Source organism: Callospermophilus lateralis, unplaced genomic scaffold (assembly GCF_048772815.1).
Source record: "Callospermophilus lateralis isolate mCalLat2 unplaced genomic scaffold, mCalLat2.hap1 Scaffold_66, whole genome shotgun sequence".
In the NCBI taxonomy this organism is placed as follows: domain Eukaryota; kingdom Metazoa; phylum Chordata; class Mammalia; order Rodentia; family Sciuridae; genus Callospermophilus; species Callospermophilus lateralis.
The window spans coordinates 6196309-6268397 of NW_027514882.1; the positions used below are offsets into that span (position 1 = coordinate 6196309).

General features: G+C 40.2%; 1 pseudogene; it reads left to right on the top strand.

Annotated features, from left to right (window-relative positions):
* The first annotated feature begins 31157 nt into the window (after positions 1 to 31157).
* LOC143389831 (leucine-rich repeats and immunoglobulin-like domains protein 1) lies at positions 31158 to 37074 on the top strand (annotated as a pseudogene).
* Positions 37075 to 72089: the final 35015 nt, after the last annotated feature.

Sequence of the window (72089 nt, forward strand, 5' to 3'; positions counted from 1 at the left end):
TTTGATTGTTATGTGTAAATATTTTCTGAGTGATTTCTTTGGTCAGTGTTGGCTGAGTACCTTTTGGTGATACTGATTTCTGGAAGGACATGTGTTTAGGGTTTAGTGGTGCATCTGTAGGTGTTGTTGGCATTGTGGACTATTGTGAACGTGACGCTTGTGAATGCATTTGAGAAGTGCTAGAATGGTGTCTTACCATTATGTGTTGGATCTGTGCATTTTCAGATTTTAGAATGTATATGTATATTCATAGTGTCTAGGTGAGAAATTAGGGGCATAATCTTTGGTGTACAGATTTGGAGAGAATAAAATCATTGGGTATGTTGGGGTGTTTGGAGTTATGTATATGTGGCACATAGATGTGTACAGATTCTGTTGATAATGTCTCAAGTGGACTGCTGTGTACTTTCTTATTTAGGGCTTTGAGGTGATCATGTAATTCTTGGGAATGGAGGGTATGCTTTGTGAGTACGTAAGAAACTAGCAGTGTCTGTATGTATGAGATTTGTTGTTGAACTTTATATTCTGAGTCATTCTGTGTACATGCATGTTTAAAGCATACAGGTGACTGTATATGTTTTCATTTGAGAATACAAATTGTTGTCATATGTTAATAAGTAATTTGTTTTGTCTATTTAGTTACTGAGGGAATGTTTGTGTGATTGCATTTGGGTGATACTGATTGGTTTGTGTTTTTCTGGGGTCAAAGATACGTGTATCTGAAGCACACCAGATGCTCCAAACCAAATGACTCTTGCCATAATTAAGCTTCTTCTCTTGTCAGATCAGCAGCATGTATGCAGAGGTTACTGGGGTTGGTAGCTTCCTCTTTCTTGTAAATGCCAGGTTTTCTCTCTTTTTTTTCTTGGTAAAAACTTATGAAACCTGCGTCTGCCCTAGAGAATGGAATGAAAAGCACTTGTCAATGAATCTTCAATCCCCCTTCCCCCCATGGAATACAAATTTCAAAATATTTTGAAATTATCTGTCCAGAGAATGTTTCAGGCATGAGCCGCACTCTAGATGGATTGGCTACAGCCAATAAACCTACTTTTTGAAAATTCCTCTGGTATCCAGGCTCTTTGGTCCTACTTTATGTCTATTTTGTTTCTTGGAAGTGACTGGAATATGTATGAGATTTTGTAAGGAAAATTATTGGTTGGAATTGTTTGGATTTTGCTGTGTATTTGTTTTAATTTGGGCATGAGGACTCTGGGTTTACAGTCAGGCATCTGGAAGATAGGAAGTTTATGCAATTGAGTATTTTCAGAGTTCCACAGTGTTGTGTGCTTTTGGCTGAGTATATCAGAAAGTATGGGCAGTTCTGTACATTAATAGTGAGTTCTGTGCCCTTCAAAAGTGAGATAGCATGTACTTTGGGTCTGTGGGACTACTGTAAATTTGTAGATTCAGACAGACACGTGTGTTCTCAGACTTATGTAATCTAGGACTATAATGTATTTAGGAAGTGTGATGGCTGAGTATTCATTCTCAAACTGTAGATGGGTGGTGTGTGTTTCCACTGAGAGAATATAGGAGTTATATTTATATGGGAATACAAGTTAGAAGGCTTGGGTACTAACAGTGTATATGGGTTATTTATGATGTGGTGGGACTTGTGAATAATTATTAAGAAGAGTGTTTGGAGTATTTTGATGAATACTTTTTGATATTCACAAAATATTTAATTTTTATTTTATTTTATTTTATTTTATTAGGTTAGGGAAGGGTGTGAGATTAGACAGTGCAGGGGTAAAATGTGTGTATTAGGGCCACACATATGTTATGTGTGTATTTGGGAAATAACAATGAGTAGATTGTAGTTGACATCATTGTTGTGTACTTTTGGAGAGGGTTGGGAAACTTTATGTGTGTTGGGAGTTGGTGTTTGCATATCAAGTGATTCTGGGGATATGGACTCATGTTTATGTGTGTATGTTGGTGGTTGTACCTGTGTCGTTTAGTGTTAAGGATGTCACATTTTTGTAATCAGGGTATTTCTGGTTGCACTCAATCTTGGAGAAATTCAAAGAGATTTATCTGTATATTGTATTTCTGATGAGAGGTTCAAGTCTGTAAGATTTTCCAGAGTACTTAGGGTTTTGTTTATGTGACTTCTGGTAACAAGTAGGGGTTTTTTTGTGTGTAGGGTGGTTGTATGTTGTATTTCTGTGTGCGTGCATACTCAGTGTTTGGTGATATCATGTGCATGTATTCAGGAAGTGTAGAATATATAGGAATGTATAAGCATGTATTTGGAAAAGTATACATTATAGTTGCATGTCCGTCAGTACCTGGGTGATAACAGGCATGTGTATTTGTGGGTATGTATAGAGTATATATTTTTTTTAGAAAGGAAGTGGTGGTGTGTGTATTCAGGGAAATCAGGGATAAGGGTGATTTATGCATCTGTGTTTTTGGTGGGATGGCAGTGAGTTATGGGTCATGCACCTGTTTCCATATGTGAGGTGTTTCAATGATATCTGTGGCAGAAGGGGTTGTAATGAGTGTGCATTTTCACATGTACATGCCTCAGCAAGGGGTGTTCACAGGTCTCTGTGGCTGGGTGGCATTTGTGTCCATCTGTGGCTGTAAGGGGTGGCAGGAACACATTGGTGATGACGAGCCTTTTCCATGTGCACTGATGCTTGTTTCTGTTGATCTGGAGCTCCAACAGTGATTTCTGCTTTCTCATTCTCATCTGACATCTGTCTACATTAGTTGTGGTGGTGGGTGGATGTGCCTCTTGGATCCTGGGCTGGTGGATGGAAGCTAATCAGGGGTGGCTCCTCAGGAGTGGTGGGGGGAGCTTTTCCTCCAAGATGTGAGGTATGGCCATTGTGGCTCAAAGGGACTGACTCTGGAAGGAAACTGCCAGGACTTTCGCAGATCCAAAGACAATTGTTGAGAGATTTGTTTGTGGTCTACCTTTTGCCTCCTCGCTTGCATTTTTCTCTGCCAAGACAAAGACAGAGACCCTAAGCACAAGTCTCCCCAGGACCCTCCAAGCCTGGTGGTGTCCTTGGCCCATATGTGCACATGACTGGCCTCATGGTGTGCATGCTCTGGCAACATCACAAGCTCTATAATTATTACACCACTGCACCTCAGTCAGATTAGGAGAGGAATTAAGAACTGATTGTATGATACTTGCTTTAAATTTTCCTGAGGAGCTACTCTTTGTATTCTTTATTTCTTGGCATGACCAAGTGAGTGATTCTTCCTTTCAATCTGAATGATCCCTTCACATTTCTACTCATGGAGAACTTCCTTCTGATCAGTTTCTACTAGTGGAGAATTTCCTTGGTTTTTATTTGTGTGGAAATAAGTAGAAGGAGTTTAATTTTATATACATTTTCAAATACACACAGCAAAGTTTTGCCATGTCCACTATTTGGGAAGGCACATCAGTGGTGTTTATTGCATTTATTTTTCTATTCTTCTGAAACCAGCATGCAACCACAGAACTTTTCTCATCTTGCAAAATTGAAGTTCATTTGTTAGAAAGTAATCATCAATTTCCCTCATGCCCTAAGAAGCTACCATTCTCCTTTTTGTATTATTTTAATTACTCTGTGTACTGTACTTCATATAATTAGGATCATACAGTATGTGTTCTCAAGGTCCATCCCTGATCTACTATCAGCCATGATTTCCTTTGTTTTCTAGACAAATAATATTTCATCATGTGCTACATGTAAAACATTCTTCCTTGGGATAGGAAAAGGGCAAAATTGTAGATTGAAATTGACCAAACTATCCTATATACATATAAGAAGAGACCACAGTGAGTTTTATCTTTATGCATATCTGTAAAGTACAAGTTAAGAAAACTATAAATACATGGATGGAACACCAGTATAGAAGAAGAAAGGAAACAGGGTCAGGGAGGAGGGGAGGGAAAGGGCAAGTTCTGGAGACTGACTTGGAACAAACTATATCCCATGCTTTTGTATAACCATAATTCACAGCTAAAAATTAAAAAAAAAAAATTCTTTCTCAATGGACCCTTTAGTATAATGAATAATTTTGGAGTAATTATTTACATATAAATATCTCTTCAAAAGAATTAGAATTGAAGGGTCATTTGAATGATCCTTTTGATAATTTGAGGAACAACCCATCACTTTCCCATGGAGCCTGAACTACTTTGCATTCTAACCAGGATTCCAGCTCCATCTCATTCTCAGAAGCACTGGTGTTTTCTGTTTTATTTGTGGTGGTGGGTGCTTGTGCCTCTTGGCTCCTGGGTTGGTGGATGGGAACCAATCAGGGATTTTTGTGTTTTTTGTTTCTTTCTCTTTCATCATGAGTGTGAAGCTGGATCTCATTGTGATTTTGATTTCTCCACTGATTATTGGTATTGAACATCTTCCCATGTGCTTCTCAGCCATTTGCATATCTTCTTTGGACAAACATCTGTGGAAGTCCTTTGCCCATTTTACTATTGGGTTGTTGTTTTCTTATTGTTGAGGTATAAGGACTATTTATATCATAGATCTTAATTCTAATCAGAAATATAATTTTCACATGCTTTCTTGCATTTAGTGAGTCATCTTTTCACTAATGACTGTGTCCATTGATGAATCAAAGTTTTGGTGTTGATGTAGTTCAGTTTGTTTCTTCCTTTTGGTGCCTGTGCTTTTGATGTTCTGTTCAAAAAGTCACTGTCACATTCCCTTGTCATGGGCTTTTTCTCTTGTGTATTATGAGTTTTAAAGTTTCAGATCTTACATCTAGGTCCTCTATTTATGTTGAGTTACTTTTTATCCATGGTGTCAGATAAGGGCCCAGCTTCCTTGTTTGGTGTGTGGCTATCTATTCAGTTTTCTCAACAGTATTTGTTGAAAGATTGTCCATTTCCATGGAATGCTGTGGTCAGAAATCACTTGAGAATTTATGTGATTTTTTTTTGTTCTTGTTCAAAATGTTTCTAAAGTTGGTTGCTTTCACATTCCCTATCATTTTAGGATGAAATTTTAAATTTTTGCAATGAATAATCTCTGCATCATGTACAACAAGACTGGGATCTTAATTAGAATAAGATGTATTCCATGTTTTATGAATAAATCAAAATATTCTCTACTTTGATGTAAAACGAATATGAGTAAATAAAAATATAAAATAAAAATGACATTCATGAAAAAAAGAAATTAGGAATTTTTTAGGGATGGGACAGAAACTGTAGATTTCTTTGGGTAGTGTTGATATGTTAACAATTTTAAGTGTTCCTGCCCATGATCATTTGATATCTTTCACATTTTGGTGTTATTCTAAGTTTCATTGCTTGTTTTAACGTCTTCATGTTTGATCTATTTTATTGGGTAGTACTACATTGGGTGTAGTATTACATTTAATTTTACTTGTCAGATGAAATTGTTTTCTTGATTTTCTTTCAATATTTTTTATTATTAGTGTATAGAAACACAGTTTTTGTGTGTGGGGTTTTGTAATGGCACCTTTGCTGAATTTATTCATTGTTGTGATTATTTTCTTGGAACCTTGAGATTCTCCAGATGTAACTTTATCTCGCTTATGAACAGAGGTTGTTATACTTCTATCTTTCCATTTGGCATGCCCTTGCCTGTACATCTTGCAGATTGATCTGGCCAGGATTTCTAATATGTTAAAAAGTACAAGTGAAAGCATGCAAATTTGTCTTGTTTCCATTTTGGGAAGAAAATATTTTATTTTCTGATTATTTAATGTATTAGAAAGTCATTTCTTATGTGTGATCTTTAATTTGTTGTTGTTTGCATTCTCCTTTTTTTTTGGTATGAAGAATTGCATTCATGGTCTGACACATGCTATGCGTGCATTCTCCCAACCACAGAACTAAATCCTGACCCTTTTAAAAATGTTAAGACAGAATCTGGTGAAGGGGTTCAGGGTGGTTTAGAACTTGTGTTTTTTTCTGCCTTGGACTTTGAATAGCTGGGATTAGAGGTATACACCTTATCATCCAGCTGTTTTTCTTTCTTCTTTTTCTAGTTGTTTTTCACCTTCTAATCATGAAAGGTGTTCTTGCCAGATGGATGCAATGACAAGGATTGTAGTTCCAGGTTCTTTTTGTGAACAGATAATTGAAGGAGGCACACACTAGACAGAGCACAAGGAGTTACTGAAGTGAAAGTACACTGCCTTAGACAAGGGGCAGTGGGCTCATCTATGGGAATGGGAGGCCTTGAGGCAGAGAAGGAACTGGGAAGCTGGCTTTGAGAAATAAAGAGACCAGATCTGGGATGCTAAAGTTAGTAAAAGGATATGACTATCACTCCATAGGATGTGACTACAACTGACTTTGGCAAATACAAATTTTTATCAACAGAGAATGTTGATAGAAATTTGGTTTCTGTAGCTTCATTGGGAACTTGACTAATTTTAGATGAGATTAAGTAGAAGACTTTGTTTAATACTGCCCTGCTTCTCAAATTCGAGGCCTATTGACTGCTGGGGGTAGATTCTTTATGTGTCTTGGAGTCATAAAAAAAAACCCAACTACTTATATGCTAGCTACTGCAGGGTTTGGAACACCTCATTTGACCAAAGGATCCCTTTTCTCACTTCATGGAAGTCAGGAGCCTTACCAGAGAAAGGCAATAGACTTAATCCAAAATTACTGTTCTTTTTTGTCATTTTAGTTGTGCATGGACACATGAGATCTTTATTTAGTTTCATGGGGTGCTGAGAATCTAACACACAGCCTCACACAGTGCCAAGAGGTTGATTCAGACACATCCCTTCACAAAGCACTTTACCAAAGAGCCACAGGGGAGGCACCTTCATTTCCATTTTAAAACTGTTTTTTTGAGGCTTCACAAAGGTGTGGCCTGAGGCAAAGACCTTACTGACCTGCTGGGGAAGTGAACAATAGGTAAGAAAAAAGCCCAGGGACAGACTTTTTCACAAGATGAACACTAGGGCACTGATAGCTCCTGTTCAGGCTACTTGGGTTGCTATCTAGCCAAGCAGGGTTTCTCCACTGAGAGCCTTAAAGGTCATACTAATTTCTGAATTTTCTGAGATGCTTGGCATTCCTTTCAGCAATACAGTACCATGTCACAGAGCTTGGAGCTGGTACATATCTTGGAGACAAAATTACAAGCCAAAATTCAGGCCAAAATTCAGGAAGAATACAGAAATTTTGGAACATAGTAGGTGTTGCCCATCTGCAAAGCAAGCAGCAGTCTATTCATATATTCATTAGGTGGAGTGCTGGAAAGCTTTGCACTGATGCATACTGTTTCCTAATTCTTTGTTTCCAGAGACTCAGTAAAAACTTCCTGAGATCAGGTTTTGGAAGGGCACAGCCAAGAGTAGGAGAGATTAAAGGCTCAGTCACTGTAATCTCCTCTGCCACCTACAAAGTTGTGAACTGCTGAGCATTTTCCATTCCAGATATATATTCACAGATATTCTTCTTCTTCTCCCTCTATTTGTGTATAACTTGGAGTGATGTTAATGTCAAGGCATTGTTCTGGATGACAGTGGGAAGTGTTCTTGTGTAGCATGTGTTCATATAAATGTTGGATTGATTTTATTATTTTCCCTTTGAAGTATTGAATCTCTGACCCTAACCCTTACCCTACTAGACTCTGAGTACTAATCCTAACATTATGGATAAAAGCAAACCTAAAATAAAGAAATGCAGGCATTTCATAGGAGGAATTGTGTATACGTTGATTTTCCTTTTGCTTTATCAAGGGTATGTGTGATAAAACCAGTCACATTTTCATTCTAATACTTCTTCATAATCTTCAAATTTATCAAATTTATAACTTCTGGATTCCCTTTCTCTGTAGCCTGGGTCAGAACATGTATTGTTATATACATATACATTGCCCTTCCTGCTAACACAGGTACATTCTTTGTACATATCACATGTACAAATTCCATGAACAGATCACTCCCCTCAAACCTCAGGGGAACTGAAAACTCAAGCACTGGTGAGCTCCATAGTTGAACAAGTTTATATGTAACCCCATGTAGAGTAAAATGAATATTTTTGTGATCTTTGAATGATATATGTTCCATTAAGAATTTGGATTTGCATATCTATTGCTACTTTTTCATGTATTTAATATATATATATTTCTCTCTCTGTCTCTCTGTCTCTGTCTCTCTGTCTCTCTGTCTCTATCTGTCTTTCTCTCTCTCTCTCTCTCCATATATATATATATATTGAAAGGAGTTTCCTTACCCCTTAATGGTTCCTGAAAGCCACAGTGCCACCTACTTCATCTTTGAATGATGGCTAGGCCAATACAGTGAAATATTTGAAATTCTCATGACCAGGAAGCACTGGAGGACCTTCGGATCTCCTGTTGCTTTTCATGACTAAACCAGATAGTGACTTTATTGACTGGAATTCATGAAAATGGTGTAGAACAGAGATGCCATTGAGTGGAAGCCTGCTGGGAACTAGGCCTGGAGGAGTGGAGTGCAGGTGTCTGATAAAACATCTGTAGTGGAGCCATGTGGATCTGCCATTGGCTTCCAAATGACATGTGACTGACGTGGGGCAGTCAGGAGACCCTTATATGTAAAGGCCTCTTGTTGTGGGGAGAGGTTTCGGGGTGATAATCAGAATCAAGTTGCTACCCTAAGTGGGAAAGATGTATGGGATAGCAGCCCAGTTGGTGTTTTCTTCTGCAGACCCTGAATCACCACACGTGACAGAACTCCCTCCAGTGCTGTGTCCCAGTTTGTTGTAGGGACAAATGAACAAGGCACTGAAGATAGCTGCAGCCAGGTTCAGAGAGCACAGTTTTTGCTGTTGTCAATCAATCCCTTCAATGAGTTTCAGAGTTTTATACCCAGCATGTAAGTGGAAGGGCTCAGAAGTTCACAGTCTGCAGATGTTCACGTAAAAGCAGCTTTTTATTTCACTGTTCTGGGCAAGTTAACTCTTCCAGGACAACACCTGAGAAGGGGAGAGCTTATTCTTATCTTTCTTCCTCCCCCTGCCAGCTGTTACCATGGAGCCCATTTGTAACTTATCTCAATAATGTAGACATCTCTGTGAAGCCCAGCTCAAGGCCAGAGGCCTTGTTTGCACATTTCTTCAAAGTACTCTACTGGATACCTTTGTGAAAAGTAGTAAGGGGGTGTCCAGCACCTGGAGTGCTGGTATCTTCCTGGCCAGTGGCCAAGTAAACAGGGCAACACAAAAATAGAAAGTTTATCTACATTGAACTCTTTTGCAGAGACTCTTTGGCTGACATTCCCCAAATCAGCCATGGTGAAGAGGGCTTTTCTGTGGAGAAAGGGGGTACCACTTCATTGGGTCCCCCTCTTCCTCCAGGGAGTAGTCTTTTCTGCTATCCTTTAATAAATCTCCAACTTTCCACTCTAAACTTGCCTCAGGGTGCTTCTCTGGTGTTATACTTCAGCACTGGGAAAGCAAGGCCTCATTACCAGGAAACAGCAGTAACTATAACAGTCAAAGGACAGAGATAATGCCAAAAATAAAGTCAACATTTAGAATTGAAGATAAAAATAATCTTTAGTGCTAAGAATTCCTTAATTTGATACTTTAAAAATAATAACAACCTATTGCCTGGGGGCAAATTTGTGACATATGCAGTCAAGGGGAGAAATAAAGAATGTCCACATGCTTCTGCCCCTTTCAATTCTTTATTCATTCAAATTACTCAATACAATTTTACTCTATAGGTACTTAATGAAGAAAACAACAATCCTTAATGATAGGCACTGCAATGGAGATAATCAATTAACAATAAGCAATTCTAGATTAATTAATTCACAGAAAACAATTTTAGATTAATTCTGAGCATTGCAGAAAATATTTAATCATGACAGGCTAGTGACATTTTTTTTCTGAATACTAAGTTCAAAAGTCTCAAGTCTTAGACTTTATGTCCTGCAAATGCACACTCTCTCAGACAGCAGTGATCAGGTCCCAAACCAAAACAGGCTTTTTCTGGTTTAGGGTGGACCACCAGTTGAGGAGAGGGTCATAGGGAGAAGTTGCAGCTCTCACAAAGGTCCAGATAAGATGGTAGAGTTTGTTAGCAGTAAGGGTCACAAAGAGAATCAGGAGAATGATGGCAAATAATGGGATGTCAGTACAGGTCCTCATCAGGCTCTCCAGCTTGAAGAAGAGAAGAAATTTTTTTTTAAAAAAAATGGCATCATGGGCATGAGTTCTGACTCACCTCTAGTAGAAGATAACAAAAAAGGATTCCATTCTGGATACAAGGTCAAAGAAGGTCATAAAAAACAAGAAGAAGAAGAACAACAACAAGGAGGTCGTGACAGACAGGCCTGGAACAGGGTGAGATGAGCAAGTTTTCTGGGCAGGGAAATTGATTGGCTTGTCCAGACCAAATTTGTTTTATGAGGTCATAATTAAAGTAGGAGAGCAAGAAATGAGACAAGTCGATGACGCCATTGGAAAGCTGAGTTAAGATAGAGAAGAATAAGAGGGAGGCCCTGGCGATTCTAGAATGGAGAGGAGATGCAAAGAAACGGGTATTTCTGGAAGGTTGTTCAGCAGGTGCATGTGGGATGGATTGGCAGAGGGTGGGGAAATGTTAGAGGGAGAAGGAGTGGGGAGCTATTTCAGGAACTGCCAAGTTTTCTTCGGGGTAGTGGTCCTTATTTTCTAACTACAAAACTGTAGAACATGAAGGCTCTGCTTTGGAGGACTAGGAGAGCCAAATAATTATCATATTTGATCTCACCCAACCCCTGATTTTCTTCCTCGGTAACAGATATCTAGGGACCTAGGTACAGCCTGAACCCCTTTACAGAAATTTTTATCTGGCAGCCTGAAATAAAGAGATTTTGTTTGCTCGTCTCCTCTTTCCCATTTAATATCAGACACGATGATCAAAGATGGAGAAAGTATGTAAGAATCTGTAAACACCATGGGGAATCTATAAATTGTCCTTCTCTAACGGGGTCCCCAAGGCCAAGGTGAACTTGATGGACTAAGAGCTGAACTAAAAAAGTGTCAGAAAAACTTAAGTGAGTCATTTTAATCATAGATGATGATGGCAGCCGAGCTCACCACTAGGAGAAGATAAACTACTCTATGTTTGACAAGGTACGCTGTCTGCATTTCATATGCAACGTCTTGAATCTTCACAACAGCCCTGCAGATTTGGTCCAGGACAGCTACCCCACTTTGGTATAACAAACTGGGTGTTAAGTGGATTAAATGACTAGCTCAAGATCTCAGATTATAAAAAAACAATTGATTGGAACATGGGTTTCAGTGTAGCAATTATCTATCTCCACTATGCCATTAATTTGGAAAGTGTAAGGAAAAGGACAGTGTTTTAGAAACTTATAAAATACAGCTTCCTGCAAGATTCCAGTGCTTCTAGTTTGTGAATAAGACATTTGAAATCTTCCCTTAATGATTGAGAGACTTCATTCATGGAAATACAGATGTCAATATGTAGTGAATTTGAATGTGCTGCTTAATACTGATAAATACACATCGGAGATGAAATCTGTTTTATTGATAAATTGGTAAAATTACTAATCTCTTGGAAGAAGCATCAGAGATCCGTCGGATGCTATTTTGAAGATATCATCTTGTCACACAGCATTTCTCTAGCAAGCAGTCCTATTACCTGTAGACTTGTTATAATAGACTTTTTGTAACCCTAGTGGAAATAAAAAAATTATGATTTATGCCCTGCTTTATCTTTCAAACTGAAGTCATTGAGACCTGGTGAACTTTGGGAGAAATCGGGTCTGCAAAATTTATACAATAAAATGTTGGACTTTACGTTTTATTCATACAACACACAAGGGTTGCAAAGAGCCCTAATCATTTCAATAATAAATCTAGTAATCTAGATGAAGGCCTGGCCTGACAGTGATAGTGTGTGCCCTTGAATCTAGCTTGGCTTGGGCTCATGCTCCTAACCATTAAGCAGGAGGGGCGTCCAGGGCACTCTGCATAGTTTTATATCCTCCAGACTTTGCCAAATACCAGCCATGCTAAAGGAGTTGAATGTCCACTCAGTGATGGGACAGGAGATGTTTGGGTGTGAAGGGCTTTGGCTTTAGCCCATGCTGTAGCTACTGTTGATCCACCCGGGACTCTCATCCAGTGAGAGAGAAGCTAACCTTCACCTGATCTAATCCTCAATGTGTTTTTCTAGAATGTCTCTGCTGCTCTGACCTCATTGCTCAGCACCTGATACCCCAACAAGCCCCAACTGGCTTGCTTTGCCCTCACTGCTCCTACCAAGAACCACATCCACCTCTCTCAGATCCCAGACAGGAGACCCTCAATCAAAGCTTTCCCATAACTTCCTAACTCATACGTAATCAAAAGCTCATCCGTCTCACTCCATAGATCTCTCTAATCCCGTCTTATTTCTCAATATACATCTTTTTATTTCTTCGTTATCAAGAAAAAAAAATAGATCACCTTTTAAAATAGCCCTTCTGAATTTCATGACATAGTCCCCTTATAATTTTCAGGGGAATGGCCCGGGGCTGGCTGGTGACAGCTTCCAAGTTGTTTTTACACTACCTGCAAGCTAAGCATGGTGTTTAAATTTTAAACGGATAAACAAAATCAAAAAGGACACAGGTGAACACAACAGCAAGTTTAAAATTCGATGTCTATAAATAATGCTTTCCTGGAGCACATCTGACTTGTTCGCATACGGGACCGTCACGGGCAGCTGTCACTCCACACAACACAGGACAGGAGTCACAAAAGGGTTGATGGCATCTGAGGAGTCCTGCTCCCTTCTCTCAATTTCTCACTCTATCTGGCACATTGATCCTTTTTCTAAAAAACCAGAAGATCTAAAATGTGAACCATCTGACATTTCACAGGAAGAGGCTGCTGACCTTTGGCATTGTAGGATAAATAAGAATGAATTATTCAGTGGGCACACGAGATACGGGCACTGTCCATTCATTATTTAAGCTAGACCTCTCACCTGGAGACAGGTATCATTTTCTTCACCTTGTACTTAAACAGGTCGAGACTAAAGGACTGACATGTCTTAGACCCAAGGACAGCACTGAAAATTTGTGGACCTCACAGTTCATTCATGATTTTTATTTTTTCTCTTTGATTAGCTATTTCTCCATGTACTTGAGAATAAGTCAATACATCAACAAGGGTGAAATCACCCCGGACCCTGGAATACACACATGATGTGGGAAGTTAGGTAATGACAAGTGACCCCAGAGAAATCCAGCTAATCCAGGAAGAGAGGATTGCATCAATATATTGTCTCAGCCTCTCCTCGATTCCTAAATTTACCTGGCACATAGTTCCTTTTTTTTTTCTAGAAACATTAAACCCTTGGAAATCCTTTTTCAGGTGGAACTTCAAAATTCCTTTTCATCACTTTTATCTGTTGATCAAGTTGTTCTTTAAAAGAATAGAATTTTTTAAAGTACAATGTCGTCCCCTGAATCCCACATGACAATTTTAAAAATCAGTGCATGGAATCGCTGTCTATTTGAGCCACCTAGGTGTATTGTCTTTTATTTTCCAGGACATAAAGAATGGATCAAAGATAAAAAAGAGACAAGGAAAAAAGTTCTGTGGTCCCCAAAGTACCTTTACCTTACAGACTCACAGTCAAAACTAAGGAGATTGTTCAGGAATAAAGAAAATAGACAAATGAAATCCAGCCAGGATAATCCAGGTAGTCATGTGATAATTTTTCTTTTTTCTGCTCATTGCTCAGTTCTGGTTTGTGCCACAGCACAGCATGGTGACTAAGCTTAACCAACAAAACTCAGTCGGCAAAGTTAACCGACCCTTAAGAGAATACTGTGATTTTTGTAAACCTTGCTTCTGAACTTGCCCCTAAGAACAAAAGCCAGCGTTTCTAGATCATCACTGTATATTAAGTGCTCTGAATAGATGAGTTTGCTCAATCCTCCCAATGGTCCCATAAGGTAGGTAGTACTAGTGGTTACCTCATATCACATATGAGTAAATAGAAGTTCAGAGACTGGGGTCTTGCCCACGGTCAATCATCTAGTAATAGAACCAGGCTTGAGCCAAAGTGACTTGGAACAAGCGGCCCTGCTCCCCCATACTTGGCAATCATTTAATTAAACAGAAAATAGTAACTATCTTTTCATTAGATGTCTGCATAACAATTTGGTGACCAATCTACAACAAAACCCTGTTTTGAGTTTCTCTCTCTCTCTCTCTCTTTTTCTTTTTTGGTACTAAGGACTGAACCCAGGCATGCTTTACCATTAAGCCACATCCCCAACCTTTTAAAAAATTAATTCATTGATTTATTTATTTATTGATTGGTGCTGGGGATTGAACCTGGGGCCTTGTGCATTGAAGGCAAGCATTCTACCACCTGAGCTAGATCCCCAGCCCCCCTTTTTATTTTATTTTATTTATTTATTTTTGACACAGAGTCTTGCTAAGTTGCTGAGGGCCTTGCTAAGATCCTGAGGCTGGCCTCCAATTTGAAACCCTTCTGCCTCAGCCTCCTAAGTTGCTCGCATTCTAGGTATGTGACATCATGCTTGGTTTGGGGTTTCTTTTAAAAAAAGTGATGTGTCATGAAGATAGTGTCCCCCCAAAGACTTTTGAGGAAAGCATTGAGTTTGTCCACTTTGTCAATAAACAACAACAACAAAAATAAAGAAAACAACAGCACATGTTTTCTTGTGAGAAACTTCAAACCTTATTTAGCAGAGTCTAAAGATTTTAGCATTTACATGAAGATATGGAAAACATCAACGTCTATAAGTCATCTGGAAGGTAATTTGCCATCCTTAACGAAGAAAGATGATCAATAGAAGGGCTGATTATTAAGTTTTAACTATGGCAACACTCGCACATACACAAAAATCAATACACACTCGTTCATCGAGTCAGAATTAAGACCCAGAGGCTGAAAATGATCCAGATTGCAATGAATTTTTTTTGTAATGACATTCTTATGACAAATCTATTTGTGCAAATTTTGAAATAACCAGTCCCGAGGACACACCAAATTAGACCGAGAAGACGCAAATCAAGAAGAAAGCTTCACTCTCAAAAGGCATTTGGTTAAAATAAAAGGAATAGCTCCCAAGTCCTCATTATCACACTCCCATTTATTTGGCCAGCTCAGAGGGACCCAACATCACCACTTTTTTCAGATTAGAAAGGTCTGGGTTTCTATGATTTCTTGGCTACATTGTTCCAGAGCAGATGTATCAAATCCAGTAGATGATGGGGTGGGGCAGTGTTTGCTCTGGACTGAGTTCCAGACTTATAATTAAAGCTATTAAAATCAAACCAGGGCTGTCTGCTTGCTCTGAACTGTTTTCCTCCAACACGCCCTTAAGCCATGATGTGCTGCCTCATTTCAAGTCCAGAGCCATGCAGTCCACTGACCATGGACTGAATCTCTGCATCTGTGAGCTCACATAAACTTTTCCTCCTTTACCAAATAAATAATCAGGGAAAGGTCTGATGACCTCCAAGCCAAACCAAGCTTTAGTCCCCAAGTTCCATATGGGAGAATGGTGGAGACTCTGGAGAGGACCTTCCATCTTCAACATGAGACCTTCAATTTTTAGTGTTGTGCAGGAGTGTCTAGGAGAGACGTTAATGGAATTTTCCAGAAAATGGCAACTTACTAAATTAAGTACTGCTTTGGGAACGGCCCTGCTATATGTAGTGATACACAATCACCAATTTAATACAGAGAACCGAGAAATGATTTTCTTCTTCCCTCCAATTATTTCAGTAATTTTCTTTACTCTGTTCCTGGGTGAACCTATGAATATCTGAGAGCTCGATTTATTTTCTTAAGATAGCATTTTAAGCACAACAAATGCTAAAAGATGATGCATCTTCTTTAATAAAAACAGAATAATTGCTGCTAAACTATTTCAAATTGTTCTTGGCTGCTTGAAGTTTGTGTTTGAGCCACATTATAGACCACTTTTATTATAATCCTAGATTTGGTTATAATTGCTTTGTTAAAAATATGGTCGATAATATGAAAATAGGTTGCAAATTTGGAAAGCAGAAGCATGTCCAAGGCACTATCACTCCTTATGTATTATTCTTTCATTACATTCTTGATGGAGCTGGACTCAAAGACGCATTCCACATTTATTCCATCCTGAGTAACCTCAATAACAACATAACAAGGAAAACCTTTTTTTAATAGCTCAACTTGGTGGATTCATTAAGGCCAATACTGTAATGCAACGTTAGCCTTATCCTTTGAATCATATTAAGATAATTTCCCTTCTAGTTATAATGGTGTAGTTTCTATCAAGCCATAGGAAAAAAAAATTATAAATTCTCAACTAAATAACCCAAAAACACTAGAGAGAAAAAAATAAACAGGCAGACATTGGGGGAAGATAGAGGAGGGAGGATTATATAATTGGAAAAATGAGCTAGTATGGTCATGGCCATCTATGTTTATAAGTTTTCCATCAGAGGCTGAATTCCAAATCCAGTTAATGCTGTGTGGAATACCATAATTTAGCTACAATCCTGCAGTTCTACTGGGTTGAAAAATCTAGAGGATAGAGTTTGAAGTGTCCATAGTCAGTAGAAACACAGGAGGGATCTTGGGAAGGAATTAGCCAGAGAGTGGAGATTTCAGATTCTGAGTATAAACTCTGCCCAATCTCTGGCTAATCCCATTCATGGGACATACTCTATGTAGCCCAAAAAGAAATAAAAGGGCTATACAGGGACTTCAGTTACTGTCAGACACAAAGGGGATGCAGCTTTGGAATTTGCCTTTAGCTTCATTGACAGGTTCATTGTATGTTTTTTCTAATATTTGCCAGAATATAAGCAAATGTAGAGTCTACAGCATACCATTGACAGAGAATAAGGGTAAAACTTGAAGTTTTAGACCCATAGAAAAACAGAAAAGCAGGACATGTCATTAAGAAAAAAAAAACAAAATTAATGTAGACTCACCTTGAGTTCACTCAGATGTTGAACTAGCAGAAAAGCACTTTAAAATAGCTAATATAACTATGCCAAAGTTCATAAAGGAAAATATGCACTTATCAGTGAACAAATAGGAAACCTCATCAGAGAGGTAGAAAGTATATAAAGAAACCTAATGGAATTTTGAGACCTAAAAATACAATATGTGAAAAGAAAGAGTGAACGGAATAAGATGAACATTGGAGAGTAACTCTGAAGAAAGAAAGAACTTAGCTTCAAGAACAGAGTATGGGAAATTTTAGAAAAAAAAGTAACCAGAACCTGTAAAACCCCTGGTGCAATATCAACTAATCTAATGTCCAGGTCATTGGATTCTGGAAGAGAGAAGGTGTTGGGGGAAAATGTTTCCAAAATTTGATGCAAGACATAAATTTACAAATCAGAGAAGTGTAATAGATGCTAAGGATAAATTCAAAGAAAACCACCCCTAAACATACTGTAATGAAACTTCTGAAATAAGAAGATTAAGAAGGAACTTCAAATGAACCAGAGGAAAGCAACACATCCTATGTCAGGGAACAATGATACCAATTACTACAGACTTGACTTCCCATCAGTAAAGTCCAGAAGCCAATGGAAGATGTCTCCAAAGGTGGAGAAACAGAAAAATTGTCAGCCCAGAATTAACTACCAACAATATTCTTCAAAAATAAAGAGCAATGAGTCCCATCTTTATGTGCATTTATAAAGTCCTAATTTTTTAAAAATGCATAAATAAATACAAAGAAGACAATTAGAGTAGAGGAAGGCTATGGGGCAGAGAGGAAGGGTGGGAAAGGGGAAGCCGTGCATGTGTGATTACATCAAAATGAACCCCAAAGTTGCGTAATAAAGATATAAAAGAGGAATAAAGCAAAACCATTTTAGCTAAATGGAAACTAAGAATCGGCCACCAGCAGACCTTCTTTTAAAAAATATATGGTCACAGAAAGTTTAGAGAATGAAGATTAAATGCTTTCTTGGATCTCGAGAATGGAATTAAGAAATGGTAAGTGTGTGGGTAAACATAAAACTCCATTCTTTACCATGTAATTTCCTCGAAACAAAATTTAGGCAAAGCAAATGATCCTACGATCCTTGCTTCGGATTTATAATGTATCTAGACAAAAATAAATACGACAACTAGAGAAAAAAATGAGGAGAAATGGTAAACAGAGCTATACAGAAGCAAAGCATTGTTTGTTTTATGGGAAGTAGTAAAGCTTTACATCTGAATGGATGGTGCAAAGTTCAGGATATGTATCATAGTGCCTTAAAGAAAACAATGCAAAGAAATATAGTTTAAAAAACCAAGAGATGAATGAAGTTTGATGAGAACGCAGATTCCTAGAGTATCAAAAATCCAAAGCCAAGCATCATAGCGCAGCCCTGAAATCCTGATTCAGGAGGCTGAGGCAGGAAGGTCACAAGTTTGAGGCCAGCCTCAGCAACTTAATAAGTTCAAAAGATAAAAAGGGCTGGGTATATAACTCAGTGATAAGCACCCTGAGTTCAATCCCCAGGTTGGCTAGGCCATTTCTGCAGATGATATGCGAAGTTCAAACCATTCCTAATTACATTTGCCATTGTCCAGAATGAGCTGGTTAGTTACAAAGCATGATAATGCAGAGAAAATTCTAATTAAAAGAGATGAAGGAATCTAACACATATCATCAGTCATTATGCTGTCAGCCTTACCAATATAACAAGAGGTGGTTTGCGCCAAGAGTCTGGCTATCGCTTTTGAAAGAGAACTATTTATAATTAGAGCTGTGCTGAATATTTAAAAGTTGCAAAATTACCATGTCTCTAGGGGGAAATGTCTGTGGAACCATGTGACAGCAAATCCAGAAAGATTTCTGATGCATTTAAGAGCTTCTAACTTACATTAAACAACGAAAGTGGGTGATAGCAATTAAGAGCAACATGCAGATTTATACAGCCATCCAGCTAATTAATTGTCATTGAACAAATGCCAATAAGCTTATAGGATGAGGATGAGTGTCATACCTAGTGATTATTCAGTAAATCAAAATTTGAAGATCCTTTTTTAATTTTTTTCAGGTTTTATAGTGCACTTTATGAAATTGTTCCTCCAAGATCCTTGGACCATTATTTAGCACTGCTATCTTATGACATCTGAGGAAGAATGCCCAGAAATAAAGCTGAGTTTCCAAAATAGTTAATAAAAAGCCCATGACATTGTTATTACACAGATGACCTCTGAACTTCACTGAAAAACTTATTTTTTAATCTGTTATTATAGAAAGTATCAAACTATATAAAAGTATAGAGGGTGGTATAATGACTCAGTCTGTCACCACAAACAATCTAATTTTACCTATATCCTGATCTACTTTCCCTCTTATTCTGATTATTTTGGAGCATAAACAAGATATAAAATTTCCTTTGTTCAATATTGCAGTTTGTACCTCTTAAAGACATGAACTCTGAAAAAAAAAATCCCACAAAAATAATCTCTCTCATCCCTAAAATAACTAACAATGATGTGGCTTTCTTAACTTCAACAGATTGGGAGCAATAAATTAGATGGGTTGGAGAGGGAGGATGTGTAGGTACGTACTAGCGGAATAATTTTAGGGAACTCATTTAATTTTCTTAAGTTTCAGTTAGCTCAAAGACAAATATGATTGTTCTAACAGTTAAATCAGAGGTGACACAATATACATGAAGAATACAATATAGTACCTCGCATAAACTAAGTGTGCAATGTCAGTTATTATAACTATTATATAAACTAAGTGTGCAATGTCAGTTATTATAACTATAAGGATTGAATCAATCCCTGTCTGTCCTGTTAGAGGTAAATTAGGTAAATTGAAGTTCTCTGGAAAATCACTTCAGTGAATCACCAATGACCACTAGACTTCTAAATCAGTAAGAGAGATTTTTTAACTCATGGGACTTCTCTCATTATTCTTTGACACGACCATTGAACACACACACACTCCTGGAGGAAACCTCTGCTTTTGGCTTCCATGATACCAAGGAAGTTTCTCTGCTGGCCCCTTCCAAATTTCCATTTCGAGCACCTCCTCATCTGACCATTACCAACTGTAATTTTTTTCAAAGTTCAGCACAATTGAATTGCTATCAACTTCCATATTCACAACTCTAGCCCAGATATCACTTTTTGATTTTAGATTTTTAACGCCAACTCCCCAGGGGTCATCTTCTTCTCAATGACCCATAGCATCTCACTTTTATGACTGAAAGTAAAATCCTATGTACCTCTGTTTCAGATATATCTATTCCTATACAAGTAAATCATCCCAAAATGTAATGGTCGTGTAGGTTATCTGAATGGCTCCTGCTCCACATGGGCTAGGTAGGGTGCTAAGAAGACGGAAAGGGGCAACTTTCACATGGCTGATGGTTGATGCTGACCACCATCTTGAGGTGAGCTGGGGCTATCCACCAAGGGTCCTGCTTCCCCTCTGAGAGCTTTTCCACATACATGTTTGGGTTTCTTTAGAGATGACAACTGCATTCTAAGAAAGAGCACTCCAAGTCAAAGGGGCAGAAGCAGCAAATCTCTTAAGGGCCAGTCTCTGGGTCTACAGAGAATCACTGTTTTAGTTTTGTTTTGTTTTCCCACTGTGACCAAAGGACCTGAGAGAAAAATCAGAGGAGGAAATGTTTATTTAGCCCACCATTTCAGAGTTCTAAGACCACAGATGGTCAGCTCCATAGCTCTGGGCCCGATGGTGAGGCAGAATATCATGGCAGAAGAGTGTGACAGAGAAAGGCAGCTCAGGACATGGTGATCAGGAAGCAGAGAGAGCTCAGCTGACCAGGGACAATATATACTCCGAAGCCTGTCCCAGGTAACCCACCTTCTCCAGTCAATCACTGTTTGCCTACAGTTAGTGCCCAGTTGATCCATCTCAGTGGATTAATAGTGCACTGATTAGATTAAGACTCTCATAACTCAATCATGTCACCTCTAAAATTTCTTGAATTGTCTTACACATGAGCTTTTAGGGGACACCTAATTTCAAATCCATAACAATCACTTTCACTGAATTCTAAAGGACAATGTAGGTCACAGAAGCAGCCTAGATTCAAGGGGAAAGAAATTAATCTTGTCTTTTAACAGGAGATTGGCAAGGACATATTGAGAAAAAAAAATTGCAAGTGAGGTGGGAGATCTTGTTGCAACCATGTTTGGAAACAAAAAGGTGTTGTTACCTCTAACCATGGGTCTCCCCCAGAGTCTCCCTGCTCATAAATGACATCAGTATCTACCCAGATGCTCCTACCATCATTATCCTGAACTCCTCTTTGCCCTCATCTCCCATGTCTCCCCAATCTCTGAATATGGCCATTTTTACCCCATATATTACTTATGAATCTGTCTCCTTCCCTTCTGTATCTACTGTCACAATTTAAGCCATTGTCATCTCCTATGGGGCTCTCGAAATAGACTCTTAATGATCTCCCCAGATCCATTTTGCATGACTTCAATCCACTTTTCAAGAGCAAAAGACTCAGTTCCCTAGTTAAAAACCCATCAGTTGGTGGGGAGGGGAGAAGAGAAGTTCACTGGTTTAGACAAAGGTGAATGGAGGGAAGGGAGAGGAATAGGAATAGGAAAGACAGTAGAACGACCAGGAAACCACTTCCCCATGTTCCTAAATGAATACACGACCAGTGTAACTCCACGTCATGTGCAACCTCAAGAATGGGAAGTTATGCTCCATGTATGTAGGATATAGCTGAATACATTCTACTGTCATGTATGACTAAAAAGAACAAATAAAAACTTTTAAAAAATCATTAGTACTTTCTTATTATAATTATAGTGAAGTTCAAATCCATAACCTGACCCATAATGTTCTGTATGAACTGTCTGTCCCCTTTTCATATCGACAGCCTAATTTTTCACCACCCTGCCCACCACACACAGTCCAACACTGACCCTAGTCTTACTTTATGCCTCAAATGAGTCAGGGTCCTCCTTATCAATACTGTTCCCTCCACCTCCAGGGACTTTTCTCCTACTCTCAGCTCAGCCAATCTCTCCGTCTCTTTCACATTATAGCTGAAGTGTTGATCCCTAGGGAAGCCTTTCCTAATCCCTCAGGTGAGGCCAATCCCTCTACTATATACTCCATGCTACATTCCTAAGAGAAACACATCTCTGGTGATAACGTTGCCAGCCACCACTTGATCCATCACCTTGTTTAATATGTGTGTGACTGTTTAAAGATCCCGTATCTAACACATATTATTAATCAATTAGAAGTGAATGGCCAGCAGTGCTTAACTCAGGAGTGAATGAAAGTTTTCTAACATACATTCTTTCATATTTTATCTAACGGCCCTCACGGGTTTCTTGTACTTAATAAAGCTAAGTAACACATCTGTAACATGCTTAGGGGTCATTTTAAATAGCAAAATTGTCAGTGAAATCATAGAAATGCAAAAACCATGGCACTAAAGTAACCACAAAAGGGTTCTTACTTGTAACAGGAGAGCTGAAACAAGAAGGCAAAGCCAGGTTCAACCTCAACTGCAGAAGGGCAGGTTGGGCAACTCCAACTCTTCACCTCTCTATGCAGGCCTGAGGAGGAGTATAAAAGTGTGAGAGCATTGATTCTAAGGGTTATGAAAAAAATTTAGTGAACAGATGAATTTTCAAAGACCGGTTCATAAATAGTGAGGGACCAAGTGTCCATGTTTAGTGACTGTTTCCTCTGTCAGAGTGTCAGCTTCATTGAGAATAGGAGTCTTCTCTGCTTTGGTCTCTGGTCTCTGTACCCCACCATGCCTGGGACAATGTAGGTATACAATAAGTATTTTTCCAGTTATTAAACATTTAAACATATATAATTTTATTCTTTCTTTAGGGATAAAAAACTCAGTTCTATTTTTTTTTTGTATTTGACTATTTTTTGGTGTGTTGGCTGTTGTTTTTTTAAAAAATTTAAATTTTACTTATTCTAATTTGTTATATATGACAGCAGAATGCAATTTGATTCATATTACATACATAGAGCACAATTTTTCATGTCTCTGGTTGTACACAAAGTAGAGTCAAACCATTGGTGTTTTCATACATGTACTTAGGGTAATGATGTCCGTCTTATTCCACCATCTCTCTTACCCCTATGCCTTCTCCTTTCTCCTCCCTTCCCTTTGCCCTGTCTAAAATTCCACCATTCCTCCCATGCTCCCCACCCCATCCCCACTATGGATCAGCCTCCTTGTATCAGTGAAGACATTCAGCATTTGGTCTTTTGGGATTGGCTAACTTCACTTAGCATGATATTCTCCAGCTCCAACCATTTACCTGCAAATGCCATGATTTTATTCTCTTTTAATGCTGAGTAATATTCCAGTGTGTATATATGCCACATTTTTTTATCCATTCATCTATTGAAGGGCATCTAGGTTGGCTCCACAGTCTAGCTATTGTGAATTGTGCTGCTATAAACATTGACGTGGCTGTGTCCCTGTAGCATGCTATGATTCTGACTGGAGTGAGACTAAATTCTTAACCCTAAATTCCATAGAAGATATTAAGAAGAATTGGAAATGCCCAGTAAAATATAGAAGGACTATATAAAGACCAAATTGAGCTGGGCACAGTGGTGCATGCCTGTAATCCCAGCAGCTTGGGATGCTGAGACAGGAGGATTGAGAGTTCAAAGCCAGCCTCAGCAATGGCAAGACACTAAGCAACTCAATGAGATCCTATCTCTAAATATAATACAAAATAGGACTGGGGATGTGGCTCAGTGGTCAAGTGCCCCTGAGTTCAATCCATGGTTCCCCCCCAACACACACACACACACACACACACACACACACACACACACACACAGAGAGAGAGAGAGAGAGAGAGATCAAACTGAGATGAGCTCTTGTTAAAATGGGTAGACTTGGACAAAAAGGAACTTCTATAATGGAATTGATGAGAAAGAGCTAAGTCAGGGTGAAAAATCAAGGGATGAAGGAAATTGACCAGGTATAAAACTGACTCTTGTTCAGTAGTGGTACAATCAAAAGTGCAGACCTAAAAGGCAGAAGGTGTTGTGGAATTGGCCCCGGGGCAGGACAGCTCTCATAGCAAGGGAAGGGAGAAAACTGATCAACAATTGCACGGGTCAATAGATACATGGCCAGGGAAAACAGAAAGCTGAGGTGATCAAATTTAATCAGCACGATGCAATGTCAAGACTGAAGTGACAAAGTCACAGACAATTCTTCAGGTCCAATGGGTGGTGGGAGAATAGTTTACAGGGATAAATGCATTCCTAGGGCATTGATCTTGAGTTATTTATCTACAGTTCGGTTCCTGGGAGAAGAAACTAGCATGATTTAAGTAAGATATCAAGGTTCCCAACTGATAAATTGAATCCTGAGTAGATTTTATTTCCAGTAAGAATATAAAAACTAAAAATCAGAGGAGGAAATCAGGCAAGGTCACAGCCACACATGCTAGGTACAGAGAGCCATGCCAAGGCTAAGTGGACATGCACCCCCAGGTGAAAGAGATTCCAAAACCAAAGCAGCCAAGTCTCACCCCAAAGCCCACTTCACTGGCTTGGCTAGTATCATATCACCTGCTTGAAAATAGGGACTGATCACCCAGTGGGTAAACTGAGTCTGAAGCAGGCTTCTCAGATCGTCACAGTTGAGAGGCACAGGTAAGAACATTCCAGAGTATTCACTAGGCAAAAGACTTAAGAACTGACTTGGCAAATTGTGGATAATGTGATTATTGCAACCAAGATTCATTGAACATTAGAAAGAACTGGTAGACGCGGAATTGAGGAAAGATCAATGCAAGATTAATGTGACTTTTTTCAAGTGTGCAAATTTTCAGAATGCATGAAATAGACAATGATATTAATTTCCTAAGAGACCTCAAAGGACTACGAAAGCCAATGATTTTCTAATCAGCATCCACAGCACACAGGGTATCACTGAGTTGCTTAGCGCCTCGCCATTGCTGAGGCTAGCTTTGAACTCTCAATCCTCCTGTCTCAGCATCCCAAGCTGCTGAAATTGCAGGCATGCACCACTGTGCCCAGCTCAATGGGTCTTTATACAGTCCATCTATATCTTAGTGAGCATTTCCTATTGTTTCTTAATATCTTCTATGGAAGTTAGGGTTAAGAACTGCATTTTGTATCCCTAAAGAAAGAATAAAATTATATACATTTAATAACTGGAAAAATATTTATTGTATACCTACATCATGCCAGGCATGGTGGGGTACAGAGACCAAAGAAGACCTGACTTCTATTGCATATAAAACAAATTCAAGATATACTAATGGTTTTCAGGAAGCCGGAAATGAATGGGGAAAAAAGGTTTGGATGACAAGCCAATCAAAACAAAAGAAAATTGCAGATTCTAAAATGTTCCATAGGATTCCACATGGATACATGGGTACATACCGTACAATGTAATCTACACATGTCCCCATCTGGATGTCACAGAAAGCCTGCATACATGCAAAGAGGGCTGTAAGCACTGATTGTCCCAAGGAAAGACTACCGACAAATTCACAAAGAGCTAAATCTGATTTTTTTCTCACTCTTAACACAGTCTGGAAATCTAACCTCACACATGCTGATTTTATTCCCCAAAATAACCCTGCCAAGGAGAAAACTGAGATCACAGAAAAGCCTCATGGGTTATGTTCAAGATAATCAACTGAATTCTTAAAGGAGTCCTCATGTTTTTTCCATTAAAATAATTCTCTTGGAGTCTTTACACTTGGAATGTTGGTTTTCAGAGACAGTCTGTGGCTTCAAACTGAACTTAAAGCCAGCATCTTAAAACAAGAGGAAAGAAGGGGAACCACAGGTTGCATTAAGGTATGGAGCTTAATGCAAAACATAAAAAAAATAAATTCTCATCTCTGGGGCCCTTCTCAGGGTATGTCCGTATATCACATGTGTTCTGACATGAACGTGTTCACACCCACATAAATACACACAAACACATCTTCTTCTTACACCTGGTAGGTGATCACCTGATTCGGAGCCCTGCTACCAGAAGTTGACAAATAATGGCTTGTTTGTGTGATTTCTTTCTGTCCTCAGTGGTAGCACTCTGAACAGGGACATTGTTCAGCATCTTCTTCCCACCTTTCCCCACATAAACACATCTTGCTTCCTCTCCTGCCAAGACCTTTCCTGTTGAATTTCAACAGCTATCCCCAAACCCATGGATCCAGCCACTACAACTCAGGGTAAATCTAAAATGTCTACCCGGGCAACAAGCTTTGCAAGGAACCTAGGATTCTAATCAAGGACCACAGCCTGAGCGTACTAAGGGAGGTGTGGGCAGAAACTCCACCAACGGTGGATGGAGCTGGGCTGTGGGTGCCCTATCACATCCATACACACTGGACTGACTGCTAGTGTCCCATACTGAAGGGATACTGTGAGCTCTGAGTGCTCTTTGTCACTCAAGGGACAGACAAGAAATATCAGGGAATAGATGTCCTCTTGCAGCGGTCCTCAACCAATCACTGACAGAAACTGGTATATAAATACCCAGCTCCCTTGCCCACTGAGCAGCAGAATTCTGGGGTATATATTTTCCCTTGGATGCCACAGTTTCCTAAGCAGAACTAAGCTCCAAGGGCCCGTAGTAAGTCTGGCTTGATGAGTACTTTTCCTTACGGGCTGTCTTCCTCTGCACTTATTCTCTAAAACCAATCAATTCTCCAACCCTCCTGGATATTAAGTAGGAGCCATTAAATCTAACTCAGTTCTGACACTAGCCACTCTGAATTAGTGCCCAGCCCACAGCTTAAGGGCTCGGTGCCAGGAGTTTCAATACTCTCCTACTTCAGATGCTAACCATAGGTACTGGGTCTCTAAGTTGCCCACATTTCTCTCTCACTGGCTCTGAACCAGAGGTTTCCACGACACCTTCCTTAGGTTTGACAATTTGCTAGAATAGCCCATAGGCAAAATACTTGACTTAGGTGTAAATTTGATGTTTATAATAGAGGAGGAATGGCAGATATAAGAGATGTTTATGGAGCAGACCTAAGAGACGTAGAAGAAAGAAGGAGAAGGCCCAGAGCTTCCATGCCTGCTCGGAGCACATCACCCTCCCAGCACCTCCATGTGTTCAACAACTCTGAAATGTATCAGATCTCATTGTGCTGGAGTGATTTTTGTTTGATGGTGGTGGTGGTGGTGGTGGTGGTGGTGGTGTGTGTGTGTGTGTGTGTGTGTTGCGGATCCAACCCAAGACCTTGTGCACGCTACCCAAGCACTCCACCCCTGAGCCACATTTCCAGCCCTATTCTGGGATTTTTTAAAATTAATTAATTAATTAATTTTAATAGGTATACATGACAGCAGAATGCAGTTTGATTCATTGTTCACAATTGCAGCGTAACTTTATTTCTCTGCTCGTACAGGATAGCGTTGCACCATATGTGCAGACATATGTGTACCTAGGGTGATGATGTCCATCTCATTTCACCATCTTTCCTGTCCCTATGCCCCCTCCCCTCTCCACCCTCCTCTTTACCCCATCAAAGCTACTCCATTTTTCCTAGCTTTCCCCTTCCTCTTATTAGAGAATATTCGGCCTTTGGTTTTTTGGAATTGGCTTACTTCACTTAGTATGATCTTCTCCAACTCCATCCATTTACCTGCAAATTTCATAGTTTTATTCTTTTTTAATGCTGAGTAACATTCCATTATGTATATATACCACAGTTTCTTTATGCCATTCTATTGAAGGGCATCTGGGTTGGTTCCACAGTTTAGCAATTGTGATTTGTGCTGCTATAAGTATCAATGTGGCTGCATTACTCTAGTATGCTGATTTTAAGTCCCTTGGGTATAGACCGAGGAATGGGATAGCTGGGTCAAATAATGGTTCCATTTCAGGTTTTCTAAGGATTTTCCATACTGCTTTCCAGATTGGTTGCACCAATTTGCAGTCCCACCAGCAACGTGTGAGTGTGCCTTTTCCCCCCACATCCTTGCCAACACTTATTGTTGTCTGTATTGTTGATAACTGCCATTCTGACTGGAGTAAGATGAAATCTTAGAGTAGTTTTGGTTTGCATTTCTCTAATTATTAGATATGTTGAACTTTTTTTTATATATTTGTTCATCGAATGTATATCTTCTGAGGAGTATCTGTTCAGCTCCTTAGCCCATTTATTGATTGGGTTATCTCATACTAGACAAAGGCACAAAAAAATACACATTGAAAAAAATTATAGCCTCATCAATAAATTGCTGGGAGAACTGGAAATCCATTTGCAACAAAATGAAAGTAAACCCCTATCTCTCACCTTGCACAAAACTCAACTTAAAGTGGATCAAGGACCTAGGAATTAGACCAGAGATCCTGTGCCTAATAAAAGAAAAAGTAAGCCCAAATCTTCATCTTGTAGGAGTAGGGCCGGACTTCCTCAACAAGACTCTGAAGTGCAAGAAATAAAATCATGAATTAATAAACGAGAGGGACTCACACTAAAAAGCTTCTTCTCAGCAAAAGAAACAATCAATGAGGTGAAGAGAGAGCCTACATTTTGGGCAGGAAATTTCTGCCACATGCATGTTAGATAGAGCACTTATCTTCAGAATACATAAACAACTCAAACTTAACACCAAAAAACAAACCACCCAATAAATGGGCTCAATTGCTAAACAGACATTTCTGTTCTGGGATTTTATAGAGTGAACCCTCCATCCCCATTCACTATTTTTCCCCAGAGGAATCAAAAGTCCTGACACTCTAATCATTTGGTCTCCAGGTGTGGAAAGGACCACCACCATCCTGAGGCTATCTAGGAACTCCAACCTAAATTACCTCATTAGCACAAGCTCTGGTGTGAGGAAAACGGGCTCTGAATGGGTAACAAAGACTCTCCTGTCACTGGGTACTGGGTTTGAATGTTCCTCCCCTCTGAAACTCACTGGGAAATTTAATTGCCATTATAACAGCATTAAGAGATGGAACCTTCAAAAGGTAGCTCAGGTCTTGCGGGTATCACCCTCAGGAATGGATCAGGTCATTACTGACAAGAGTGGACAAAGGAGGGATTCCTTTGGCCCTCTCCCTTTCTCTCACTCTTGCCCTGGGGTACTTTCCACTATGTTGGGACTCAGTAGGAAGGCCTATCACTAGGTGGGACACCACAATCTTCCATTTCCCAGCCTCCAAAACAGGACCCAAGTCAATTTCTATTTCTTATCACTTATCCAGTCTGTGGTGTTCAATTAATAGCAGCAGAGAATGGACTTGGACCCTCAGGAAACTCCAACAGTTTTAGAAGCCCCGGTTCCAGGAACGTGGGACAAAGGCCAAACCTATTACACCACACTCCTCTTCACTCTTCTACTTCTCCAGTATCGACTGGTGTTCCCTTTACCTTTCAGATAAGCTACCTGCCTCAGGTTTTTGCTTCTGAGGAACCCAAGTCTAGCAGGTAACATCAGTTACATGGGGGAGAGCATGTATAAAACCTGGTTCTCTCAGATCTTCTCTAGCAGAACAGGCACAGAGAAGATTCAATATAGTGTTCAGTGATCCTCCAAAGATCCAAGCGAAAGTGCCTATAGGGAGCAAGGTTTCATCAAAGTAAATTAAAGAACTTTTAAAAGAAATAATGGTAAAGGCAATTCACCTGGCTGTTGGAATCGAGAAACATTCAGTGGAAATCTTGTAAAAATACCATAAAATTAAATGACCCACTCTTAAGAACACTTGAAAAGCAAAGTTTTCAGAAAGAACAAGCCTAGCTACAGTTCAAGTTGAGAAAGAACAGAAAGTTTTACTGAACAGCTCTAATTAGCATTTTTTTCCTAGATCGTCTTTTGAAGGAAAAAAATTAAGGTGTAGGTTGGGGAGAAATGCAAGCCCATGTTGATCAACCCTCATACGCTTCTGTTCACCTCTAATAATACCACTATCTTATTAAATGGGCCACAAGTATTCTGTTGCTCGTAATTAGGTTCCGGGTTTGTGTCAGGATTGTAATGGGTTATTGATTGCCGCTTAAAAAACTTCAGATCTCCGCAGGCTTAGAATCCATTAATGAATGTTGGAACTGATAAAGTTGAGTTTAATTACATACTGTATGTCTTGTTAGACATTCAACTTGCATTTTATAGAGTCAGATCTTCCCGTCCACCCCCAGGGCTTGCTAGCCCATCACCATTCCTTTAGGGCCTCTCCTAGATGAGTGTTGTGGAGCCTGCTCTGCACAACCCCTTGAGTTCCTGCTTGGCTTGCTAGTGTGTAGACAATAGTTTGACACAGAAGTCCTTAAGTCACGCCCATCAGCAAATCCTGGGTCCTTCACCCAGGCCGGGTATGTATGTGCTGGCATGTGCTCTCACTTCCTGCTTGTGTGTGTCTGCCATCTCAGCCCAGGCAAGAAATGAGGGCTCCCCCGAGGTCTTTCCAGGGTGTGTGTCCACCCTGCACGTGGGCGTGCACTTCCTGATTCCCAGGACTCTGGTGGACCTCACAGGGCCTGCTGCTGCTATCTCCTCCACCTGACTTTCCTTCAGTGAACTTTCCTGTTCACCCCAACGGGCACAGTCACCTTGGACAGTGGCATAGTTACACAGTGGCCACTATTTTCATCAGATGCCTGGGGACAGGGCTTCCTGTGGTGAGCCTTCTTCATGAGTGGGGCTTTCTAGGTCTTGGCCTGATAGATCACACAGTGCCACTGCTCAGATAGGGCTTTTGGGGGAGCTCCACCTGCCCCCTCAATGGTTGCTAGCTGCTGAGTCTCAAGGCTGTCACAGAGTGGGGTGGAGGCAGGTACGACTTGGGTAACTCATAACACCAGAGAGCTCCTATCTCTTTCCAAGAGGCCTCAGTTTTCTTGAGTCCACACCCTGTGGATCATTGTGTTTGATTTTCCAGAAATTGGAACCGTTGATTTTGACCATTTTTTGCAGTACTTTTATCATTTTAAGGGAGTTCAGATTTCTGGGAGTCCCAACGTTCTGGAAGCCATTGTGCCAGAGTCCTTTGTGCAGCCACAACAAGTGGCACCTCTTGTGTAGCTGTGTCAACAGGTGCAGTGGGTGTGGGCCTCTAGGAAGCTTCTGGAGGGCTGGGTGACCAAGTGCTGGTGGCCCATTTCTAGTCCAGGGGCGTGCTCATGGCCTCACCTGGGTGGGGCCTGGTGTCCCTGGCCTGGTTTTGTGCGAGCGTGACAGCAGCTGGTCCCTGTTTCCTCATGGTGGCCCTTCTCTCCCCAGTCTACTTCCCAAAGCCACAGATCATCACCCAGCCGGAGACGACAATAGCTGTGGTAGGCAAGGACATCTGGTTCACGTGCTCAGCAGCCAGCAGCAGCAGCTCCCCCATGACCTTTGCCTGGAAAAAGGACAATGAGGTTCTGGCCAGTGCCGACATGGAGAACTTCTCCCACGTGCGCACCCAGGACGGGGAAGTGATGGAGTACACCACCATCCTGCACCTCCGCAGGGTCACCTTTGGCCAGGAGGGCTGCTACCAGTGTGTCATCACCAACCACTTTGGCTCCACCTATTCTAACAAGGCCCAGCTCACGGTGAATGGTAGGTGCCCCCGTTGGTCTCTCCCAGGCACCCCGCCCTGCTAGCTGCCCACCTAGGAGAGGACGAAGGCAGACCTGCGATTAGACCGCACTGTACCCTGGGTTTGCCCAGGGCAGGTTCTGCAGGTTAAAGCACCCTCTCCTTGGACTTTGGGTGACTGTTGGGAGGCAGGGTGAGTGGCAGAGCAGAGCCTTAAACTTCTCTGGAACCACGTGATTCAGTTTCTAGGTCCCGTATCCCAGACCCTGGGGAAGCTGTGCCCTTGAGTGGGTGGCACAGCTGTGGAAGCACAGGCCAGCCTGGGCAGGGGCAGGTCCCCACCTCTCAAGACAGCAGAGAGCAAGACAAGTGTGGGGGAGGGTGGGATGAGATCCTGTACTCAGAAACCAGCTTGTCAGAGCTGCTCTCTTCAGGGCTGCTATTTTTGGAGGGGGATGGGAGGAGTGTGAGTGGGCATCTCCCTGAGAACCCGGGGAGATTTTTCTCATCATTAAAGTGCCAGTGACAGAGTTGGCTCGAAGTTCATCAGAAGTGCCAGCAGGCTGCGCTCAGTCAGCCCCGCAGACCACAAAACAAACTTGACCACACTCAGGTTGTCTTGGTGTATTCTTAGAGAGACCACACTGCCACCTCAAGACTCAGGCAACTAAGTGACTCTCTGCCAGGGCATTTGTTATTTACACCAGGTAAATGAGGTCCCGGGGTGCTTACCCACATCCCAGCCCTTTCCTATATTTTATTTAGAGACAGGGTCGCACTGAGTTGCTTAGGGCCTCACTAAGTTGCTTAGGGCCTCACTAAGTTGCTGAGACTGGCTTTGAACATGATCCTCCTGCCTCAGGCTCCTGAGCCACTGGGATGACAGGGGAGGGCCATGGTACCTGGCTGACCAGAGCAGCTTGGACAGGAAGTGTGGTGATGCCTGCCATGCAGCTGGACACTTACTCTGGTGTCCCACTGCTTGCTGAACCTGAGCCAGTGAGCCCAGTGCTTCTGCCTATGTGTGCTCAGCAGCATGGCCCTCAGGCTGCCCTGGGGATGCATGGACCTTCCCTCTGTTATTGCAGCTTAGTGAGCAGGTATTTATGTTTCCCAGGCTCTGTCCTTGTGGCTTGTGAAGGCAGGTAAGCCTCAGGCCCCGACTCCAAGGGTCCCACCTATGAGGTGCATCTCCCCAGATGGAGTGGACAGGTGGAGGAAGTGCCAGGCCGTGGTGGGGAGAGGCTGGCACTTTCCCTGGGAAGCTTACTGCTCTTGATTGAGGTGGCTGTAGCAGTCCTGGGCTGGCGGTGGCACAGGGCGGGGAGGTATCGAGCAGTGGCCCTTTCACACTGGGGTTCTCTGCCCCAGAGGTGTTCCCTGCATTTGCAGACAGCTGTCCCAGACCTCTCCCTTTGTGTGTGTTTTCCAGTGCTGCCATCATTTACCAAAATGCCCCGAGACATTGCCATCCAGACTGGCACCATGGCTCCCCTTGAGTGTGCGGCCACCGGCCACCCCAACCCCCAGATTGCCTGGCAGAATGACGGAGGCACATATTTCCCTGCGACTCAGGAGTGTTGTATGCATGTCATGCCAGACGATGACGTGTTTTTCATCACTGATGTGAAAATAGATAACATGGGCATTTACAGCTGCACCGCCCAGAACTCAGCAGGCTCTGTGTCAGCGAATGCCACCCTGACTGTCTTAGGTTCGACCCTTGGTATACTCTTGGGGGTGTGTGTGTGCGTGCATGTGTAGGAGTCTGAAATGGCACTGAGGGGAAGGCCTGCAGAGTTGCTCTGTGAACCCTGGGGTTACGGGAAGGTGTTGCTACTGTTTGAAATTTGGGGCTGCTTTTAGGATTTTTTTCCTCTTTTTAAAAAAATTGTTTGGGGTCCTGTGGATTGAACCCAGGGCACTCAACCACTGAGCCTCATCCCCAGCCCTATTTTGTATTTAGAGACAGGGTCTCACTGAGTTGCTTAGGGCCTTGCTAAATTGCTGAGGCTGGTTTTGATCTTGCAATCCTCCTGCCTCAGCCTCCTGAGCTGCTGGGATTACAGGCGTGCCCCACCACCCTGGCTCCTATCTCTTTAAAAAGACTAAAGGCCAGTGCAGTGCCAGAACCTTGAGCAACTGGTGACCAACGAGCATGCAGGAGGGGTGTGGTCTTAGTCAAGAACAGGGACATAGCACAGTTTGGGAACAGGAACCTTTATGACCAGAGATCAGCCATCTTCTGAAAAGCTTGCCACGCTGATGGAAGCCCTCAGGTGGGATTATGCCATGTCTAGAGAACCAAGCAGACCACAGCACTGAGGCCCCAGAGTGAGTGTGCTGTCTCTTGATCTCTTGCAGAGACCCCGTCCTTGGTGGTACCCTTGGAAGACCTCGTGGTGTCTGTGGGGGAGACGGTGGCCCTCCAGTGCAGTGATTGGCAGCCCCTCCCCCCGCATCACCTGCCTCAAGGGGAACTGCCTCCTGAGCCTCACCGACAGGCACCACTTCACCTCCGGCAACCAGCTGCTGGTGGTCCAGAATGTGGTGGTGGAGGACGCGGGCCAGTACACCTGCGAGATGTCCAACACGCTGGGCACGGAGCACGCTCACAGCCAGCTGAGCATCTTGCCCACGCCTGGATGCAGGAAGGACCACCATGGCATCTTCACCATTACCGTAGTGTGCAGCATTGTTCTTATATCGCTGGTGTGGGTGTGCATCATCTACCAAACCAGGAAGAAGAGCGAGGAGTACAGTGTCACCAACACAGGTGAGCACTGTGGCCGTTCATTTCCAGGGCAGGAGAAGCCAGGTCCACACTCTTCAAGAGCTCTCATGCTCTGGGAACTCCAGGACCTCTGGGAATGTGGTTCTGGAGAACTGAAGCCTTGGTCCTGCGGACACTGGGTTCATACTCAGGGCAGAGCCAGAAATGGAACTGCCTTGGGGCTGGGGCTGGGGCTCAGTGGTAGTGCACTTGCCTGGCATGAGTGAGGCACTGGGTTTGATCCTCAGCACAGAATATAAATAGATAAACTAAAGGTCTATTGACAAGTAAAAAAAAAAAAAAAAAGAACTTCCTGCTGATGTCCTCCTCATAAACGGAGGTGGATTGTCCCTGAAGCATCACAGTGCTGTGGATTTATTAGTTCTGTCTCCCTTCCTGTCACTCTTCCCCGTCTTTTGTGGTCTCACATGCTTTTGACCTGGGCTCAGGTTCAGCTCGGGTCTGGGAGGGCCTCCTACCTGCACCAACTCCTGGTCTCTGCGCAGCCTCGATGGCTGTTGCCAGGGGATCCTGTTCGGGGCCTGACAGTGAATGCACATCTGCATCTGTTGTCACCGCAATCCTGAATATTTCATTGTCTTATCTCCTTGCAGATGAAACTATTTTGCCACCAGATGTTCCAAGCTACCTCTCTTCTCAGGGGACCCTTTCTGACTGGTGAGAAACCTCAATCAGGACTGAGGGTGGCCATTGGGCCAACAAGCACATCGAGAGCAACAGTAAGGCCTCTGACACAGTGAGATGGAGCTCTATCTAGGTGACTGTCCTCCGTAGGTGGAGATGGCCTCTAGTTCCCTATTCAGGTGTCTGGCATTAGGTGGGAGGGAGCATCAGGTGAACGAGGCAGCTGCTGGCCCAGGCCTCTGTTGTTCAGCTCAGTCCTGGTCTGTGCAAGCTCTGCAGAGGGTTCAACATCCTGTCTCTCCGGAAGGTCACCATCTGGGCTTAGCAATAAGCCTCCCAGTTGGGATAAGGTAGGATCACTGTCAGAAACAGCTGAAGGGAAACCCCAGGCCCTGAAACCAAACCCTGCTTCCACAGTTGGCCCTTGGTATCTGTGGGTTCAATTCTCTACACACTAGAAATATCCAGGGCGGAGAAGGTGCATGCACATGCAGCCTTCTTTTCCTTGTCATTATTCCCCCAAAACACAGTCCAATAGCTGTGCACACAAAGTTACATTTTACTAATCACGATGCTTAATCTAGGGTGACTTACATGGGACAGTGTATTCAGGTTATGTGCAAATGGTGTGTTATTATATACAAGGGACTTGAGCATCCCTGGATTTTGGGATCTGTGTGGGGGCTCTGGCACCACGAAGGTACCAAGGGCTGCGAGTGCAGCGGCAGTGCCCAGACCTGCTCTGTATTCCAGACTCACAGGGAAAGCTCTCTGTAGGGGGTGCTGTTTCAGTTGGTGGGAGATTGTGAGTGCTTGCTGAGCTGAAGGCCGGGCCTGAGAGAGCTGCTCCTCTAACATGGCTGCAGATGCTCAAAGACTGCTTGCTCGGAAAGTGGTACTAGAAAACAGGCCCATTGCCAGCTTCGTGGAGGCACAGTAGTAACTCACACTGATAGAGAGACTACAGCAGCAGCCCCACCCGTCCTGCTCCTCAAACTCACTGAGACCTCCTCTGCAGTTTCTAACCTGGGGAGTCTGTTGCAGGTGTGTGTCTGAGAGATGCGGGCCTCTTCACAGAGGTTACGTCCACAGCAGCATGTAGAGGCAGCCCAAGCTCTGCGTTAGATACAGTAAAGAGCCCTGGAAAGTGTCAGAAAAAGCAACTCGGACACCTGGTCCACCTAAGATGGGTAGGTGATACTTCCACCAGGAAAAGCAGTGCCTTTTTGAAATCAAGATCTGGGTTGACCCACTCACTAAATGAAGAGGGGAGACACCTACATTTCCATCCAGCACTCTCTAAATTGGGTATTTAGTATATAAACAGGAAGCTCTGACCTGGTGCCCTTTTAATTCTAGAGGAGTGTGTCTCTTAGTTACTATTTATGGTACAGTAAACCTGAGCAATAATTTTCCAGAATAATAAGCAACATAGGGGGTTTTAGTATCTGTTCACCAGGGCTGTTTTGAGGTTAAATTTCTAATTGTTCAGAAAACTCTTAACCCTTCATGGTACCTAATTAAATTGTTGGGGTTTTTCTTTTTTCTATTTTTTTTTTTTTTTTTTGCCTCTGATCACAGTAGTGTGACTACATTCTCTAAGTACAAGATTAGCTTAATCTGGGGCATGTGAGCAAGAAGGACCCCATCTCCACTAACGGTGTGGCATGTGCCCAGCCTTTTCTGTGAAGGTCTTTGGGGAGGGGGCGTTTGCAGGCTGGGGGCAGGACCCCACTTGGGTGCAGGTGGGTGGCCTGTTCTGTGGGGGTGGCTCTGACCTGGCCCATCTCTCCTTCAGAACCCAGTGGCCCTCTCATGTGCAGTGACTGCAATGCTGATGTGGACAGTTACTCCAAGGAGCAGGCCCCCACCCTCAGCCCACATGCAGGGACAGCACACAGCCAAGTGCACTGTATGGCCAGGATCCCAGACAGGGCGACCAAGGAGACTCTCCACATCATCCTCGCAGTGGGGCCGGGGACAGGTCCCTCTACCCCAGCAAACAATAGAATGCCGACATCCTTGAGGAAGCCGGCGGTGTCCCTAGATGGAAAAGGTGATCCCTTACTGTCCTCCTGGCCTCCCTGGCAGCTACACTAGATGCCATAGCTGGTCATGCTGGAACTTGGCTCTGACGGCCTTCTCTTTCCCCAGGGGTCTTTGCCTGTACTCTATAGTGAGGCTGTGTGACGCGGACCCCGCAGACATTCAGCCCTGCCCTGTGTTCCCTTCAGGCAGCATGGAGCTCCCAGAGGCCTCCTTGGCCTTTCCTGCCGGTTGCTGTTTCCTTGGAGGGGGGTTAGGAATAGTTCTGGTGCCTTAGTGCATGGTGGGAATTTAGAGACAAAAACCACATTTGTTTCCTGGGGTTCCTCGTGGGTTTGGAAGGACGGGGGGTCCTTGGTTTTGTGTGCTCTTCGCAGTTACGTTTAGCCTGCGTTGGTGGCTCCTGCAATGTGTCTTTGCTGTGAGGGGCTTTTCCCTGGAGGCTTGCTTCTTTGAGGGGTGGAGTGAAGGTTGCTAATCCACCACAAGCCATGAGTTAGGATGGTAGGATTTTCTCCCTTCTCTGAAGCTCACTTTTTCTTAAAAGCAAATGTCATCTTGTCCATGTTGCCGGATTGTTAGCTGAGGCTTTTTATTAAGGCAGAGGCTGCTGGTGTTGGTACCTGTGGATTTTTCAATAGTGATGTTTTAATTCTGCCAATATAATATTACATTGGGGGTAAAAAAAGATCAAGTTCTCACATTCCAGGGCTAGCTCATGTCTACTGAGGAGCCTGAGCAGGCCAATCCATGCCCTCCCTTCACATAGACGGGAGTCGGTGTGGACTACATAAGATTTAGCCCTAGACCTGGGTGTGTTTGCACTTTTGAGACCTGTAGCTAACTGTCTTGTGAGTGCCAATGTGTAATTCACTGAAAATTACATTGAAACAAATAAGGTCCTTAAAAAAATCTCAAAGTACATTTCTTTAGCCAAAAAGCTAAAGGGAGATATTAGCCAAATGGCTACCTATGTCAGATGTTCCTGTCAGAGGTCATCATTGTTCCAGAGGTCATCATTGATCCATTGTTTTGTCCTCAAGAGTTAACTGATAAATGTTACTTCCACAAAATATGTGAATTTGCTGCTTCTGAGAGGCAATGTGAAAGAGGAAGTATTACTTTTATGTACAAATTTATTTATTTATAGAAATTTTGGTACAGTGTACATTGAAAACATGTAAAATATTGAAGTGTCTAACAAACGGCACTGAAGTGTCTTTAATAAAGGTTCATTTATAAGTGTTGAGCAAATGGCAGGAATGAAAATTGGGATATATGGTGTCCTTAGAGAGACAACAAATGGCTTCTTTTGGCTAGAAAATGTATGTGCAAAGCAGGTTTGCAGGTTAGAATCATGCAACTTATTCAGTAAATATTTATTAAGCATTTGCTAGACACTTAAGCATAGGATACCATGGTAAGCATGATAGAAAAGTTCTCTTAGGGAACCTGTTAATCTATTAGGGCAGGGATATTAGTTAAGAGCTATGATAAGGACCACATGGTAAGATCTAGATCAAGTTTCAAGATAAATTGTCTTTGAGGAAATACTGTTTAAGCTGAAACCTGATGGTTGAATACATATCAGCTAAGCACTGCTTGGAAAACAGTCTACCTTCTCTAATCCTCTAATGTCCAAATCCTGTTAACCAAATTGTGCATTATGTGTTCAGTAGTCAATACAAATGAGTTACTGGTACTCTAAGCAATTGAAATTGGCATGAAAAAGAAGTATATTTTCCATTCCTGGTCTAGAAGATACCATGCCAAATATAGCATGACATTTCTTTATTTTTAAATGCAAAAAGATAATGATTTTAAACATCTTACAAACAGCAATTTGTTTCTTCACTCAAGCTTAACCAAATTTTGATAGAGTAAGTTCAGTTTTTAACATAATATATGTCACTTGGATGGTAAAATAGCATCCAATTATATGTTCAGTATCTGATGAGAGTCCAGAGGTAGGATGCTATATATTTTAAGTTGTGGGTTTCTGTAGCAATATTTGCCAACTGGAGTATATAATGAAATATATAATGAGATAAGCCTAATGGATTTACAGGAAAAGTAGAATTGATGAAGAGGTGTAGGCTCAATAGAAAAAAGATGAAAGGTCAGAGAATTGCTGATAGAGTGTGCAAAAAGGGAGATGCCCAAAAACTGAAGAGAAAACAATGAGTGACAAACATCACCAAAGAAAGTGGGTAAGGAATGAGGTACTGAAATATAAAGCATCAGAAAAGGGATAGTTTGGGGGATGGCAGGTTTTAGGGTATGGCCATGGGAGTAGATGGATGAAAGAAATGGAGAAAAGCAAGTAACTGTGATTGTATCTTGACATGGGTGGAAGATGGTGAGGTTTAGTGGTGCTGTCAAAGCTCTACGTCATGTGTGAATATTTTCAAAAATCTGAAAATTACCCCAGTTGGGGATCAAATGGGAAGTAAATCTCAGTAACAGGGTATATGCAAGAATCTGATTTAATAATCTTAATAATCAGCCTACAATCCCCTATAGAAGGAGGAACAAGGAATTGCTTAGAAGTGATGGAATGCAGACAGGATGCAGCTCTGGCTTAATCAAAAAGAGGTGGCCATACTTCAGGCAAGGACTTGTGAACCTGGGGTGGACAGATTGAGTATGAGGTGGAGTTCAGTGGAATAAAATGGGAAGAAATAGCTAGGGGCTCACAAGAACAAAGATTTGGAAACACAAGTCCTTGGTTGAGAATAATAGAAATGGAAAAGGAACTGCACAGGCTCAGGCTAATGAAAAAGGTGATTAAAGCCAGGGATAAAGGTCTTGATGGTAGTTGATTTTCAAACTCTTTCTAGAGCTTGAATGTTAAAATGTTTCCCTATTGATGCAGACAGGAGTACTCAGCTCTATAAGCCAGACAATAATCTCTGCCCAGTGGCTGACTTTCTGCATTAAAATATGAGGCCTCTTAGGAGGGAAGTAGGCATAGCCAGGTAAGAGTCATGGTGACACATTTAGAGTTCTTCTGTTTTCCTACAAACAGATTTGCACACAAAGGTGTGCTATCTTATGTAGGGACTGCCAGGTGGAATCATCTTGGGCATTAGCTGGATCAGTTGATGTTAATAGGTGTTTGTCAGCTTTCCAATGCTATAACCAAATAACTGAGATAATCTTCATTAATAAGGAAAGTTTCATTTGGCTCACAGTTTCAGATGTTTGCATGGCCCCATGGCTTTTGGGCCTGAGGTGAGGCAGTCCATCATGGTGGGAATATGCAGCACTCTTGCACGTTTGCCAGAGAGCCAAGAGAGACAAGAAAAGTCTGGGATATCAATATACCCTCCAAGGGCATTGCTCCAATGACCTAATTTCCCTCCAATAGGCCCCACCTCCTAAAGGGTCCACCATCTCCCTGAAACACTAAAGGCTGATAACCACAATTCTTTAAGACATAGGCTTTTGGTGAACATTTATCCAAGTGATAGCCATGGGTTTACTTGTGTTAGGATTCAGGGTTAATCCCATTCTTAGCATGGATCTGAGGTGAATTCAAAGTTGACCAGAAGTGGTAAATGGAGAGTTGGAAGAATGTAGAAAGAAAAGATAAGTTGTCTTGCAGTTTTTCCTGTACACAGGAAACTCAAATTCTATATAACCATGAGAAGCCACAATACTGAAATCAGATCCCTATCACTTTTGGCAAGAATTTATAAAAATTTTCAAAATCTAGCTCCCTTGAACTGCATGACCAGATAAAATTGAGGCAGCAGGTCAAAGAGTGGCACAGATCAATATAATTGTGGCTATGAACACATTGACAATCTAAGTCATTTAGGTGCAAGTCCTTAAAAATAATTGCAAAACTGTGTATGAATTTTAGAGACAGTCTATTTTACCTACTGAAGAAGAGCAAGTTTATTCTCTCCAATAGAGAGAGAAGTTTGAGGCAGACACAATTTACCTCTTTCACCTATCTACTTTGGACAAAAATCTGCAGAGACTGATGATGAATGCTGAGGATGGGAGCCTTATGCTAACCAGATGAGGACACATGGATCTTTAATGTTTCCCACAGGTACAGAGGCAGGCTCTAAAGACAGGTATCCTGGGGGATCCAACATGGCGGCCGGTGAGGAAGCTGACTTTCAATATCTCCACATTAACGGGATCAGAAACACCAATTAAAACAGCTACATTCTACCTACTGAGGATCTTCTAGCAAAATTCCGTTGAAAGGAGACCTGCCGAGAATTAGTAAGTTTATTAGACGTGACAGTTTGCCCCAGACAAGTGAAACTTGACCGGCAGCGCGGGCTCAGAGTCCAATCCCGCGGCCACCCGCCGCTTCTGCAAGCGGCAGGCGGCCCAGAGCAGCGCGGCAGAAGGGTCCCCGCCCAGCCAGCAGACAGCTCCCACCATCCCGGCTACCCTGGCGGCCCTGCTTTCGCTCGGCGAACAGCCACCCCACCCGGCTGGTTCTTAGCCACGCGGCTGCAGTCACCCGGCTTTACAAGCGGCCCCCGGCGGCCCTGCTCGGCGAGAAGGGTCCCCGCCCTGCCGGCAGACAGCTCCCGCCATTCCGCTCTTGTTCTGCAAACAGCCACCCCGCCCGCCTGGTTCTTAGCCACGAGGCTGCAGCCGCCCGGCTTTACAAGCGCCCCCGGCGACCCTGCTCGGCGAGAAGGGTCGCTGCCCGGCTGACAGACAGCTTCCGCCATCCCGGCTACCCTGGCGGTCCCGCTCTTGCCCTGCAAACAGCCACCCCGCCCGCCTGGGTCTTATCCACGCGGCTGCAGCCTCCCGGCTTTACAAGCGCCCCCGGCGGTGCGGGCAGACAGCTCCCGCCATTCCGCTCTTGCTCTGCAAACAGCCACCCCGCCCGCCTGGTTCTTAGCCACGAGGCTGCAGCCGCCCGGCTTTACAAGCGCCCCCGGCGACCCTGCTCGGCGAGAAGGGTCCCTGCCCGGCCGGCAGACAGCTCCCACCATCCCGGCACTCCTGGCGGCCCGCCCGCTCTGCGAAGGGTCACCCTGCCCGGCTCTTAGCCACGCGGGCGCCATCTGCCTGGCTCTGTGGGCGCCCCCGGCGGCCCAGCGCAGCCAGAAGGGTCCCCGCCTGGCCCGACAGAAGGCACATGCCCTTCCGGCTCTGCTAATGGCCCTGCCCACCCGGGAAAGGGCTCCCCGCCTTGAGAGGATGGGAAGGAAATCTAACCAAGCCTCTATGAATTAGCGAACTGGGATCTAAAACCAGAGATTGTGTCAGACCAGAGACAAGCCAGTTCCACCTCTCCCTTCGGTCACTCCTGCAAGGAGCCAGGGGCCCGCCATAGCAGAGAGGGGAAGTCACCAAAGATCGGCCAAAGAGATTCCTTCCCAGCGGATTCTAAATTAGCAGGAGCGGCGAGGGAGCCGGCCGGAGCTGGCGGGAACCGCGGCAGCGGCACGGGAACCGGCGGGAGCTGAGGCGGCGCTGACGCAGGAGCCAGCGGGAGCCGCGCGGCGCGGGTCTCCCAGCTACAGCTCCCACCAGTGCTGACAACTGAGGTCTCTTGCACCAGATACGGGGGCGTGGCTACCAGAAGGTAAGCAAATTTGCTGGGGGTTCTCAGCCCCAAGCTCTACAAACTTAGGGCCTGAGGGAGGCAAAAAAGGAGAGTGTGCCCAGGCACTAATGAAACAGCTGCTCCACGCATGTGCAAGGTAGGCGGAACCGTGACCACCGACAAAACAGGCCCAGTGGCCCGCCAGATACATCGCCCCGGTCGGGGGAGGGGCAGAGCCGCCACCAGCGCCTTTTAGGTAGACAGATCTGCAACCGACAGACAGAACAGGCCTAGTGGCCAGCGGAGGGGCAAAGCCGCTGCTCACGCCTGCAAGGTAGGCGGACCTGTGACCACCGAAAGAACAGGACCATCGAAAGTACAGGTACAGCGGCCTCCTGGCGTGGAAGGCACATTGCCTCAATTGGAGGAGGGGCAGAGCCACCGCCAAAGCCTGCGAGGGAGACTTTGCAGCTATACAAGAGCAATATAAATATATAGGGGGAAAATCAATAACACAACAGTTTCACCAAGCAGAAAGAAACGCGATCAGTATGAAAAGACAAGGAAAGAAAGGACCACAAGCAATGCAGGTCAACTCAACTTTAGAAGAGGTAATATCTGCAGCAGATGGAATGTCAGATAAAGAATTCAGGATATACATGCTTCAGATGATCTGGAGTCTCAAGGAAGACATTAGACAGCAAAATCAGACAATGAAAGACCACTTCGACCACTTCGACAATAAATTACATAAACAAATCCAAGAAGCAAAAGATCAATTATACAGGGAGATAGAGGTTATAAAAAACAAACAAACAGAAATCCTGGAAATGCAAGAAACAATAAACCAACTTAAAAACTCAATTGAGAATACTACCAGCAGAGTAGAACACTTAGAAGATAGAACATCAGACAATGAAGACAAAGTATTTCAACTGGAGAAGAACATAGACAGCTCAGCAAAGCTGTTAAGAAACCATGAGCAGAACATTCAAGAAATATGGGATAACATAAAGAGACCCAACTTAAGGGTCATGGGGATTCAGGAAGGTATTGAGGTCCAAACCAAAGGAATGAGCAATCTATTCAACGAAATAATACGAGAAAACTTCCCAGACTTGAAGAATGAGACAGAATCCCAAATCCTAGAAGCCTACAGGACGCCGAATGTGCAAAATCATAAGAGATCCACACCTAGACACATTATAATGAAGATGCCCAACATACAGAATAAGGAGAGAATTTTAAAAGCTACAAGAGAAAGGAAGCAGATTACATTTAGGGGTAAACCAATCAGGATAACAGCTGATCTTTCAACACAGACTCTGAAAGCTAGAAGATCCTGGAATAACATATTTCAAACACTGAAAGAAAAGGGGTTCCAACCAAGAATTGTGTATCCCGCGAAATTAAGCTTCAGGATGGAAGATGAAATTAAAACCTTCCATGATAAACAAAAGTTAAAAGAATTTGCAGCTAGAAAACCAGCTCTTCAAAACATCCTCGGCAAAATATTACAGGAAGAGGAAATGGAAAATATCAATGAAAACCAACAGCGGGAGGTAGTACAGTAAAGGTGGGGGGGAATAATCAAAGAGGAAAACAAACCATGTTTAGTAACATAAATAAACAAATATGGCTGGAAGAACAACCCATATCTCAATAATAACTCTAAATGTTAATGGCTTAAACTCACCAATTAAGAGACACAGGCTAGCAGAATGGATCACTAAACTAGACCCAACAATATGCTGCCTTCAGGAGACGCATTTGATAGGAAAAGACATACATAGACTGAAGGTGAAAGGTTGGGAAAAATCATATCACTCATATGGACTTCGGAAACAAGCAGGAGTGTCCATACTCATTTCAAATAAAATAGATTTCAAGCCAAAGTTAATCAAAAGGGATGAAGAGGGACACTACATACTTCTCAAGGGAACCATACACCAACAAGACATAACAATCATAAATATATATGCCCCAAACAATGGTGCAGCTATGTTCATCAAACAAACTCTTCTCAAGTTCAAGAGTCTAATAGACCACCATACAATAATCATGGGAGACTTCAACACACCTCTCTCACCACTGGACAGATCTTCCAAACAAAAGTTGAATAAGGAAACTATAGAGCTCAATAACACAATTAATAACCTAGACTTAATTGACATATATAGAATATACCACCCAACATCAAGCAGTTACACTTTTTTCTCAGTAGCACATGGATCCTTCTCAAAAATAGATCATATATTATGTCACAGGGCAACTATTAGACAATATAAAGGAGTAGAGATAATACCATGCATATTATCTGATCATAATGGAATGAAATTGAAAATCAACGATAAAAGAAGTAAGGAAAAATCATGCATCACTTGGAGAATGAACAATAGGTTACTGAATGATCAATGGGTTATAGAAGACATCAAGGAGGAAATTAAAAAATTCTTAGAGATAAATGAAAACACAGACACAATATATCGGAATCTATGGGACACATTGAAAGCAGTTCTAAGAGGAAAATTTATTGCTTGGAGTTCATTCCTTAAAAAAAGAAAAAAACAACAAATAAATGATCTAATACTTCAACTCAAAATCCTAGAAAAAGAAGAGCAAAACAACAGCAAAAGAAGTAGAAAACAAGAAATAATTAAAATCAGAGCTGAAATTAATGAAATCGAAACGAAAGAAACAATTGAAAAAATTGACAAAACTAAAAGTTGGTTCTTTGGAAAAAATAAATAAAATCGACAGACCCTTAGCCACGCTAACAAAGAGAAGAAGAGAGAGAACTCAAATTACCAGCATACGGGATGAAAAAGGCAATATCACAACAGACACTTCAGAAATACAGAAGATTATCAGAAATTATTTTGAATCCTTATACTCCAATAAAATAGAAGATAGTGAAGGCATCGATAAATTTCTTAAGTCATATGATTTGCCCAGATTGAGTCAGGAGGATATTGACAACCTAAACAGACCAATATCAATTGAGGAAATAGAAGATACCATCAAAACACTACCAACTAAGAAAAGCCCAGGACCGGATGGGTATACAGCAGAGTTTTTCAAAACCTTTAAAGAGGAATTAACACCAATACTTTTCAAGCTATTTCAGGAAATAGAAAAAGAGGGAGAACTTCCAAATTCATTCTATGAGGCCAACATAACCCTGATTCCTAAACCAGACAAAGACACTTCAAAGAAAGAAAACTACAGACCAATATCTCTAATGAACCTAGATGCAAAAATCCTCAATAAACTTCTGGCGAACCGGATACAAAAACATATCAAAAAAATTGTGCACCATGATCAGGTAGGATTTATCCCTGGGATGCAAGGTTGGTTCAATATACGGAAATCAATAAATGTTATTCACCACATCAACAGGCTTAAAAATAAGAACCATATGGTCATTTCGATAGATGCGGAAAAAGCATTCGACAAAGTACAGCATCCCTTTATGTTCAAAACTCTAGAAAAACTAGGGATAACAGGAACATACCTCAACATTGTAAAAGCAATCTATGCTAAGCCTCAGGCAAGCATCATTCTGAATGGAGAAAAACTGAAGGCATTCCCTCTAAAATCTGGAACAAGACAGGGATGCCCTCTCTCACCACTTCTGTTCAACATAGTTCTCGAATCACTGGCCAGAGCAATTAGACAGATGAAAGAAATTAAAGGCATAAAAATAGGAAAAGAAGAACTCAAATTATCACCATTTGCAGATGACATGATTCTATACCTAGCAGACCCAAAAGGGTCTACAAAGAAACTATTAGAGCTAATAAATGAATTCAGCAAAGTGGCAGGCTATAAAATCAACACGCATAAATCAAAGGCATTCCTGTATATCAGCAACAAATCCTCTGAAATGGAAATGAGGACAACCACCCCATTCACAATATCCTCAAAGAAAATAAAATACTTGGGAATCAACCTAACAAAAGAGGTGAAAGACTTATACAATGAAAACTACAGAACCCTAAAGAGAGAAATAGAAGAAGATCTTAGAAGATGGAAAAATATACCCTGTTCATGGATAGGTAGAAGTAACATCATCAAAATGGCGATATTACCAAAAGTTCTCTATAGGTTTAATGCAATGCCAATCAAAATCCCAATGGCATTTCTTGTAGAAATAGAGAAAGCAATCATGAAATTCATATGGAAAAATAAAAGACCCAGAATAGCAAAAACAATTCTAAGCAGGAAATGTGAATCAGGCGGTATAGCTATACCAGACTTCAAACTATACTACAGAGCAATAGTAACAAAAACAGCATGGTACTGGTACCAAAACAGGCAGGTGGACCAATGGTACAGAATAGAGGACACAGAAACCAATCCACAAAACTACAACTATCTTATATTTGATAAAGGGGCTAAAAGCATGAAATGGAAGAAGGATAGCATCTTCAACAAATGGTGTTGGGAAAACTGGAAATCCATATGCAACAAAATGAAACTGAATCCCTTTCTCTCGCCATGCACAAAAGTTAACTCAAAGTGGATCAAGGAACTTGATATCAAATCAGAGACATGGCGTCTGATAGAAGAAAAAGTTGGCTATGATCTACATACTGTGGGGTCGGGCTCCAAATTCCTCAATAGGACACCCATAGCACAACAGTTAATAACTAGAATCAACAAATGGGACTTACTCAAACTAAAAAGTTTTTTCTCAGCAAAAGAAACAATAAGAGAGGTAAATAGGGAGCCTACGTCCTGGGAACAAATCTTTACTCCTCACACTTCAGACAGAGCCCTAATATCCAGAATATACAAAGAACTAAAAAAATTAGACAATGAGATAACGAATAACCCAATCAACAAATTGGCCAAGGACCTGAACAGAAATTTCTCAGAGGAGGACATACAATCAATCAACAAGTATATGAAAAAATGCTCACCATCTCTAGCAGTCAGAGAAATGCAAATCAAAACCACCCTAAGATACCATCTCACTCCAGTAAGATTGGCAGCCATTAGGAAGTCAAACAGCAACAAGTGCTGGCGAGGATGTGGGGAAAAGGGTACTTTTGTACATTGCTGGTGGGACTGCAAATTGGTGCGGCCAATTTGGAAAGCAGTATGGAGATTTCTTGGAAAGCTCGGAATGGAACCACCATTTGATCCAGCTATTCCACTACTCGGTCTATTCCCTAAAGACCTAAAAAGAGCACACTATAGGGACACTGTTACATCCATGTTCATAGCAGCACAATTCACAATAGCAAGACTGTGGAACCAACCTAGATGCCCTTCAATAGACGAATGGATAAAAAAAATGTGGCATTTATACACAATGGAGTATTACTCTGCATTAAGAAATGACAAAATCATAGAATTTGGAGGGAAATGGATGGCATTAGAGCAGATTATGCTAAGTGAAGCTAGCCAATCCCTTAAAAACAAATGCCAAATGTCTTCTTTGATATAAGGAGAGTAACTAAGAACAGTGTAGGGAAGAAGAGCATGAGAAGAAGATTAACATTAAACAGGGATGAGAGGTGGGAGGGAAAGGGAGAGAGAAGGGAAATTCATGTAAATGGAAGGAGACCCTCAGGGGTATACAAAATTACATACAAGAGGAAGTGAGGGGAAAGGAGGGAAAATATAAGGGGGAGAAATGAATTACAGTAGAGGGGGTAGAGAGAGAAGAGGGGAGGGGAGGGGGGAGGGGGGATAGTAGAGGATAGGAAAGGCAGCAGAATACAACAGACACCAGAATGGCAATATGTAAATCAATGGTTGTGCAACTGAAGTGATTCTGCAATCTGTATATGGGGTAAAAATGGGAGTTCATATCCCACTTGAATCAAAGTGTGAAATATGATATATCAAGAACTATGTAATGTTTTGAACAACCTACAATAAAAATTAATTAAAAAAAAAAAAAGACAGGTATCCTGGATATATCCTCAGTGTCCAGAGTATCTTTCAGAGCATGGAGTCTTTCAGAGTACAACAAACCAAACAAACACCATCACCAAGTTCAAGAAAAGAAAAGAAGGGTAACCTGGAAAATGCTTAGATCACAAGTGACCTTTTAAAACCAATAAAGGATGAATGTGCTATATAAAGACTCAATAATAACAATGCAAACAGCAACCAAATGTTACCTTCCAGAGGACAATGGCATCATGACATTAATAATATACTAACAGGCTGGGAACATAGGTCAGCTTTTCTTTGTGTGGAGTGATTTTTCTCTTTGCTTTTAATGATATGAGGTAAGCTCATGATTTTTATGCTCAATGGTAGATTTTGCTCCCAAATTAGTTACATAACCTGATGCTCTATTCAGGTACCAGTGTTTTTCAACTAATATTTTAAGCAAAAGGAAAGTGAAATGACCTGTACACTTCCAAGTTTGTTATATTTTCCCATTTGGGGATATACTTCTATATCTCAGAACATATCTCCATTGTTAAACAGCACATGCCTAATTGCATTAATGAAGGTATGTATTTTATTATATATTTATAATTGTGGATTTCACTTCATTTACAGTAGCTATATATTAGTACTGAATTTATTTCCAAGTGGTTTCTCATCAGTCAAATGACTCCTTTAAAAATTTCAACTCATAACACAAGTATTGTAACATTCTAAATTTCCTAGACTCAGAGTATTGAGATAAAGAATCATCTTTGACCAAGTCTGTTGGAGGCCATGTATATAATATATAATTATATATAAATATATATTTATTCTAGTTATTAAGGCAGAGAGGACACTCTTTCAGAAACTCCTGTGTGGAATACCCCCACCCCCACCCCCACCCCCACAACAAGAATGCCTGGATCATGCTGTCCTAACTCACAGCCTTAGGATCAAAGAGCCTCCTGGAGATGGGCGTCGCCTGCCAAAAGCCAAATAACCTGTTTATTGTGGCATCCCTGCCACCTAAAGAAGCAAGCACCAAGAAAAGACTCCTCCCACATGGAAACCTTATACATACTGATACCCTTTGATCTGTACCACTATAAATAAAGCAGGCACAGGCTTCTTCTTTGTTAGAAGCTAGACCCTTCTAGTAGACTCAACTGGCCATGCCCCTGCTTTACATATATTATTGCCTGTTTGTCTTTAATTTCTTGATATATTAATTTTATAATTTTTATTGCAGAGCCAGCCCATCACTCCTAGGGATACCCACCCTCCTCGCCCACGCAGGACATGAGCAAGTCAAGTCTACACAAATTGCAAATAAAAGGAAGCCTAATAGAGGCTTCATTCGAACATCTGGGTTTAAGATATCAAAAGAAAATTGTAGAGGGCTGGGGTTGTGGCTCAGGGGTAGAGCATTCATCTAGCATAATTAAGCCCTGGGTTTGATCCTCAGCACAACATAAAATAAATAAAATAAAGGTATTGTGTCCAACTACATCTAAACACCATTAAAAAAGAAAAATAAAGACAGAGAAAACAGTAGATGTTGTAAATGAAGAACACCATTGCTGGCTCGTACAAAATTTTCCTTCAGTCCCATATTAATCTTTGTGGGATTCCACTAGGGAATATTAAGGACAAATTGAAAAAAGCAGAATCTGCAATGAAACCCAAAGGGTGGGATATAAGCTAAAGGAGATGTGAAGTCTAGAAAGGATTAGCTACTGAGCACCCAGAATGTGATAATGAGCAAAGTCCATCTGAATTCAGTAAGTTCATGTGCTACAAGCAGAGTGGAAGGCACCTTGGCTTTACATTTTCCTTTAATGTAGACTCTTAATGTACTGCATGATATATTGGCATGTTGGCCTTTTTTAAAAATTAGACACCAAAGAATTTGAGTATTATTCTGTTAAAATTGGAGTGCACACAGAAAAGAGTGTTTGAGCAGGAGAAATAAGATGAAAATTTCAGGACTCTTTATCTGGCAATAAGGTATAGGCTCAACTTCAGGCCAACTTTGAACAGTTAAAGGCAATATTCAAAAGAGAAGGAGTGAAAGCCTGACTTGAATAAATTGAATGAATAAGTATATAAATGGAAAAATAAATTAATCTTTGAAGAAGAATTGGAATACATTAGCAGCTTGTTAGAAATGGGTTTCTGATTAGTTAATTAACTCTTTGGTAATTCTTAGAAATACATTCAATAATTATGAAATAAACTATAGAACACTTTTTAACCTAACTGCTGAATTTTCTACCTGGGGCCCAAAGTCAGTTTAATGACATTAAACTCACCAGGAGGTGAGTATGCCTCATGCACAAGCATCAATCAAATAATAAAAATGTAGAGATTTTCAGAGAATAATAAGCAATAAAATGTGCATTATTAGCTCAGCCAAGTATGTATATAGTGTTTTCTTTGTTTCTTCTTTTCCCTGCCGCTACATATTTGGTTTGTGATTATTTGTGACATCTATTGGAATGCCTGGAGACAAGACCCAGCTTTCCCTTCAGATTGTCCAGCATTCTTGATACCTGCCTGTGGTATACAGGCTCTGGTCTTCAGAGCTGTGCAGTTTCTCACCGATCTCAGCAATAGGTTATCAAACTTAACACATCACATCTTTGCTGATTTCTGATGTGAGAAAATGTATCTTAATGACTTTCTAAAGCATAGACTCACTTCCATTACCATTTAATTTTTTTTTTAGAGAGAGAGAGAGAGAGAGAGAGGATTTTCTTTTTAATATTTATTTTTTAGTTTTCAGAAGACACAGCCTCTTTGTTTGTATGTGGTGCTGAGGATTGAACCCGGGCCGCACACATGCCAGGCGAGCGCACTACTACTTGAGTCACATCCCCAGCCCACCATTACCATTTTTTGAGACCTTTGATCCCATTTAAAATCTTAAAGAGTTATCTGCCCCATCACCTCCATTCCCAATTCTTTGTCATGTATATATTCTTGTCCTACACTCAAACAGGACAATGTGGCCCTTATCTACAAAAATTTACCAAACATCATTTGGTTTGAGACTTGGAATGCTCATTTAAATCAATTAAAAACATTTTCTGTTTCCTAGTGAAGTGAAATTTAAATTCCAGGTCACTTGGGGAGGTAATTTAAGGAGCTGGCTGTCCCCCAGCACTGGGATCATGGCAGGAGACCTTAGATAGCTCCCTGCAGTTGTTTTGGCTCTTCTGTTGGATGGCCATGTCATTTATAGATGGTGCCTTGAAGGTTGTGTATGCACTGTGCTATTGTAAATGTCGTGGGCACTAATCCATGAGTGAGCTTCATTTTTGTTCTATTTATTTTGGAATGGACAAGACATTATTTTCTGTTTCTTGAAACAATACTGCCAGACCTCTGAAACTGATTGGAAAGTGAGATTTGGGCCTTTTATATCTGCATTGTGAGGAAGTATAACCACAGGGTTCCTAAGAGGTCACTTTACAAATTCATCCATTCATAAAAGGCATCACCTGATTCTGCCTAGCTTTATTTGACTTTTTGAACTGTAGAATATTTTGTTTCCTGGCCAAATGGAAAAATGAGACCAAAAGAAATGACCAAATAAAGATTTCTTAGTAGAAATCACTTTGGATTGAACTATGTTAGCAAATCGCCACCTGTCTCAGAGAAGAGACTGAATTCTTCTAATGGAACTTAGCTGGAGCAGCCTAAAGCTGTGACTTGAACAACAGTCTGTTTGTCTCCCTTATTCCTTCCCAAGGGTGGTCTGGCATGAACTGTGCTTTCAAGAGACATTAGTTTCTAGCATGCCAAAGCCCAGGTCCCTTCATTTAAAATGCTTTCTGAACACTATTTTACATAAGACCTTCTGAATAATTTGAAAAATGTTGGCTGTAGCAGAACTAGGCATGGTTTAATTTTACCATAAGATGCTTCAGAGCAGAGTGGAGAAAACTTCAGATCTGGCTCCATTGTTTGTAACAGGGATGCTTCCTCTTTTTTATTTTGGGGAGTGTGGGCCAGGCTATTCCAGAGGTTCTCCTGAATTCCTTCTTCCTTTATATTTCTATATTGAATGTTCTGTTTCTGCATCTATATTTTTGGTGAAAATTGTCAGAATCAAAATGCAGCCACTTGCTGGGTGCTGTGGTGCACACCTGCAATCCCAGAATTTTGGGAGGCTAAGGCAGGAGGATCACAAGTGCAAGGCCAGCCTCAACAACTTTACAAGGCCCTAAACAACTTAGTGAGACTCTGTATCAAAGTTAGGAAAAAAAAAAGTTAAGGGGGATGGGGATGTGGTTCAGTGGTTAATTACATCTGGGTTCAATCTCTGGTACTGTGATAGTAGGTGCAAATGTGACTCCATTTTGTTTTATGACTTCATCCTGTAAAACAACCATGCCAAGTAGAAGAGTAATGACTGGAGCAAGATGTTCTTTTCCTTTTGCTATAGAAACCTTTAAGAACACGGAACTACCTAATGGGGTATTTTGTTTCTGTACCTAGGGTAACAGGGCTCTGTTTCTGTAACTGGGGTGACTGGGCTAACTGTGATTGGTTAGGCTTCCATCCGCTTGACTGCACTGTCCCACTTCTGTTACCTGGCTTGCTTGCATTGGCTAGGCCCCCTGAACATCCCTTTTGCGGTTTTCAGGCTTATAAGGAGTGCTCTTGCAATTGTTCAGGGCTGATCAGGGGAACAGCTTTATGTTCTGGTCAGCCGCCACTGATGTGCTTCAATAAAGGCTTGATTCGATTGTACGTGAGTGGTCTGGAAGTCCGTTTATGAAACCCTGGGACAAAGCTTTAACTATAACAGTACAAAAAATAAAAAATAAAAAAGCCTCCCATGATAATTTCCTTAGCATTTCACAGCTTTCGCCAACCACGATATTGCAAAGCCAAAGGCATTAATTTAGTCTTTTATTTTAAAACACCATATCTCACTTAACTATCAGCTAAAAATTTACTCCAAGATTCTGTGGCTTTTTATTGCCTTGCTTGTCAGCTATTTCTCATTAAATTTCTGTTGCCAGAGGAGTTAAATATCCTGGATACCAAACCATTTATCCTTCTCTCTGCACTCTACTTTCCACCAGCAGTGGAGTCTATAATTTTATTTAATTTCCCAGCAAGCAACTGCAGAGTTATTTCTGATTTTCTGCAGTTCACAAGTTTTTGATCATACCCAACTTTAAATCCTCTTTCTTTCTTTCTTCTTTTTTTGTTTTATGGATCCTAAGTTTATTCATTCTGTTGTGCTGTTACTTTTTTAGTACCAGTCCTTAGGCTAGTATGAGCCAATAGCAGGACAAATCTTCAAACCAAATCCTTCTCCATTATGTAAATAAAATGAATAACATTGAATTCATTATCTCACCTTTTTGATACATCACCTATAAAATAAAACTTTGTAGATTCCTAAACCACACCATCAAATTCCTATTCTGATCACCTGCCCATACTGATTACCAAACATCTCTTCTTACCCAACTCAACCCTTGCAGCAATTCTGCTCTTCCAGATATATGCATAGAAATGGTTTGAATAGAGTTCATGTCCATAAATAATTATATTTAGCATATACACAGAATTTTATGATTCCACCCTTACTTATGAATTAATTTGCTATAGTAGATTTAATAATTCCCATTACCAACATTTTATGCTTGGATGAAATAAAATTCAGAGAATAACATTTCAAATTGCCAAAACTAGATTCTGCCTCTGTAAATACATTCATTTTTTTAAGTTCTGAAACATGTATTTTTCCTAGTCTGCTTTGAAAAGCAAATGCAGATTTAACTTTTACCAATATACTCAATTTTAATTCCTTTACTTCAAATGACATTCAATTTTGGCAGATAAATATGACTTTCCAGTTATTTCAAAAAATTAATTTAATTACATGATTTCACAGCTGAAATCTATCGGAGTTCTTTGTTTTTCTAACCCAGGGAACATAAGTGCAGAGAGAGTTCAAATTACTTGTGAAGTTACACACTCTTGGGGCTGGGGATGTGGCTCAAGTGACAGCGCGCTCGCCTGGCATGCGTGCAGCCCGGGTTCGATCCTCAGCACCACATACAAACAAAGATGTTGTGTCCGCCGAGAACTAAAAAATAAATATTAAAAAATTCTCTCTCTTTCTCCCTCCCCCACTCTCTCTCTCTCCCACTCTCTCTTTAAAAAAAAAGTTACACACTCTTATTAAAGTACATCTACTATGTTTCATAGGCTAAAACAGTATTTAGGTATCCAACTACCTTTTATTACTTATTCACACTTGGAGAAATTATTATCAAATATTATCTACATCATTCTTTATATGCTTCTTTTGAAATTATATTTGATAAATTCTTATCAAATATTATCTACATTATTCTTTATATGCTGCTTTTGAAATTATATTTATCTACACATTGTATTACATATATTATATTATTATTTTTGTTGTATCATGTATTGGATTTATATATTTGTGAATTGTAAAGACTCAGAACACAAGATCTACATTTTCAAAATTGTTCAAGACACTTCTAATACTAAAACTTATCATTAGACATAATTTAAATAAAGCATGTGTTTCTGAGATCAAACTATTTTCAAAATCACCAGATTATATTTATCATAAAATGTTGAAAAGACATGGAAATACCAAATCAAAAGTTTAAGATCACCCTCAATTCTTCCCTTCAAATAAAACCTTTATAAAACTTTGGTTTTACTCAATGTTTTGCCAAGTAAAGAGCAGCTTTTTGCACATACTAAGAATCAATGGACATTAGAAAATGAATGAATGATGAGTGTCAATCCATGTGAATTCTAAATGAAAATTAGATCAATGTATATGTATTTCTTTTTAACTTGTCCTTTTTTCACTTAAAATATCCCTAGCAATTACATATATTCAGTATCTTCATGCAACACAATTTTTATAGCTGAATCATGTTCAAGTCATTCAATTGAATGAGTTACCTCATTTTAAATCTATTAGAAGAGATTAACATTTTTTGAATTAGTATGACATACCTCTACTGGATCTTTAAAAGTCCAGGAGTCTTCACAATTGGAGATGATGTGTCCATCTGGCCCTATTGCCTCTTCACTTTGTCTGTTGACCCCAACCCAATTTCTTCCAGAGAAATTATGTACCATTTCCCAGGAGTGACACCACGCTCTCAATTTGTGAGCCCTAAAGCACCCTCCTCCTTCCACCAGGAATGCTAGTCCTACTCCTCATCTGAGAACACATGTGTAGCCTTCCAAATCCAAATCCAAGATTTTATTACTAAATCCTGTATCACAGTGATCCTCAGGAATCAGCATAAACCACACAGAACAAGAAGTTGAGTAGAGATGAGGAGAACTGAAGTTTTAGGTCAATTCAGGAGAAAGAAAAGAACATTTTGGTTTGAGTGAGCAGCCAACCCTCTAGACAGGGTTATTTTCCTGTTGTCCATGAACAAGAAAAAGCCATCTAAAGCAGCACATTCTTTTCTTCTCTTAAGGAAACAGTGGAATTCAATTCCTCTCTTCTGAGGCCCCGAGTGATTGGAGAATGGATTGGTAGAGAAGAAAACGATGCTGATCCACTAGCTGCTGGAATTCTGCAGCCCCCAGTTTCAAGAAGTAAAAATGGCCAATGGGAAAGTGAGGACAGTGGCTCTAGCCCTGCAGGAAGGTAAGCAGAGATGCCTTCCGGGATTCTATGACTGGTCACTAAAAGATGAATGGAAAATAAACCCAAGTGCAGGATTTTGATGAGATACCTCATAGTAATTTTATATAGAAAAACTGGTAAGCTTTGTGTGGGATAAAACATTTAGCTAGATTTAATTTTACCATGATATATGTGTGTGTGTGTGTGTGTGTGTGTGTGTGTGTGTATGCTTCAAAACATCACATCACACATAATAAGTACATAGTTTTACATGTCAACTTAGAGTGTCATTAGGCTTGCTCTTGGTTTGGGTGTTTTTCTTCACATCTGGGTGGTTACCATCTTTTTGCTACTAAAACCAAAAGGGAAAATAGTTTCAAGGTTATAAGCTGTTAGTCAAGACCGACTATAACACTGGGCAGCAAGTGGCTGGCTGTTAAGACTTGGAGAGGGGATTCCTGAGGTATTAGAATGATGTAGTTCATCATCAGGAAGAAAAAAAAAAAACTTAAATGCATAATATAGTGTAAGAAGTAGAGTAAATGTGAAATATAAGTAAATAGAAATCTTGCTTTAGAACTATTTAGGTTTATAATTGAAAACTATCATTGAATATAATTATCCATAATATATTTATTTTTAAAACTATTCTAAACTTGCAAGTACATATAACTCTTACTCAGAGCCCTGATGCCCAAATGGTGGCAGATTTGCCTTAAGCATCCTTATTCTGGTACAAGTGAAGTAATGTTGAAATGTCCAGATCATATTTATTAGGTAGAGCATATTCAAGATTATCTTGTTTTTGTTGTTGTTGTTTTTGTAATATCATTTTGAGAGTGCAACTCAAAGCAAAATGAAAACTTCAAGGAAGTTGAGGTGGAAAGCATTATGGGAGGCGTGGCTGACACCAAATTGAGAAAACATTTAAATATTCATAATTAAAATGTACCAGGAACTTGTAATAGGAACTTTCTATGTCATTAGCTGACCACCACCAAAACCTTGCTCCTATGCATAAATCAGCCACACTAAATTGGTATTGCCTCTGTTAAATTTAGCAGCAGCCCATAAATACTTTTTTCTCAAAGAGAAAACCATTTTCTACATGTAATAGCTTTCAGAGTTTCTTTGCTTTGACTTATAACTTGGGTGGAGGGAAAGAAGTTCAAAATACTCATTAATGTGCTTCAGACATATATAAAATTGATTCTATTTCCATGAGAAATAACATTTAAATAATATAAATTGTTGAAGTGTCTTATGTAAGGAGGAGAAAAACATTTTTAAAAATCCATTTATCTTCTTCTGTGAAACGTCAGATCAATTTCACCTATCAATGAGGGTAATTTTATTTTTAATATAAGACTTATAACACCCACTAGACCTTTATCTTTATTCATTGGTAGATATTTAGTTCTTAAATGTAAAATAGAGAAATGTCAGCTTTCATTTTATTTTTATTTAATCATAATAATAATCATGGCTATCTTATTGCTTCTATGTTCTTCCTTGCTTCAGTGAGGAAGCTCTTATTCTCTTTGGAATGCTGAATAAAGGGGAATCCTAATTGAATCATTTTCTGCAATCCTAATTGAATACCTTCCTCAGAAAACTCATTATTATTAGTAGTAGTATTAGGGATTGAAACCAGGGGTGCTTATCCACTGAGGCTCATCCCCATTCTTCTTTTATTTATTTATTTTTTTAAATTTTGAGACAGGGTCTCCTGAAGTGGCTCAGGGCCTTATTAAGTTACTGAGGCTGGCTTTGAACTTTCAACCCTCCTGTCTCAGCCTCCTGAGTCATTGAGATTACAGGCATGCAATCTATGAAGAGCTTTCAAATATTTGTCTTGGAAAGTTGCTTTCACTTTTATTTTTCTTTGTGTTTAAGTTATGGGTTCAGACATACTTATGAATATAAGAAAGTTGTGAAGTTCTACCTTGATGTCCCATTAGAGCAGAAAAAAATATCTGAAATACATGTAGAGAACAGTGGTAAATTCTGTTAGAAACTACATTTCTCCCTTTTTTCTAATTCAAGACAGAATTCCTATGTTTTTGCTACTAGCTTACACAGAATTCAGCTTGATTTGGATGAATAAGAAAGTGATGTAGATAAATTTTTAATGGCTGTAGAGTCTGTACCTATAATATTAGTCTTTCCCCTTAAATAGTAATGAACATGTACAATAATTTAGCTTTATTAAACATTAGCAGGCTGAATGATATTCTAGACTCCTCAAAGAAAATTTGATTTTCAAGCCTGACTTCATCCATTTTTCTTTCTCCCACTGGGGCTTGCATATGGTTGTTGTCAATAAGCTTCTGTTAAAGGAGTGATGGAGGTAAGGACTGTTACTAGACATCTGCAAGGTAAAACTTATTCACCAGCTTATTAACTTATTGTCTATCTTTAGTTGTTCCCCATATCCCTTGCACATTTTTTCCTACATCTATTGTTCATATTTTTCTCTGAATTGTTGTTATTACAATACTCCATATTTAGCAAGTAGCCAACTTTCCCTTTCATGCAGAATGATAGAAACATGACAGGCTGAATTGTCACTCTTAAAGAGAATTAAATAGATGTTATACTAAACCTTGAGAGTCTTATGGGTAGAAACTTACCTGAAATATTTTCCTAGAGAATTTTTTAAAATAATGTATGTCAATTAAACTTTTTTCCTTAGCCCCCCTTCCCCAAGTATGGCATTGTACAAAAAGGTTCAACAATTTTGGAATGTGTAACTGACACCTCTAATGGTTCAGTGCTGGTTAAAGTGAAGGCAGTTGCAAGGGTACTATGGAGAAACTAACAGAAAAGAACAGGAGACACTAATATGACATCCATGACCCCTAGCCAGTCTCTGGATGGGACTTAAGAGCTCTATAAATCTCTTAAATTCCATGCAAAATTTTGTATTTTGTGTTGATGGACATTTTTCCACCTATTCTTTCTTTGACTTTCAAATTCATAATTGAGAGAGCTTTAAAAAAAGAAATTAAAAAAAACCCTAAACAAGAGAAGAAAGGGTGTTTATAAAAGTGAGGGGGATGTGTTGGGGAATGCTTCAAGACTTCCTGTGTTTGTCAGATACCACCTATTACAGACAAGCTGTAGCTTGTCTGGACAGTTAGTGGGAAAGCATATATACCTACTGCACATGAAGAGTTATAAAAAATAATCACATGTTAACAAAAATAAATGTAAACAAAAATTTTCATAATCTTATATAATTTTATTTTAAACCATCTTAATTAGACATTGCAATAGCTGTGTAATGAATTTCCTAAAATAACTTGTTAAATCTTAATGTTAATTTGTAAATAGGCTCATCAAGCCTTGAAAAATATAAATCCTGCATCCACAATTACAGATTCTATGAAAAACTGAGAGTGTTATTTAATGAGGAAATTTAGAAAAGAAGACTTATCCCATTAGACAGAACCAAAGTATATCATCACATAGATGCAGCACCATTGGATTCACAGACCATCTGTTCTGCCATCTAAAGCTAATTAAATTTTTAAAAATTTGAGCAATTATGAAACAACCATAAGCCCAAAGTCTGAATCAAGAATGATTTGATGATAAAAACTGTGGCTATTGCAAATATCCTTAATTAGGAAGTACCCCAGTCAAAGTCTATAAGCCATTAAAGTGGTATTGAAAGAATGAATATGGTACATGGATATTCGTAGAATAAATTACCAAGGAGTAACTGACACCTGTCGCCTTCTATGAGACTAATGAATTCCTCTGATCTAAAGCAGAGTAGTGCTCGGTTTAACACTTTTAGGAAAAAAAAAAAAAACTTGCAGTATACGCTGAACTATTAAATACCAATATATTTACCTCAAAAGTAGAAAAGCAAAAAGACATTTCTTTATGATATGTTAGATGCTTAGTTTTCGTTTATAGTATAATCCTCAATGAAACCATATTGATTATTTGGTTTTCAATCAGATAACAAAATTGTGAAACTTCTGATAATAGAAACTCTATAGGTGGAGACGAGAACATTTTAGCCCAGGCGTGAATCAGGTTCACATACCTCTACCAATTGACATTTCCAAAAACCTGCTGATTTGGTAAAACAGGTGGAATTAGCTTCACTGGACAGATGAAGACATGGCAATTTCGATTTCATTGTTGATTCACGTTAGTTATTCGGGCTCTTAGGACCTTTCCTATTTAGGTATATCAGAAAACCAGCATCTTCCTATAGTTAATAATGAGAGATAATGATATTTACTTGGGGAATATCGTGGAAGATATATTTTACTGTTAGAATAATTTGCACTGTATCTTAGCCAATCAGGAGAGAGCAGAACCCTTGGTACCACAAATTCTAGAAGGGATAGTTATGCAGCTCTAGTCAAAGGGCAGAGTGTCTTCAATGTAGCTGATGTTTAGTTACAAATATAAGAAACTGTGGTAAACTAATGGAAACAAGAAGACAAAATATCTTACCTTATCCACTACCCTGATAATCGACAACAATTTTAAAAGTATGGCTGAGCCGGGGAATTAGTGTTATTTAGATGTGCTCATTACAAATGGGTCTGTCCAATCAAATCCACAAAGGCAAGGGCTAGGGATATGGCTATTTTTTTTTTCTGAGCTCTTCTTGTGAAAATTATGCCACAGTGAATCTTTAAATGTGTGAAGATGATTTAGAAGTGAAAAATAAAATCAAGTGTTTTGACATCATCAAAGAATAGGAAAAAAAAAGTAAAAATCCAACCGTAATATAAACTTTTGCCATCTTAATTTGTCATACAAGAATACCCAAATTGAGCCAATGTTATTCTAGGCCATGTAACACAGAAAGAGATTTTTAAAAGTCCATGCCAATCTGGATTTTGGGGAATTTTTATTCAGGGTTAAGGAGTTGCATTATTCCTCTTGCTCCGTATTTGGCTCTGAAGACAACATTACCCAGTAGGACTCCCATCAGCCCAGAACGGGAAGAATCAACAGTGATGTTCTCTTCTGGCCTGGTGATGCCCTTCTCAGTGTTTGTAGCTAAACCACGGGTTTCTGTTTAAAATGGCATCTGGGTCCTTCTCCCGGAAGCTATCAAGACCCAGGAAAACTCACATCGCCAAAAAATTAAGACCGACAGACAGCCTATTGCTAGAAGATGGGAGGAAATTCCACTAACTATAAAAGCTGATAGAATTGGATAGAGAAGAAAATGTGTGCGTTTGTGCAGGAAAATAGTCTCATATTACTGAAAAAAGAGAGGGGAGGTGGTTTTTTCCTTAGATCTCCTCCTCTGGAAGAATGGTCCACTGCAATCTACCTTTCAGACATAGATCTAAGAAGAAGATGAGATTCACAATCAAATAGAGTAGCGAGGTACCAGGGTGCTCTGCTCATTAGTTAAGAACATAAAAAGGATAGATCTTCACTCTAAGAAGAAGACAAAAATCAGCACACACACACACACACACACACACACACAAATGTGTTCAATGATGTAGGGAGACTAGAATATTATTATGAAGGATAAATTGAAGAGTCTTTTCAAAAAAGATGACTTATTAAAGATACCAGAAGAAAATAATGAAATATTTCAGCTTGAATTAAAGTCCAAATTTAACAAAAAGAGAGTTGTGTCTGCATACATGAACAGCAAGTATTGGGGGTAAATGAGAACAAACACTAAACAGAAGCAGGATGGGTGAAAATAAAGCAAGATAAGACACACAGACCAAGGTGGGGGGGAGGTGTTCCAAAGATAAAGGTAGTGAATACAGGAAACTAAAATGCAAAAGCATATTTAAATGTATGCCAGAGGCAGTAAAGAGGAGAATCACTATGGCATCAAATAAAACCATTCACACGTACCACAAGATTCAGATGCCATTTCCGAAAAACACAGGAGAAAGACAAAGTTATTTAAACAAACCATTATTAGACAAAAAGTGGCATTATTAGACAAAAAGTAGAAGTTAGGGAAGAGAAATCTAAAATAAGCATCTGGGACACTCTCAAAGGAGAAACCGAAACAGAAAGGATCATTAAAGGAAAAAAAAATCCATGAATTTCCACAGTTAATAAATTGATGAGTTTTGTTTTTATTTTTTTATAAAATTCACCAAAATATTCCCAGAAAAGACTCACACCAAAGCAAGAATTCTTATAGACATTCAGGCAAATGTAGCAAACTACCCACAGACAAACCACCGGAGGAGGTGGTCTCCAAATTCTCCACTGCAATATTTAATTGCAACTTCAGCAATTGAACAGTCTCTTTAGAATTTTGAGGTTGTTACCTGTGAAACATAAAAATGCACACCAAATATTCCTTCCCTGTAATGAGGTCACCAAATGACATCCTCAGAGATGTAAATGCTTAACAATGTCTACCATGTATATGCCCTTCTTTAAGATAAAGCTAAATACACTGTAACAGATGAAAAGTTAGTAAAATGTTGTAAATCAATAATGAGGAAAATTACAATCCAAGAGATTTAATGATGGAGTTTAAAAGCCTTTAAATAATTATTGCAAATGTAATGTCAAAAATAGTTGACAAAATGAGATGTTGAGTGTAATAATAACTTAATAACAATCATTTGCTTCTAAAACCAAATCTTCTCAAATAAACTGTTTGAAAAGGGCAGAAAAATCCAACATGGTAATTTTCTTGTCTTTTGTGAATAGATAATAAAGAAATAAAATGGAATTACTTCAAGACCTAAAGAAAGATTGATTAGTGGAGGTTACCGTGAACATCCAAAGCAACTGTTTAAAAATTTGAAGCTGGACTCTTTTTCTTTTTGGTTCTATAGAAAAAGACAGAAAACAGCGACAAATTCCAGAAAACATTAAATAAGCATCACTTATGAAAATTAGCATGAAAGTATTTTACTCTTCTGTTCAGTACGTAACTATATAAGCTGCACATGGAGAAAGTAATAATGATAAAAATCATGATAAAATACTAAAAATTAAAGAATTGAACAATGTAACCAGAAACACATGCCATAAGAAGGTAGTGAGGAACTCTTTCAGATAAAGTAGAAAGCAAAAGCATTAGATAATGTGAAAATGGCCTTTTCAAAAAAAAAAAAAAAAAAAACAATAAAAACACACTTTTAGAAAATCTACACTAACGGAACAAGAATAAAAATACAAATGAAAATAGATCCAAATTGAGAAGCAATAATGAGAAGAATCTTTTCTTCTACCAAATATTAAAATATCTCCAGGAACACAAGAAGGACTGAATGTAATATACAGCCTTCTTTTAGGGGCCAATAGAAAGAAAGAAAAAAAAATACAAATTTCTAATGTTCTGCGTCATGTTGTAAGAATCATTCCTATTTCAGAAAAAAATGTTTAACATGTGCAAAAAAAAAAAATCTTAGAATTGATAAAGTCCAACGTCATAAAGCTTTCACAGTTGAAAGAGCAGAAGGCTAGGTAGAAAATATAAATGGGGTCGCACATAGATGCAATAAAAGTTTACATGCATAAGACCTTAATAAACTAAATAAGATCTTAATATATCATGCCCTAGAACAAGGATAGTCAACTGGTTGGGAAGATAGAGAATAGCCAATAAATGGTATGCAGGAGGAATACCTTCTGAGGTAAATGTCTAATTTTGGCTCACCGTGTGGGTATCTTTGCTAGATATAACATTAACATAATAAAACAAACCAGCATATAAGTGGACATTTAACTAGCCTTGGATGGTGAGATTTGATACTGTTAAAACCCTGGGGTGCGACTCACCAAAGGGCAAAACCCATTCAACTCTGAGTATTTAAGTCATCAGAACATCACAGACATAAAATGAGTTCAAAATTACATCCAGTCCTATGATGTCATAATCTTGGTAGAACAAAATGGTCTCACATCAGCAATCGCTGTGTGAACCTGGAGTTTGAATGGTATGAAAATTAAAGGGTAAATTTTGTTGAATGATTTCTTAAAAATCTATAAATTTAGTTCCAGATACAGTAGCATCTGAATTGGAAAAATTGGTGAAAGAAAATAAGGAGCAACTTCAAAGTAGAATAGAAATGGTCAGTAAGCCTACAAATTTCAGCTTAATATATATTGCAGGTTAAAAATTTAGAAGATGATATATGAAAATGTTACTTATAGTTTTCTTTGGGCTTGGGAGTTCCGGATGATTCTAATTTGAGGGTGGTACTGTTTTTGCTTATACTTTATGATATTTTTAAACATATTCTTGGGCTGGGGCTATAGCTCCATGGTAGAGCCCTTGCCTTGCAGGTATGAGGCCCTGGGTTCGATCCTCGGCACCACATAAAAATAAATAAACAAATAAAGATATTGTGTCCATCAACAACTAAAAAAATTTGAAAAAAATATTCTCAAATGAACATGAGTTTTTTTTTTTTTTTGGTTGTTTTTTTTTTTTTTTGAACTGAAAATTGAACTCAGAGCACTTTACCACTGAGCAACATCCCCAGCCCTTTTCTTTTAAAATAGCAGTTGTTTGTGAACATCAGGAGTATCTGGATGCACATGGTATAGAGATCAGGACAGCAGCAGGTGGTACCTAGCAGTATTAAAGCAAGATAATCCAGGGGTGAATGTACAGAGTTTTTTGAGCTTAGATTAGGGTCTTGCCACTCAGAAGTCTATGCCTGGACAGCTCAGGAACTGTGCAGAAACCATCAGGCCCAAGGAGGACCTGACCCTCCTTCAGCCACATAATACCAAAGCATCAACGGGCCATAACTAAGGACTAATAACTAATGACTTAGCCTGTATACGTCTGTGAGGGTGCTGTCCCCTTAATGTCATGGACCATCTCTGTTTTGTTTTTTTTAATACTACTTCTTGAGTAGTGAGTTGATTTAAAGCAACTCACACATATTCTGATCACTAATTGTTTACATGGGAAAAGGAAAGTTGTCCTAAAGTAACCTGCGATGGTATCAAGATGACTGATACACCACGCCCCTAAGTAAGTCCAGTTACCTTCAGTTGTGCATAATTTGAATGACCCAAGAACCTGAAGCCACTGAACATCAGTGGTTCCCAAAGCATACTCCATGACTTCCATAAGTACCCCCATAGAGTTTTGCCAGAGACCCAGATTCTCCGACCCTGCCTCCGCTTACCACATTAGAAGTTCCAGGAGTTGAGCCCGGTAATCAACATTTGAGGGTGATGCCCTGGTGACCTGGATTCTTCATGCTGAAGAACAAGCTTATCTTCAGCAAATTGGCTGGTAGAATTTCATACTGCACTTTATACAATATGTTCGGTCACACCTAGGGCCAAACTAAGAAGAATGCCATATTTCATTGGATTCTCCAAAGTAGCCCAGGATATTCTCAAATGTATCATTGTTAAAGAGTGTTCTTCAGGACACTTGCCCAGCAGATGCTCTCTGTGCCTTAGGCAAGACCAGGATGCCCACTTTGACCACTTCTATTCAACATAGTTTGAAAGTCTACCTAGAGCAATTAAGCCAAAGAAAGAAATTAAGAGAATATGAGGGGCTGGGGATGTGGCTCAAGCGGTAGCACGCTCACCTGGCATGTGTGTGGCCCGGGTTCGATCCTCAGCACCACATACAAACAAAGATGTTGTATTTGCCGATAACTAAAAAATAAATATTAAAGATTCTCTCTCTCTCTCTCCTCTCTCACTCTCTCTTTAAAAAAAAAGAGAGAATAAGAATAGGCAAAGAAGAGCTCAAAGTGGCTCTGTTTGTCAATGCATGATTCTATACTTAGAAGACACAAAAAATCTCCACCAGGAAACTTCTAGAATCCACAAATAAATTCAGCAGAGTCATAGGATACAAAATGAACACCCATACATCCATTGTGTTTCTATCCTCCAATAATGAATCAGTTAAGATAGAAATTAGGAAAACCCTCCCATTCACAATAGCTTCAACAACAATAACAACAAAAATGTGGAAATCATTCTAACTAAAGAGGTGAAAGACCTCTACGATGAAAACTACAGAACTCTAAACAAAGAGATAGAGAAAAGACCTTATAAGATAGAAAGATCTCCCCTGGTCTTAGATAGGTAGAATTAATATTATAAAGATGGCCAAACTACCAAAAGCACTATACAGATTCAATGTGATTCCCATCAAAATTCCAAAGATGTTCTCAATAGAAATAGAAAAAGTAGTCAAGAAATTCATCTGGAAATATAAAAAGCCCAGAATAGCCAAAATAATCTTTGAAAAGTGAGGCTAGAGACATCACAATCCCAGACCTTAAATTTGCATGGTATTGCCACCAAATGAAGATCAATAGAACAGAATAGGAGACACAGAGACATACCCACATAAATAGAGTTATCTCATACTAGACAAAGGCACCACTAACATACATTGGCGAAAAGATAGCCTCTTCAAAAATGGTGCTGGGGAAACTGGAAATCCATATGTAGAAAAATGAGATAAAACCTCTCTCACCCTGCAAAAAACTCAACCAAGTGGATCAAGGACCTAGACCTTAGACCAGAGACCCCGCACCTATTAGAAGAAAATGTAGACCCAACACTCCAACGTATTGGCTCAGGAACTGACTTCCTTAACGAGAATTCTGAAGCTCAAGAAGTCCAATCAATAATCAATAAATGGGATGGCATCAAATTAAAAACCTTCTTCACAGCGAAAGAAAATCAAGAACGTGAACAGAATAGAAGAATATCTTTGCCACCTGCACCTCAGGTAGAGCATTCATTTCCAGGAGGTACATAGAACTAAAAAACTTAGCCCCATAAAACCAAATAATCCAATCAATTAAAGGACCAACAAACTAAACAGACAGTTCAGGAAATGGAAATGGTCAATAAATATATGAAAAAAATGTTCAATATCTCTAGAAGTTATATAAATGCAACTTAAAACAGGCTGAAATTTTATCTCATTCCAATCAGCATGCCAATTGTCAAGAACACAAGTAATAATATATGTTGGTGAGGATGTGGGGGAAAAGGCTCACTCATACGGTGCTGGTGGGACTGCAAATTGGGGCAACCAATCTGGAAAGCAGTATGGAGATTCCTCAGAAAAGTAGGAATGGAACCACCATTTGACCCAGTTATCCCACTCTTTGGCATATGCCCAAAGGACTTTGAATCAGCAACCATAGTGATGTGTCCACATCAGTGGTTATGACTGCTCAATTCATAACAACTAAGCTATGAAACCAACCTAGGTGCCCTTCAACCTATGAATGGATAAAGAAATCATGGTTACATACAGACTGGAATATTACTCAGCCACAATGAAGAAGGAGTTTATGACATTTGCCAGAAAATGGATAGATGTGGAGACTCTCATGCTAAGTGAAAGAAGTCAGTCCCCAAAACATAAAGGTTGAATGATTTTGCTGATACGTGGAAGCAAACCCACAATAAGGGAAGAGAGGGTAAGAGGAGATATTCAGTAGATTAGACAAAGAGAAGGGAGGGCATACAGGGAAGGGAAATGTATTGGAATGAATCTGATATAATTTTCCTAAGTACTTGAATCAATACACCACAGTGAATCCCGCCATCATGTACATTTACAAGAATGGGGTCCTAATTAGAATAAGGTATCTTCCATGCATGTGCAATGAGGTCAAGGTGAATTCTTCTGTCATGTATAACTAAAAAGAACCAATATTTTTTTTGAAAAATGCAAGAAAAAGTTCTGGGAGAGAGAGGGGGGAGAGGGGAGAGAGAGAGAGAGAGAGAGAGAGAGAGAGAGAGAGAGAGAGAGAGCTCTAGTTATAATGCGTTAGCTTGCTCAGACCTCTAAGAAGGCTTATAAGATTGCTGAATTTTTCCATTCAATATCTAATAACAGCTTTCAGCAATTCCATCGCAGGAATCATCTTTTGGGAAACATTCTTCTTCCTTTCCACATCCAGTAGAGAAAGGAATTGCATTGATATTATAGGTTGGTGTTTTGGACTAACAGAGATACAGGAAGGTCAGGTTGAGAATTCCTGTATGTTTTATGTTCAGTTTTCTAGAGTGTGAGCGTCTTATATCATTACAATTAATTTATTATAATCAACATGTCACTATTAATGTATATTAACAATACGGACAGTAACCCAATTCTTGCTTCTTTCAGACGTCCCTAGTTTTCACCTAAGGGTCTTTCTGTGTTCCAGGATCCCATCCAGGGCCATGCATGACTTTTGGTTCTCAAGGCTCTTCATTGCCAATTATTTTAAGGACATCAGTTTTCTCTCCTCGCTCTCATTTTTGCCCATTTCCTCTCTTCCATCCACTAATTCCTCTTCTCCGACTTCAAAAAAGAACAAGGAACGGCTGCTCCTAATTAGTTTAATCCAAGGTAAGGAGCAATAGGCAGAGTTGAGTTTGAATTTTAGATTCAGAGTTCCTAATGATGCTTTACACTTCAGACAAAATGGAATAATCACTGGACAGTTACTGCACCCAATAAAACCCAAGTGGATAAAATGTCTCTTGGGTTTAAATTTCATCCCGGTGAATGGCAGGACTGTATCCACCTGGGTATGTTTTCCCCACGGATAGACACAGTCTCCAAACTCACATGCCCTTCTTACGCATCCATCAGCCTCTGAAAGTGTTGCCTGTTTTCCAAGTGTAATGTAAGTAACATAAATATTGATTGGAAAATCCCCTGTTGTGACGTTGCAAGTGAAAAACACTTCAAAGATGCTTATAAATAAATTAGAAAATCAGGTGAGGCACCATCACAATTAGCTTCAGGTTTGCTCCCCCACCCCCCTTCCTTCATTAGAGTCTGCAGATTTTTCTTCTTCTTCTTCTTCTTCTTTTTTTTTTTTTTTTTTTTGCTCCTTTCTGGGGGATGTTTGCCACTTCACAAATTAGAGACTTCACATTGCATTGTGAATGCCTTGGATTTCAGCAAAGTCTTTAAAGAGGTTGGATCATTTCCTTATATATTATCCATGCAAGACTGTTTTTGCTTTTTTTTTATGAAAACATTTCCCTATGATGCTCCTGGCCACTGGGCAGTCTATTCTATGAACTTTTAACTATGAGAACTTCTCTGATGGGCTCCTACCCCACAGAGCTCTCTAGGATGATGGAAATATCTATCTCTACTCTCCAATATGGCAGCCATATGTAGCCACTGAGCACTTTAAATGTGTTTAGTAGAACCAAGAAATTTGATTTTTAGTTTTTTTAAAAAAAATTATTTGATTTAAACTGCGTATAGCCAGGGGCTGCCATATTGCATGACACAGATCCAGAGAATTCCTTCACTCTGTCCTTTTAAAACTTAAAAGAGACAGTAGACAATCTACATTTCCTTTTCATTAGTCTAGTTACAGAATCTTGGAAGCTTCCATCAGCCATTCATGTGTGACAGTCAGATTTTGGTTCTTGTTAGTTTTTGAAAATCATCGTAGAAAAAAAAATGTACAAGTTTGGGCAGGTTTACTGATTATTGAAATTAGAAAAAGAACAACACTGGGAATTTGGATCTCTCTTCTCTTTTGTTTTTAAGTTAGTTTGTGTGTAATATTTGCTGTTCACTTTCATGATTCAGGGCCTCTGCAGTCAACTTCTCTAAACTGATATAAATTAAACAAGGGAGTTTCATGCATGTACAACCTACACGAGTTCATACAGACCACAGTGCACTGGATTGGAGTAAAATCTGTTACCAAAGATCAAAGGAGAATTACTCCAATCTTTGAGTGAGACTTTTCTGTCCTTAGAATTTTTTTTCCTTTTTTCCTTTTTTTAAAAAAATTTTTTTGGTACCAGGGATTGAACTTAGGGGCACTCGACCACTGAACCCCATCCCCAGCCCTATATCGTATTTTATTTATCACCAACTTGCTTAGCACTTTAATTTGGCTGAGGCTGGCTTTGAACTCACAAACCTCCTGCCTCAGCCTCCAGAGCTACTGGGATGACAGGCATGTGTCAACGTGCTCAGCTTTCTTTCCCTTTTTGACCTGTAACTGAATTTATGACAGGGTACCTCAAGGCCATGGTGCCTCCCCACACAGAGGCTGGGCTGGTTGATTCCCCTAATTGTGGATCAATCTTCCACACAGAGGTTCAGCCCTCTATAAACCATCCTTGACATGCCACAGCAACCAAATATTGACAGCTGGCTGTGTTGCAGGCCCTGAGTTCAATGATTTTCCTGTATCATCTTGTCCCAGTAACTCCAAGGTCAGGTGACTGCGACTACTGTCCCCATGTCCTAGGTGATGAACTCAAGTGACTCAGCTGGAAAGCAGCAAGCAGCTGGATGCCCTGGCCTCTCCACTCAGCTCTGTCCTTATCCACTGGGTGTTGTCAGGCTCTGGGGGAAGAACGTCAAGGTTTCCCTGTGGCTGAAGGGCTTTCCATCTTGAAAGAAACTTGACCCACTCAATGGACGCTGTTTGCACAACATGATTGGGAATCCACGGACAGTCCTTTTCCGCCAAAATGAAAATGTTAAAATTAATGTGCATTCACAGGATGCCTAATTCCCTGGTGGCAATGCCCCAGAGGTAGCAGGTTTTGGAAATGAGTCTCCAGCGAAGGGACCACCGTGTCTTCCATGGTCTAATTTATTCTGAATTGTTCTCAATCACTTTCTATTTGGGGAAAAAAATGGCAGGACTCCCATTGCTGCCCAAACAGGCCATACATGGATGGTTTAGAAAATAAAGTCTATTAAATACAGAGAACTCAGCTGTGGAAAAGTGAAAATGATACCAGTTCTATCGAGCATTAATTAAACCTGTACTTCATGCCCGATACACTTCAAGTAGCTGTTTATTTATGTATGTGTGTGTGTATATATATATGTATATATATTACCCTTCATCATCCTGGAAACATTTCTGTGAAAAAAATTATTGTTATATTCTTGTAGTATAGCATGGAAAAAGTGCAAGTACCAGGGATTTAAGTCAAGGTCACTGGCCCAAGGTCATTAAAACATAAGTGCAGGTTCCAGGATTCAAATCCAGGCAATCCACATGTCTGGGCTGGGTTTTCTCTATCTTGGAAATCCTTGGTTTGAGACAAAGTGCCCATGGAGGGACAGAGGAACAAGGAGGGATTGCCATAGGAATTGTATCCCTGATTAGGAATTGTATCTCCATTTTTTTTTTTACCAATAGAGGTCATCCAAGAGGAAACATAGGGAGGGGGTAGGGGGAGGGAAAGAGAGAGAGAGAGAGAGAGAGAGAGAGAGAGAGAGAGAGAGAGAGAGAAGGAAGAAAAGAATAAACAAAGAATGAGTAATTATAAAGATGAATACCTTCAGATTTCACTAACATGAGGACATAAGAAAACTTGGGCAGTGAAAGGTGAAGTCATTGGCTCTACATAATAGAATGTTTCAAATTGCTTCAAGTCTGACTATTAATAGTCTTTTAAATATTTTAAATAAAATCATTTCTGTTGCTGATTGCAGTATTGTCAAAAGTCCAAAAAGGACAAGCTAAGAAATTCATTTAGATTCCTCTTTTGATTTTTGAAACAATAGCAACAAAAAGGTTTCAATTACACAGTGGTGTTCATAGACACATTTTTTCCCCTATAATTCACTTTCTTATGAGATTCTATAGCTGTATGCATGGGTGAGAAACCTCTGGGAGTGAAATGGTAGATACAACAATTTTTTAATAAAAAAGATTTTGACACATTAAATCAAAGGCTTCTATGGGCTATCAATGGAATTTGCACAAGTGAGCTTTAGACATTTCCTTGTTACATTCTTTCTCATGACCTAAGCAGAAAGGTTGTACCCCAGTAGACACACAGGACATCCTAATTAAAAACAAACACTTCCACATTTCACAAAGCTTAATCTGTCAGGTGAAGGTATTCAGAGAGTGATACATATTTTATCAGTGGTGTTCACGTCCCTGTAGATGAATAACTATCAAACAAGGTTTGCAGGGATAAGGTGAACATGAGACAATGAAGACCCTGTGTGTAAACAGTGATTGGACTCCTTAGATTTTTTGTAGCCATTTTGAAATCCTTTACTTTACCAAACAAGACAAAATTCACACTGAAGTTACATTATTAAGCCAAAAAGTTTCAAACTCCAT